The sequence below is a fragment of the Hemiscyllium ocellatum genome, chromosome 15 (genome assembly GCF_020745735.1).
Source record: "Hemiscyllium ocellatum isolate sHemOce1 chromosome 15, sHemOce1.pat.X.cur, whole genome shotgun sequence".
NCBI lineage: Eukaryota > Metazoa > Chordata > Chondrichthyes > Orectolobiformes > Hemiscylliidae > Hemiscyllium > Hemiscyllium ocellatum.
This window is the reverse complement of record NC_083415.1, coordinates 9,039,658-9,111,746: the sequence shown is the minus strand read 5'-3', so window position 1 is coordinate 9,111,746 and position 72,089 is coordinate 9,039,658. Positions and strand designations below refer to the sequence as shown.

General features: G+C 43.9%; 1 protein-coding gene across 1 annotated transcript; it reads right to left on the bottom strand.

Annotated features, from left to right (window-relative positions):
• Nucleotides 1–20,175: 20,175 nt before the first annotated feature.
• Nucleotides 20,176–47,545, bottom strand: ctsz (cathepsin Z). The gene is made up of 6 exons (XM_060836260.1): nt 47,273–47,545; nt 37,622–37,785; nt 36,196–36,375; nt 35,450–35,600; nt 21,708–21,870; nt 20,176–20,547 (listed from the first exon to the last, which is right to left on the bottom strand). Exons 1-6 carry the CDS (start codon nt 47,386–47,388, stop codon nt 20,437–20,439), a joined length of 885 nt encoding a protein of 294 aa, XP_060692243.1. The 5' UTR covers nt 47,389–47,545; the 3' UTR covers nt 20,176–20,436.
• Between the last annotated feature and the right edge of the window lie 24,544 nt (nt 47,546–72,089).

Below are 72,089 nucleotides of genomic sequence, written 5' to 3'. Positions count from 1 at the left end.
TGGGCATTACTTGGCATGGACTACAGTGATTCAAGAAGGCAGTTCACCATCACCTTCTCAAGTACAACTAAGGATGGGCAATAAAGGTTGGCCCAGCCAGTAACACCCACACAAGAGTGAATAAAAGGTGAACTGACTGACTGACTGAACTGGTCCTCACCCTGAATAACTTCTCTTTCCAATCCTCCCACTTCCTCCAAACTAAAGGAGTGCCGTGGGCACCTGCATGGGCCCCAGCTATGCCTGTCTCTTCGTAGGATATGTGGAACAGTCCATCTTCCGCAACTACACTGGCACCACCCCCCACCTTTTCCTCCGCTACATCGATGACTGTATCGGCGCTGCCTCGTGCTCCCACGAGGAGGTTGAACAGTTCATCAACTTTACCAACACCTTCCATCCCGACCTCAAATTCACCTGGACTGTCTCAGACTCCTCCCTCCCCTTCCTAGACTTTTCCATTTCTATCTCGGGCGACCGACTCAACACAGACATCTACTATAAAGCGACTGACTACCTGGACTACACCTCCTCCCACCCTGCCCCCTGTACAAACGCCATTCCATATTCCCAATTCCTTCGTCTCCGCCGCATCTGCTCCCAGGAGGACCAGTTCCTATACCGTACAGCCCAGAAGGCCTCCTTCTTCAAGGACCGCAGATTCCCCCCAGATGTGATCGACGATGCTCTCCACCGCATCTCTTCCACTTCCCGCTCCTCCGCCCTTGAGCCCCACCCCTCCAACCACCACCAAGACAGAACCCCACTGGTTCTCACCTACCACCCCACCAACCTCCGTATACAGCGTATCATCCGCTGTCATTTCCGCCACCTCCAAACGGACCCCACCACCAGGGATATATTTCCCTCCCCTCCCCTATCAGCGTTCCGCAAAGACCACTCCCTTTGTGACTCCCTCGTCAGGTCCACACCCCCCACCAACCCAACCTCCACTCCCGGCACCTTCCCCTGCAACCGCAGGAAATGCAAAACTTGCGCCCACACCTCCTCCCTTACTTCTCTCCAAGGCCCCAAGGGATCCTTCCATATCCGCCACAAATTCACCTGCACCTCCACACACATCATCTATTGCATCCGCTGCACCCCATGTGGCCTCCTCTATATTGGGGAGACTGGCCGCCTACTTGCGGAACGCTTCAGGGAACACCTCTGGGACGCCCGGACCAACCAACCCAACCACCCGTGGCTCAACACTTTAACTCTCCCTCCCACTCCACCAAGGACATGCAGGTCCTTGGACTCCTCCATCGCCAGAACATAACAACACGACGGTTGGAGGAAGAGTGCCTCATCTTCCGCCCGGGAACTCTCCTACCACAAGGGATGAACTCAGATTTCTCCAGTTTCCTCATTTCCCCTCCCCCCCACCTTGTCTCTGTTGATTCCATCGAACTCAGCACCACCCTCCTAATCTGCAATCTTCTTCCTGACCTCTCTGCCCGCACCCCACTCCGGCCTATCACCCTCACTTTGACCTCCTTCCATCTATCACATCTCCATCACCCCTCCCCCAGTCCCTCCTCTCTACCTTTTTATCTTAGCCTGCCTGGCACCCTCTCCTCATTCCTGATGAAGGGCTCTGGCCCGAAATGTCGAATTTCCTGTTCCTTGGATGCTGCCTAACCTGCTGTGCTTTAACCAGCAACACATTTTCAGCTCTGAATAAAAGGTGAAGTCAATCTAACCTTTAAAGTTTTGAGGGACAAATTAAATCTGAATCTGGAGAGAAAGATTAATCAACGATAGTCAGTATGGATTTAAGGAAAAGACCTGTTTCACAAATTTGATCAAATCCTTTAAGGAATGTTGATGCAAGAAATTCAATTAATGTAGTCTACATGGACCTTAGCAAGGCTTTTAATAAAGTTCTTTTATGACAGACTGGCCATGGAAGTAAAAGCCCATGGGATCTAAGGAAAAGTGGCATGTTGGATCCAAAATTGGCTGAGAGGCAGGAAGCAAAGGATGTGATAGAGGGATGTTTCGGTGACTGAAAGTCTATCAACGGTCAGTGGTTAGAATCATAGAGTCCCTACAGTGTGGAAAGAGGCCATTTGGGCCACCAAGGTTGCATCAACCCTCTGAAGAGCATCCTTCCCTATCTCATAACCCCATATTTAACATGGCTAATCCATCTAACCTAACATCCATGGACACTACGAAGCAATCTATCACCTAACCTGCCCATCTTTGGTCTGTGGGAGAAAACCGGAGCTGTTGGTGGAACCCCACAGACACGGGGAGAACATGCAAACCCCACACAGACAGTTACCGAATACTGGAATCGAACCTGGCACTATGAGGGAGTAAGAGCTAACCACTAAGCCGCTGTGCTGCCCATCACTCACTCATAGACAGTGCCTGTCTGCCACTTAATTCAGATATTAGCAAATCAGATGAGTTTATAGCAATCAGCAATAGTTTCATTTGCACCATTGGACCAGCTTTTAGATCCATGGATTATTTGAAAGTAAATACCCCTAGCTGCTATGTTGAGATTTGAACCCATGTTCCTACAGCATGGACAGTGGCATTATCATTTCACAATGAGCCAATTGACACCCCCTACACAGTGAAGTTCTATATATGTTAAATGTGAGGCTTATGGCATTAAAAAATGTTATAGCGTGAATTATTATGGGATTCCTTGCATACTTCGATAAGATCTCTTCCTGATCATCATCTATCTGGATAGTAGACTGTAAACTTCTTCATGATGTTCTTCATAAATTCCTGATCAAGGGCTTTTGTCCAAAGTGCCAATTTTCCTGTTCCTTGGATGCTGCCTGACTTGCTGTGCTTTTCTAGCACCACACTCTTGACTGTAAACTTTTTCAGTTTTCATCATGACATATCCCTCGAATACTTCGATTTAGTCTTTTAACCCCTTTTATTCCACATACAGTTCAAGCATGTGTAGGAACTAGAATTAGTTGTGATTATAAAACATCAGGCTCTGTGTAATCCTAAGTTTCACTTTGCCTCTTTGATTGCTGCTGCATGAACTCTTTGAAAATGATGAATGTCCTGGGACATTTTGAAGTCTTCCTGCAATACTTGTGTAAGATCTGCAGAATGGGACCAGGCCATTTAGCTCATAACGTAACTCCCAGATTTGTTACTCTGCACAGGTCTTCTCCCACTCTAGTTAGTACTTCCAACCTTCCTCACCTTTTCACCCAATGGTTTGCATTTAAAGTATTAATGTGTGCTATTTGTCTGGCAGTTGTATAACTGACCTTAATCCTTTCACAAAACTGATCCTTTCTGAGCTCACTATTTTAGACTTTGAAAATTGGACCTTACAATTGCATTCTATAGCCTTGTTACTAAACTCCTTGAATGTACTGTATTGTCACCTCCAAATTGTTTCTGGTATTCTAGACTAGAATTCCTCTAATGAAGTTTATGCTTCTGTCACAGGAGCAAACTGGCTGTTTGAAAGTCACAGATTGTGACCTCTGATGTGAATTGAGAGTGTGTTGCTGGAAAAGCACAGCAGGTCAGGCAGCATCCGAGGAGCAGGAGAATCGATATTTCGGGCATAAGCGCTTTATCAGGAATATGGCTTGTGGGCTGGGGGTGCTGAAAGATAAATGGTAGGGGGTGGGGTGGACAGGGGGAAGGTAGCTGAGAATGCAATAGCACCACACTCTCAACTCTGATCTCCAGCATCTATAGTTCACACTTTCTCCTGACCTCTTATGTGCCCAGGAATCTATTGTTTGTCTCTCTCTATTTCTCATCTCCACAACCCCCTTGGCAACGGGATCGAAAATATAGTGTCTGATATGATATATGTGTGCTTAAATATGTAGCTTTACCTCAGAACCACCTCTCTAAAACTGCTTGTACGACATCCAACGGTGCATGGTCAGAAATTTCTTGAGCTAAATATTTGGAAGCCTGAACGATTGTTTTCAGGATCCACCACAATGTCCATCCACTCGGCAGCAACACCATTCCTTTCTGGCCATTGTCTGCAAAGTCAGAAAGATAACTGACAAGAATGCAAAACTGTGCTTCCCTTGTCCCAACATTCACCACATCTCATTCACATTAGCTGTCCATCAGGCAACAGTTTAATTTTGATATTTCCAACCTTATTTTCAGATTACCTATTGACTCCAGCCCCAATTCCCTGACATTCACGATAATTTTGTCCAACATAAATCTCAGAGAGGTGTCTGTAATCCTCCAATTCTGGTCTCCTGAACTTGATTGATATTCAAACTTACTTAGAGTCATAGAGGTGTACAGCATGGAAACAGACCCTTCGGTTCAACTTGTCCATGCTGACCTGACAGCCCAACCCAATCTAGACCCACCTGTCAGCACCCGGCCCATATCCCTCCTTCCAATTCACTTACCCATTCAGATATCTTTTAAATGTTGCAATTGTACCAGCCTCCACCATTTCCTCAGGCAGCTCATTCCGTACATGTACCAACCTCTGCATGAAAAAGTTGCCCCTTAGGTCTCTTTTATATCTTTCCCCTCTCACCCTAAACCTGTGCCCTCAAGTTCTACACTCCACCATCTCAGGGAAAAGACTTTGTCCATTTACCTTATCCATTCCCATCATGATTTTATAAACCTCTATAAGGTCACCCCTCAGCCCCCGACGCTCCAGGGAAAACAGCTCCAGACTGTTCAGATAAACTCTCCTTATAGCTCAAATCCTCCAACCCTGGGAACATCCTTGTAAATCTTTTCTGAGCCCTTTCAAGTTTCACAACATCTTTTCAATAGGAAGGAGACCAGAATTGCAAGCAATATTCCAACAGTGGCCTAACCAATGTCCTGTACAATCACAATATGACCTCCCAACTCCTGTACTGAATACTCTGACCAATAAAGGAAAGCATACCAAATGCCTTCTTCACCTGCGACTCTACTTTCAAAGAGCTATGAACCTGCACTCCCAGATCTCTTTGTTAAACAACACTTCCTAGGACTTTACCATTAAGTGTGCAAGTCCTGCTAAGATTTGCTTTCCTAAAATGCAGCATCTTGCATTTATCTGAATTAAACTCCATCTGCCACTTCTCAGCCCATTGGCCCATCTGGTCAAGATGCTGTTGTAATCTGAGGTAACCTTCTTCGCTGTCCACTACACCTCCAATTCTGTTGTTGTCCGTAAACTTACTATACCTCATGCTGACATCGAAATCATTTATATAAATGACCCAGCACTGATTCTTTTGGCACTTGACTGGTCACAGGCCTCCAGTCTGAAAAACAAGCCTCTTCTACCACCCTCTGTTTTCCACCCTTGAGCAGGTTCTGTATCCAAATGGCTAGTTCTCCCTAAATTCCATGAGATCTAACCTTGCTAACCAGTCTCCCATGGGGAGACTTGTTGAACGCCTTACTGAAGTCCATATAGGTCACGTCCACCACTCTGCCCTCAACAATCCTCTTTGTTACTTCTTCAAAAAACTCAATCAGGTTTGTGAGACATAATTTCCCACGTACAAAGCCATGTTGACTATCCCTAATCAGTCCTTGCCTTTCCAAATACATGTACATTCCATCCCTCCAACAACTTGCCCACCACCAATGTCAGGCTCACTGATCTATAGTTCCCTGGCTTGTCCTTACCATCCGTCTTAAACAGTGGCACCATGTTAGCCAACCTCCAGTCTTCCGGCACCTCACCTGTGACTATCAATGATATGAGTATCTCAGCAAGGGCCCAGCAATCATTTCCCTCGCTTCCCAGGGTACACCTGATCAGATTCTGGGGAATTATCCACTTTTATGCATTTCAAGACTTCCAGCACTTCCTCCTCTGTAATATGGACATTTTGCAAGATGCCACCATCTATTTCCTGGCATTCTATATCTTCCATGTCCTTCTCCACAGTAAATACTAATGCAAAAATACTTGTTTAGTATCTCGCCCATCCTCTGTTGCTCCACACAAAGGCTGCCTTGCTGATCTTTGAGGGGCCCTTTTCTCTCCCTAGTTATCCTTTTGTCCTTAATGTATTTGTAAAAACCCTTTGGATTCTCCTTAATCCTATTTGCCAAAACCATCTCATGTCCCCTTTCTGCCCTCCTGATTTCTCTCTTAAGTATACTCCTACTGCCTTTATACTCTTCTAAGGATTCATTCGATCTATCCTATCTATATTTGACATATGCTTCCTTCTTTTTCTTCACCAAACTCTAAATTTCTTTATTCTTCCAGCATTTTTTATACCAGCCTTTCCTTTCACCCTGACAGGAATATACTGTCTGTGGACTCTTGTTATCTCATTTCTGAAGGCTTCCCATTTTCCAGCCGTCCCTTTACCTGCGAACATCTGCCCCCAATCAGCTTTTGGAAGTTTTTGCGTAGTACTGTTAAAAATGGCCTTTCTCCAATTTAGAACTTCAACTTTTAGATCTGATCTACCCTTTTCAATCACTGTTTTAAATCTAATAGAATTATGGTCGCTGACCCCAAAGTGCTCCCCCACTGACACCTCAGTCACCTGCTCTGCCTTATTTCCCAAGAGTAGGCAAAGTTTTGCAACTTCTCTGGTAAGAACATCCACCTATTGAATTAGAAAATTTTCTTGTACACCTTGAACAAATTCTCTCCATCTAAACCATTAACAGAATGGCAGTCCCAGTCTATATTTGGAAAGTTAAAATCCCCTCCCATAACCTTTTATTCTTAGAAATAACTGAGGAGTCCTTATAGATTTGTTTCTCAATTTCCCGCTGACTATTAGGGGGTCTATAATAGAATCCCAATAAGGTGATCATCCCTTTCGTATTTCTCAGTTCAACCCAAATAATTTCCCTGGATGCATATCCTCCCACAGTACAGCTGTAATGCTATCCCTTATCAAAAAGACACCCCCTTCCTCTCTTGCCTCCCTTTCTGTCCTTCCTGTAGCATTTGTATCCTTGAACATTAAGCTGCCAGTCCTGTCCATCCATGAGCCATGTTTCTGTAATTGCTATGATATCCCAGTCCCATGTTCCTAACTGTGCCCTGAGTTCATCTGCCTTCCCTGTTAGGCCCCTTGCATTGAAATAAATGCAGTTAAATTTACTAGTCCTACCTTGTCCCTGCCTGCCCTGACTGTTTGACTCACTTCTTTTCTCAACTATACCAGTCTCAGATTGATCTCTTTCCTCACTATCTCCCTGGGACCCACTCCCCACCCTTACTAGAGTCATAGAGATGTACAAAAACAGAAACAGACTCTTCGGTCCAACTTGTCCATGCCGACCAGATATCCCAACCCAATCTAGTCCCATCCGCCAGCACCTGGCCCATATCCCTCCAAAACCTTCCTATTCATATACCCATCCAAATGCCTCTTAAATGTTGCAATTGTACCAGCCTCCACCACTTCCTCTGGCAGCACATTCCATACATGCACCACCCTCTGCGTGAAAAAGTTGCCCCTTTTCTCATTTATACCTTTCCTCTCTCACCCTAAACCTAAGCCCTTTAGTTCTGGGCTCCTCCACCCGAGGGAAAAAGATTTTGTCTATTTATCCTATCCATGTCCCTCATGATTTTATAAACCTCTATAAGGTCACCCCTCAGCCTCTGACACTCCAGGGAAAACAGCCCTAGCCTATTAAACCTCTCCTTATAGTTCAAATCCTCCAACCCTGGCAACATCCTTGTAAGTCTTTTCTGAACCCTTTCAAGCTTCACAACATCTTTCTGATAGGAAGGAGACCAGAATTGCACGCAATATTCCAACAGTGGCCTAACCAATGTCCCATACAGCCACAACATGACCTCCCAAATCCTGTACTCAATACTCTGACCAATAAAGTAAAGCATAACAAATGCCTTCTTCACTATCCTATCTACCTGCGACTCCACTTTCAAAGAGGTATGAACCTGCAATCCAAGGTCTCTGTGTTCAGCAACACTCCCTAGGACTTTATCATTAAGTGTGCAAGTGCTGCTAAGATTTGCTTTCCCAAAATGCAGCATCTCGCATTTATCTAAATTAAACTCCATCTGCCACTTCTCAGCCCATCTGGTCAAGATGCTGTTGTAATCTGAGGTAACCTTCTTCGCTGTCCACTACACCTCCAACTTTGGTTTCATCTAGTTTAAATCTTCCTGAGCAGCTCTAGCAAATCTCCCTCCCAATATGTTAGTTCCATTCCAATTCGGGTGCAATCTGTCCTTTGTGTACAGGTCACTTCTGCCCCAGAAGAGATTCCAATGATTCAAAGATGTGAATCCTTCTCCTATACACCTGCTCCTCAGCCATGCATTCATCTGCGCTATCCTATTCCTACCCTCACTAACTTGCAGCACCTACTGCACCATTTGTGACCGTGTTATAAGGCTTTAAGATCTGTACCTGTACATTTCATTCCTCCTTTAAGGAAACCTTTAAAACCACCTCTTGCATCAAGTTTCTGCTCATCCTGTAAAATATCCTTCAGTGGTTCACTGTCATTTTGTTTGCAAATGGTCCTGTGAGATGCCCTGGAGCATGGTATTGTGTTAAAGGCATAAAATAAATACAAACTGCTGTGGTAAAGTTTGGCAATTGTCTTTACTCTTCCAGGAATTGAAGATTAATCATTTAGATATTGCTGCTGTGTGTAAGAAATATCAAAATTAAAGTAAATATAAATTTGGCATTTTTTGCATTTATGTTGAAAATTTTCATTGTGTATAAAGTTATTAAATGTTTTTTAACCCAGTGACATTGCGGGAGAGTGTGTAATGAAATCTCAGGTTGAAGGGGATCTGATCTTGTCTGGCACCTAATTCAGATGATCTTTAGAACAAAATTTTCTTGGGAAATTTCATAATCTTTCTTTTGATAAAGGAGCCTGCTGAAAGATAGTTTTGGTTCTCATTCTTTTAGTGGTCCTTGCAGAAAAAGAATGCAGATGTTCTTTGTAGGTTAGTAGATGTAGAAGGGTGTCTCTAAAATTAAAAAGTGGATTTCTGACACAAACCTTATGGATATGATGATTGAACAGCAGTACCAGGCCAATAGGAGAATATTATGTAACATATCTTTGTGATCAAATGAGGTAAGATTTGAGTTTGCTTTGTCATAAGATAAAAGAATATGAATTTATTTAGGAACAGTGGATGCAGGAGGATTAGCACATCAACATGGAGGTTCAGTATTCTGGCACCTCAGAAGCAAAGCAGGGTTAAGATTGTACAGGTCCTGGAATGGTAACCATATAGACTTTTAAAAGGCTCTGTTTGGTGCCCCTAATTACTCTAAATCATTTATCCTCACGTTCTTACGGTCTCTTGTATCACACCATCTGGATGTGAACCCACCCACGACTAAAAGTTCTTTGAATATTTGAGCTAGATGTCTGATATTTTGTCGGATAAAATATTAAACAAAACGTATGTAACATTAAGAGAAGATGGTGGCATTGTGATAGTGTCATGTTTTCCGGAGGTGTTATTCTGGGTAGATTAGATTCCCTACAGTGTGGAAACAGGCCCTTCAGCCCAACAAGTCCACACCGACCCCCCGAAGAGTAACCCACCCACACCCATTACCCTCTGACTAATGCACCTAACACTGTGGGCAATTTAGCATGGCCAATTCACCCTAACCTGCACATCTTTGGACTGTGGGAGGAAACCAGAGCACCCGGAGGAAACCCACACAGTCGACCGAGGCTGGAATCAATTTCAGGTCCCTGATGCTGTAAGGCATCAGTACTAACCACTGAGCTATGTGCCACCCACTGGTACAATGGTTCAAATCCCAAACCCACTGGTGGAATTTAAACTCACTTAGTAAAATCTGGAATTGCAATCAAGTCTAAGTAATGGTGACTGCAAAATTACCATCAGTCATAGAAGTCCATTTGGGTTACTAATGTGCTTTCAGGAAGGAAATCCACTCTCCTTACCTTGTCAGGCCTACTACTTGTGACTCCAGACCCACAGCAATGAGGTTGACTTTAAACTGCCTTCTGAGATGGGCTTGCAAGCTATTCAGTTCAAGAGCAGCTGGGGATAGATGACAAATGCCAGTGATGCCCACATTCTGGGAAAGAATGTTGCACTTATTTTGCTGTTTTCCTCTACAGTGTCCTTTTTACATTCAGAAAACCTTTTGAAAGCCTATTAAACTTTTCCTGTGTCCCTGTCCTGTACAGATTTTCCTGGTATCTCCATCTGAAATTTCTATGTTTATCCAACTTATTTAACTTGTGTCTCCTTGGTTGTGACATCCATATTTTACCTTTTTAAATGCCTTTCATAGCTTTATTTGAGTAAGACGTGACTTCATTGCTTTTGTATTCTTATTCCATAGATGTCCTGCTTTTTGAAGTCACATTTTGTCACTGTAGTTCTTGCAGGTTCAGGTCTGATAGTTGATCATATTGTGATCACTTGTTTCATGAAGGATAAGTCATTTTGAATGAAAGATTCCATGATTATAAAGAAGCAAGTTTAGATAACAGCTCCTCCTGCTGGAATGTCAAGTAGCGGTCTTGGAACAGCCGTTTTGAGTTCAGTTGCCATACTTCAGTTCAAACAGGGGTGAACTACACTAGAGTTGTTAAATTTCATTCATTACACCAACATTTACTAATCTCCTGAAATGTTGCTCTTGACAGAAGAATTGAGGGGCTCGAGTTTTCTTTTAGGCAGCAAGTTCTGGTCCAAATTCCACAGCTTGAAAGAGTGGGAATTGATCCAGTAATAAATTTCAGAATGGAGGAAGGGAAGACAGGGGACTCATTCAATAGTTCTTTCAAAGAGGCACTTCAAAGATTTTACTCATTCCCCATTGGTGACTGTGCTATGAGGCTCTATATCTAAACCTTTCAGCTTCTCAACACCTCAGTCTTCCTTTAAAGTGCACTTTAAAACCTAATGTTTCACCAAGTTTTTGTTCACCCTCTAACATCTCCTTCTCAAATTTTGTTTGAGAATGTTTCATAAAGGGTGTTCCACAAAGATCTGTTTTGGGACCATTGCTGTTTGTCATTTTTATAAATGACCTGGAGGAGGGGCTTGAAGGTTGGGTGAGCAAGTTTGCGGATGATACGAAAGTCGGTGGAGTTGTGGACAGCAAAGAAGGATGTGGCAGGTTACAGCGGGATATAGATAAGTTGCAGAGCTGGGCAGAAAGGTGGCAAATGGAGTTCAATGTAGCTAAGTGTGAAGTCATTCACTTTGGTAGGAGTAACAAGAAGATGGATTACTGGGCTAATGGTAGGCTACTTGGTAGTGTGGATGAGCAGAGGGATCTTGGTGACCATGTACACAGATCTCTGAAAGTTGCCACCCAAGTAAATAATGCTGTGAAGAAGGCATATGGTGTACTGGGCTTTATTGGTAGAGGAATTGAGTTCTGGAGTCCTGAGGTCATGTTGCAGTTGTACAAGACTCTGGTGCGGCCTCATCTGGAGTATTGTGTGCAGTTTTGGTCACCATACTATAGGAAGGATGTGGAGGCTCTGGAACGGATGCAGAGGAGGTTTACCAGGATGTTGCCTGGCATGGTAGGAAGATCGTATGAGGAAAGGCTGAGGCACTTGGGGCTGTTCTCATTGAGAAAAGAAGGTTTCGGGGAGATTTGATAGAGGTGTACAAGATGATTAGGGGTTTAGATAGGGTTGACAGTGAGAACCTTTTTCCGCTAATGGAGTCAGCTGTTACTAGGGGACACAGCTTTAAATTAAGGGGTGGTTGGTATAGGACAGATGTTAGGGGTAGATTCTTTACACAGAGGGTTGTGAGTTCATAGAATGCCCTGCCAGTAGCAGTGGTGGACTTTCCCTCTTTATGGTCATTTAAGCAGGCATTGGATAAGCATATGGAGGTTATTGGGCTAGTGTAGGTTAGGTAGGCTTCGGTCGGCGCAACATCGAGGGCCGAAGGGCCTGTACTGTGCTGTATTTTTCTATGTTCTATGTTCTATGTTCTAAAGTGTCTTGGGACATATTACTGTCTTAAAGGAATATCATACAAAGCATTTGGATGAGCACTTGAATGCCAGGAGAAAGTGAGGACTGCAGATGCTGAAGAAGGGCTCATGCCCGAAACGTCGATTCTCCTGCTCTTTGGATGCTGCCTGACCTGCTGCGCTTTTCCAGCAACAGTTGAATGCCAGGGCATTGTAAGCTATGGATCAAGTGCAGGAAAATGGAAACGGTATATTTTGGTGTTTGTTTGTCAGTTTGGACATGGTGGACTGAAGAGCCTGTTTCTGTGCTACTTGACTTTTTTTATCTATAAATGTAAATCGTCAATTGTCCTCAATGTTACAGGAATCAAAGATTAATGTTTTTGGACATCGCATCCTGTCAGAAATATCGTATTTAAATATACTTGGCATTTTTACATTTATTTTTAATGCCTTCAACGAAAGTGTATAAAATTATTACTTACCATTATACTGCATAACAACCTAATTTAATGTATCTGGTCTGACAAACAGACAGACCCTTCAGTCCACCATGTCCCAGTGTGGTCTTCTCTACTTCAGGGAGACCAAATGTAAACTCAGGGACCATTTCACCACCCATCTCCAGTCCTGAAGAAAGGCTGCACCCAAAACATTGACCTCTCCACCTTCTGATGCTCCTCCACTTCCTAGTGTTGGGTCAGAATGGTGATTTCTCTCTTGCAGTCCCTTTGATTGCACAATAGCTGTTTCACAGTGACAGGAGGATGGCAGCTTTCCCTCTGTGGAACACAAGGTTTGCTTGATGCTCTTATTTTGTACGGTTTATTGAATACTGAAATCTCTTTTCCAGCTCATTCAAACACTGAGGAAAAACCTCCGCAGTAGAGAGATTTACATTTCTGTCATTGCATGTAGCTGCATCCACTGAAGGCTGTACTCGAGGCGGTCCAGAGGTTTGGTGATTGACAGCTGGAATGAGCAGGTTGTCTCATGAATAGCTTGGAGAGATTGATAAGATCCTAATGGTTCTGTCAATGCGGACATGGAAAGGGTGTTTTCTGCTGTGGGCAAGTCCAGAAAATTGGAGTCACTGTTTAACAATTAAGTCATTGTTTCGGGACAGGAAGGAGACTTTGTTTCTCAGGTTAGTGTGTCTTTGGAACTCTACCTCAGAATGTGGTGCAAAGGGTTCAGAAAGGACTTACAAAGATGTTGCCAAGCTTGGAGGATTTACTTTACATGGAGAGGCTGAACAGGCTGGGGCTGTTTTCCCTGGAGCGTCAGAGGCTGACGGGAGATCTTATAGAGGTTTATAAAATCATGAGCACATGGATAGGATAAATAGAGAAGGTTTTTTCCCTGGGGTGGGGGAATCCGGAACTACAGGGCATAGTTTTAGGATGAGAGGGAAAAGATTTAAAAGGGACCTAAGGGGCAACTTTTTCACACAGAAAGTAGTGCGTGTGTGGAATGAGCTGCCAAGGGAAGTGGTGGAGGCGCAACATTTAAAGGGGTTTAGAGAGATATGGGCCAAGTGCTGGCAAATGGGACTAGTTTAGGTTAGGATATCTGGGCGACATGGACGAGTTGACCAAAGGGTCTGTTTCCATGCTGTATATCGCTAGATAAGGTCATTGAATAATTTGAAGACACAGGTGAATATATTCTTGTTGGCAGGAGAAACAAGAGTTATCGAGATGAATGGGAATTTGAAACGCAAATAGATCAGTCTTTGTTGAATGATACAGCAGGCTAGAGGGGCTGAATAGACTTCTGCTGTTCCTATATTCATATGACTTCTGATTTCCTTTAAAGTATTCATACACATAAATGTAATTTGTGCATATGATGTCTCTGCAGTGATAGTTCAACCTTAGATGATGCCTAATACCATTGATTGGCCCCCAGGCAGATACACAACACAGCTTTTTTTTAAATTTCAAAAATATACTTTATTCATAAAATATTTTGATGATCTGTACAATTGGTCATGCCATACATATGTAAACATTCCATTTCTTAGCATACAGAGATAGAGTAATCATTTGTATATACTGGTCTGTACATTTACTATCCAAATATTGAGCTGAGGCGTCAACGGAGCCCACTTACTGTGTGGGCCCCCTGTTCTTTGGCAGGCAGACGTTACACGGTGGTCTTTCCCCACCGCGCCTTGGTGGCAGCTGCCCCAAGCTTCAGCGCGTCCCTCAACACGTAGTCCTGGACCTTGGAATGTGCCAGTCTGCAACATTCAGTCGGGGCCAGCTCCTTCAGCTGGAAGATCAACAGGTTTCGGACAGACCAAAGAGCGCCTTTCACCGAGTTGATGATCCTCCAGGCACAGTTGATTTCGTCTCGGGGAACAGACCGTAGAGCATGGAGTCCCGCATCACAGAACTGCTCGGGACGAACCTCGACAAACACCACTGCATTCGTCTCCAGACTTCCTTTGCGTAGGCACATTCCAGAAGGAGGTGTGTGACAGTCTCGTCCCCCCCATAGCCGCTTCGAGGGCAGCGTGCGGTGCGGCTGAGAGTCCGGGCGTGCATAAAGGATCTCACAGGCAGAGCCCTTCTCACCACCAGCCAAGCCACGTCTTGGTGCTTGTTGGAAAGTTCTGGCGATGAGGCATTCTGCCAAATGGCTTTGACAGTCTGCTCAGGGAACCGCTCGATAGGATCCTCCCTCACCTTTTCCCGAAGGGTCTCAAGGACACCACGTGCTGACCACTTCCTGATGGACTTGTGGTCAAAAGTGTTTTTCTTCATAAATTTCTCCACGAAGGACAGGTGGTACGGAATGGCCCAACTACTCGGAGCGTTGCGCGGCAGCGAGACCAGGCCCATCCTTCGCAACACGGGGACAGGTAGAACCTCAGTACGTAGTGACACTTGGTGTTTATGTATCAGGGATCCACGCACAGCTTGATGCAGCGACGCACAAAGGTGGCCATCAGGGTGAGGGTGGGATTTGGTGTGTTTTTTCCCCCATTGCCCAGAGCTTTGTACATCGAGTCCCTTCAGACCCGGTCCATCTTTGATCTCCATATAAATTGGAAGATGGCCCGGGTGACTGCAACGGCACAGGTCCTGGGAATAGGCCAGACCTGTGCCACATATAACAACACTGACAGTGCCTCATACCTGATGACCAAGTTTTTACCCGCGATGGAGGGCGACAGATTTACAACACTGATCCCTATCAGTAAAACAAAAGCAAGAAACCTCTGTGTGCGTGTGTGAGATTTGAACACTTATTTTATTCACAGGAGCAGCACCTTTCACTTGAAGGAAAGTGTAGGTTTCAGATGCAGATTTTCACGCCAATTTTTCAATTTAGTGAAAAAAGTCAGATCATCAGTTCCTCAAGTGACGTGTCAGCCTTAAATAGCGAACAACGATCATCCAATGTTCTTTTCTCTTTTGTGCTGAGAGCATGTCTCCTTCTAGCTCGTCACCATTTGCATATTCATGTTCTGTAGCCCATATACCTGTACAGCAAGCTTGAGATCCAATTGCGTGACACAGTCCTACACCCGTTTCCTGCATCACAAATACTGTTGGTAAGTAATTAATGAAACAAAACAAGAAATTGGAAGCACCCTGCTTTGTTTTTTTAAATAATACTAGTGTTGTTTGCAATAGCATTTAAGAGTTTTAATCTTTAATTTCTGGAGATTCTTGGACAATTGAGGATGAGAAATCCAACTGCTTGAAACACCACCCATCTCTTGTGTGTTTCATCATCACGCGATGAGTCTGACCTGTGAATTTTCATGATGAGTTTAACTTCTGCTTTCTACTTTTGCAGTGATTACCTCAAAAGGGGAAGAGAATTTGACAATCATTTCTAAAATGGTCGTGGTTGTTTAAATATAAATTGTACGTTGGCAATTGTTCTTGTGAAAATCCCCAGCTGCTTGTTATAAATTTAAAGGATTTATAAAAGTCTTTGGGTGGCCAGTGTACTCTTAAATGAGTTGAAAAAAAATGTTCTTAATTAAATTGCCACTAATTATCTTAAATTGAAGAGTGAACTCCAAACAAACATGTTTTTAATTTTTTTTTCTTTTCCATTATTTTTAAACCCCCCCCCAACACTACCGCCTAACTGCGGTAGGGCTTATTTTTTCCCCAGCACCAATGGTGTGTGTGTGCAGGTGTGAGACACAGTGAGAGACACAAAGTGCATGAATCTTTATTCAATTTCCACCACCAGGAAGATAGGAAAACACCCGAGTGGCCTGTGACAAGCAGTGCCCTTCACGTCAAAGGGTAATGCTGTGTGATCAAACAGTGAAGGGGAGGGCAGGGACTAAATCAAAATAGAGTTGGACAAACATGTTTTTTAAAAAAAAGCAAACAGGCTGTCAAAGATGCAAACCCCGCCCCCCCCCCCCATTCAGTTGAATAGAATTAACTAGCTATGACCTTACAATGATGTTGTGACATTGTCAATGCAGTGTTGTGTGCTAATTATTTGTAATAGTGTCTGAATTCAATTTCTAAGTGTTTCATAATTAGGCATTATTAAAACCAGCCAGTTGTTTTAAATGTTCCGCCAGCAGAAATGAAGTGACTATACTTTCACAGATTCTTAGAATTTTTAATGACAGTGAAGGAGGCAGTTTGGCCCATTGTGCCTAGACTAGTCCTATTATCTAGTGCCTTCTCTGCTTATTGGATGGTTAATTTTGCTGCAGTGAAAGTAAGGCTGAGCTGAGGCAAGTACTTTTGACTGCACTCATTTTTTCAAAGATTTCCCGCTTTCAAGCAATTGGAAAATCCCAGCAAACAATACAGTGCAGTTGTTAACATTATTGTTAACAGGTGTGACTTGAACCTGAGGGTGTGGACTACACCATGTGGGGGGCCTCTAATTGTTAACCTTGGGCTATCAGTGAGTATTATTTTGATTCATTGTTGATAGCTAAATAATGTGAATGAATTGAAGTGTTGTCACTCTGCGTAGATCAAGGTCAAAACAGGGTAAAAACAATGACTGCAGATGCTGGAAACCAGATTTTGGATTGGTGGTGCTGGAAGAGCACAGCAGTTCAGGCAGCATCCGAGGACGTCAGTCTAGTTTGGTCACAAACAGAGCAGGAAGCCAAACCCATGCCACCACAGAGTAAGGCAAACAGCAGAGGAGTAAAAAATGAAAATGCTGGAAGCATTCAGCAAGTGTAGAGAGAGAGAGAGAGAAACTGTAAAGTTCCAGGTTGATGATCCTTCATAATCACTGAGGTGTTTGTGTCTCAGATTAAGTCAGCAAAAAATGTCTAACAGCAATTGACTGAATGATCCATTCATTGCTGAATTATTGCATGTTATTTCTTTGCTAATTCTAAAAGTATGGCCTTTTTCTTTCCTTCTAAACTTTCTTCGCAAATTTGAGAAACATCTTTAAATCCCAGAACTTCTTCAGTAATTTTAAGAGCCATTTCTCTCACTGTTAATCAACCACAAGTCACTGAAGTTAAACATGTTTTCTCACCTGTTTTCTAATTGAAGATCGAGGACACTAACCTGCTAGTGTTTAAATCTACTGGGATATTTTTCATAGCCCCAAATCTATTTAAATCTGTCTAAACCAGTTCAGATCCCAAATCCAAGACCTAAGTTGTTCAAATCACAGACAAAAGCCCCCCACAAACCATTCAAATCCTGACAATGAGCCCCCAAACTGTTATGACACGGGTAAATCCTCCTGCTTAATTTAAACCAGCAACACAGAAATGATTAATCCCGCGCAGTAATGTGTGAAAATCTGAGAGGCCAAGAACTATTTAAAGTAAAAATTAACTTTATTTTTTAAAGTATAACAGAGAATAATTAACTAACAATTATTTACAACTTCCTCTAACCGATCTTTAACTTTCCCTTCTATAATACCAATCCGATAAAACCCCTGATTAAGATTTACTGAAAAATTCAAATTTCAAAACCAGCCAGCAGTTGAATCTTCTCTTTATATCTTCCACGGTAGGCTTGCTGTAGGCTCTGTAGGCAAGTCGATGTTGATGTTTTTCTCTGTGCAAACCCTTTTAGACAGGTACCTCTCAGAGTTCGGACCAGCAGCCTAAATCTGTTGGTCTTTTGGCTGATGCTGGAATCCAAAGAAGACAACAAGGCAGGCAGCATCAGGGGGTGGAGAAGTCAACGTTACGGGTGTAACCCTTCTTCAGGACTGAGGGTGGTGTGGAGGGGTTCTGCAGATCATGGGGATGGCAGGAGCAGGGTGGTGAAGTGGTGATAGGTGAAGACAGGCAGAGGGTACAACCTGGTTGGTCAATGGGAGGAGTGAATCTGCTGGGTGGCTGGGAGGAGTGGAAGGGATGGGGAGTGGCTGAGAAGGGAGATTATTTGAAATTGGAGAACTCAATGTTGAGTCCTCTGGGCTAAAGCTGGAAGATGAGGTGTCATTCCTCCAATTTGCAGTTTGGTTTGTTGTGGCAATGGAGGAGGCCAAGGATGGGTCACCGCCCATTTTAATTTGACCAAGTGTGGCATCAAAGAGCCTTAGCAAAATTGGAATCAATAGAGGCTCCCTCTTGAATCAATGGGAAAACACTCCACTTTTTGGAGTCATACCTGGCACACAAGAAGATGTTTGTCGTTGTTAGGGGTCAGTGGTCTCAGCTCAAGGACATCTTCGCCAGAGTTTCTCAGTGTAGGTATTTTTAATCAACCCACTCTGATATGGAATAACTCATGTTTGTTACAGGTTTGGCTTGAACCTCGACCTTCCAGCCCACCAGTAGGAACATTACCACTGCATCCAAGAACCCTAGTTCCTCAGAGTAGATAAATAACCCTGTTATGGACCAGACCTAACCCCCCTCAAAATATATCCAGGAAATAGCTTCGACTCTAACGGTTACCTTATTTAAAAACAAATAAAAGATGCTGTGTTCCAGATGTGATTTGATTTGTAAAAACATTAGGTTTTCAGCAAACACATTTTATTCTTACACTACAGTTAAATTTTTTTTAAAAACTGGCATAACTCTTCACTCTATTGAAATCCTTAATATATTATTTAACAATTACTCATCCACTGTTTCACTATAGCAGTATCCCATAAGCAGACCTTTGGTGAAGGCAAATTCAAGAAATCAGATTCACTCACTTGCTATCTCCTCTGGTCCAGGAGAAAGGAAAAACTGAAAGAATGCACCGAGGAACAGAGCGAGGACGCAAGCTTTTTTCAGCAGCACAGAGAGAGAGAGAGAGAGAGTGAGCTATATTTAGCTCTTCAACTCCAAAACCCCAAACTTAACAACTGACAGCTAAAACTAAAACCCTGGGTCTGTGGTTAGCCTAACTCCACCCATTTATGCTTCTTTTGTCTAAAAAAAAACCCAAAGGTATTTATTCTGCTTTCCTTGGCACTGAGTTTATAACACCCCTCAGCAGCACCAGCAGTGTACTGTCCACAATCATGTCCTACATGATTTCACTGAAGCTCCTGAGACAGCACTTCCAAACACACTACCATCCTGAAGGCCAAGAGCAGCAGATACATAGGATACCACCCCTGAAAGCTTCCCCCCTCCAAGCCACTCACCATCCCGCTTTGGAAATGTATCGCAGTTCCTTCAGTGGCACTGGATTAAAATCCTGCACCACCTCCTCTAACAGCATTGTAGGTCTATATACAGCAAGTGGACTGCAGCAATTCAAGAAGGCAGCTCACCACCAGCCACTCAGTGCTGCAATAAATGCTGGTGCAACTTGTGACACCCTCATGTTGTGAATGAATGCAAAACAAAATTAGATTTTGTTGGTTGTGTAAGTGACACTTGAGCTTAATAGCACTGATACTTCTTTGCGATTCCAGTTGATAACTGGGTTGTGTCAGTAAGATATATTTGCAGACAATGTTGTCAGTGCTGTCTCTGGTCAGTGATATTTATGTTGAACTGCTCTCTGATCCTGCTGCTGATTGAGTCAACTATCATTATCTTTGGTCGAGTTTAGTATAGTTGCCATTTACCCAGAGGACTATAGGCCTGCTGTCCCATTCAAGAGATAACTGAGTGGAGAGTAAACCATCCAGTCTATGGGTAAACTCACAACCTGAAACACTCTCTTAATTAATATGTTTCAGGAAAAGGTAATATTGTTCTGATTGCCTTTTACTTACCAAGTGACACGTAGAGATTGTTCAAAATGATATTTTCTGTTGCCTTAGAACCTCTGTGTGCAAAAGGTGTTTGTTTTACAAGTCTGCTGGACATTACTGCAAAAATAAACATCACCAATGGTCCTCAAGGGTTTTGTTTTATTCAAGCTGTGGTCTTAGCCTCTTGGAACCAAAACCTTTCCTCTTCTGTTTCCTGCTATAGAGTTACATCTTTGTTTAAAAATAAAATCACTCAATTCAGTCAACTTTGAGGCACAGAATATAAAATAATTTGTATATCTCTGTGATTCGCATTTCTTCTTAAAGTGGTAATCTGAAATATATTTTCAAAAAGTTTCATTCCTATGAAGAGTAGGTGTGGGGTGAAACCTGTTCACTTTTACAGGATAGGATCCCCGTAGGCACAGTCCTCTTCGATTGCCAGATTGTAAGAGTTTCCTTTTCCTCCCATGTAGGCACTGGTGACAATTCGGAGCCAACCTCTTTCCCCCTGGAAACAGTAACACAGAGTTAATATAATCTCACACGGCAAAAACCTCTCCATTACAAAGCAGATAAAACATTAACTTGGGACACCCCCAAGCTATCCTGAAGTAGCTTTTTCCTCACACACCTGTAGGCTGAATCATGTTGAAATCTGTCCCTGGTCAGTGGTTTACATCAAGCTATTGAGAAATCCAGACCAGTATGTGGGACAAGGTCGCTTAAACTTGGCTTGTATTTCCTTGGGAAATCTGATTGAGGTGTTTGAAATGATCAAGGGATACAAAAATATTCCTTCTATTTTGACGGAATCTGGGATTTAAATGTAATAAAATTAGAGCTAGGTCAGTCAAGAGTAAATCAGAACACACTTTTGCTTAATAGACGGCAGTAGAACTCAGGAAGTCCCTCCATGGAAGGTCCAATAATGCTGAGGGACTGTTTAAACTTTGAAGAGCAATACTGATAGATTTTTCTTTTTAGTGAGGATACCAAGGATGGACCAGAAGCTGATCAAGTCCAGTTGAAGATTTGGATCAGATACTGGATGATCTGTTCTGACGAAGGGGCACCAGACCCTAAACATTAACCTTGCTTACTCTCCATAGCTGCTAGCAAATCTGCTGAGCTTCTCCATCAAGTTCTGGTTTTGTTTCAAATCTCTAGAAGTTCTTCGTTTTATAGAATTATCAAGCCTGTCCAACAAGCAGACTCAATTTTACTCAAGCATACAAGTCATCCTGGATCTGCATTGAAAGCCAGTTGGTTAAGTGTGTGGTTTTATTGGTTTAGTCTTTCAAGTAAGGCAGAGTTCCAACAAACTTTTTTTTTGGAAGAAATGTTAAAGGATGTGGGCATCATTGGCTAGGCCCAGAGGGTAGTTCAGAGTCAGCCACATAGCTGAGAGTTTGCAGTTACAGTCCAAATAATGCTGGCAGATTTCCTTCTCAAAAACATTCCTAAACCAGATGGATTCTTATAACAACCGTCAGTGATTACATGATCACTATTAGACCAGATTTTATTGATTCAATTTTCCAGCAGCTGACACAGCGGGATTCAAAGCCACCTTCCGGAAACATCGGCCTGACATTCTGGATTAAGAGTTCATGACATTTCCACTGCACCACCGCCTCCAATATAATGAAGAATCTGGGCACCACTTACCCATGGATCACCCCAAGAGTTGCGCACAATCCAGTATTCAATTCCATTCTCTACACCCCAGCCTGCCACTGACACGATATGATTTATCTCTGGTTCTGATTGGTACTCCATATACAATCCTCCCGTGTAGGCATCCAGTTTATCTGTAGCCATAATGCCACAACTGCAAGGGATCAAAAGCATTTAATCAAACACAAAACAGTTCTCCAAACAAGTACAAACTAAAGAACTGTACTACAGATTCTAAGCAGTAGGTTTCAAGATCTTCCTTGAGTGTTGGTCTTGTGCTATTACCCCTTTGTGAACTGGTCGAAGGTTAAGCCACATTGCTGAATGCATCAATGTAGACACTTCAGTGGCATATTATTTGAGACAATACCTTTTCGATGAGATGTTAAACCGAGATCCCATCTGTCTTTATGTGAATCTGAAAGATTCTGTGCCACTATTCACAGAGAGAGCAAGATTTTCCACAGTGTCCTGCCTATTGTGGATCTTTCAACTAAATTTCCAAAACAATTTGAGCTGGTTACTTAATGTGTATGGAACTTTACTCTGCTCAACTATACTGCTGCGTTTTCCCTTTGTTACAATTCACAGGGATACTGTTCTATTGATTTAATAGAAGAGAAGGATGATACCTAAAATTGTTTAGATGACATGATAGCATTGCTGAGTGGTACACTAGTTGCAAAAAAAAATCAATCATCCCTTGGGAAAAGCAAGCTCAGCATTTGGCAGGCTCAGTCACAGACTTTGGAAAGAAAATGACATTTCTCTTGGAAAAAACGTCAAAGTTTATAAGGCAGTGGTCTTTCATCTACTTTTTGGATGCTAGACTTGGGCATCATTCAAAGCAATGAGACGGGTTCCATCATTGAAGCCTGAGAGCTATTTGAAACAGCTGATGGCATCCTTTAACCTTCCCAGATTTCTGTGCCCTGGGAAACTTGCTGCTTGGGTCAGAAAGAAAATAACTTAAAATAAAGGTATGCAACCTCTTTTTTTAAGATTAGATTACTTACAGTGTGGAAATAGGCCCTTTGGCCCAACAAGTCCACACCGACCTGCCGAAGCGCAACCCACCCATTACCCCTAACCTAACACTACGGGCAATTTAGCATGGCCAATTCACCTGGCCCGCACATCTTTGGAGTGTGGGAGGAAACCGGAGCACCCGGAGGAAACCCACGCAGACACGGGGAGAATGTGCAAACTCCACACAGTCAGTCGCCTGAGGTGGGAATTGAACCCGGGTCTCTGGCGCTTTGAGGCAGCAGTGCTCACCACTGTGCCACCGTGCTGCCCATTAACCCAAGCAGACACAGGGAGAATGTGCAAACTCCACACAGACAGTCACCCAAGGCTGGAATTGAACCTGGGTCCTTGGTGCTGTGAGGTAGCAGTGCTAACCACTGAGCCACCGTGCCACCCAATTTTTGTTTTAAATAGGTGTTTTTATTAAAAAAAAAGGAAATTTTAAAAGACTTTTTTACCAAAATTACAAAAGTAATACAAACAAGTATAAACACCAATATAAAATTAAATAAGAAAAAGAAAATAAATAAATAATAACCAAAACAAAAGAAAAATCCAACTAACTACTGATCTATCCTACAAACAACCAAAACATAAAATAGGGTATCATACATTACTAGCGATAAACAACAGAATTATTAAATAACTAAGTACATGCTCAAAATAGATTTACATCAAGTCATAATGAAATCTGTATTTATACGGGATTCCCACTCCTGGAGGTCCCCAGACCAGCCAGAACCATTACCACAGCCAGACAAAAGTCCTGGACAATATGGCCGAAATATCTGTGTTGATATAGTTCAAAAAGGGCTGCCATATTCTATAAAATAATTCAGTTTTTTGGTGCACCATATTTGTGAGGAAGTCCAGGGGGATATATTCCATGATTAACCTATGCCAGTTCGAAAGTCCTAGAGGGCCTTCAGCTGTCCAATTCATTAAAATATTTTTCCTTGCACAAAAGGAGAGAATGGAAAATAGTTTCCTCCCGTGCACATCCAGGGAGGGAAAATCTGAAAAGCCCAAGAGTAGAGAGACTGGATCTCCGTACTCAAGATCTCTGTCAAGGCATTTGCTACTCTGTCCCAAAGCCTGTGGATATTATGGCATGTCCATAGGCAATGTGTGAGAGTGCCAACTTCGATTTTGCATTTAGGGCTACTCCTACCTTAAATTTTGCGAGTCGCTCAGGTGCTTTATGAGCCCTATGGAGCATTTGGGAAAGCAAATCTTGGCAGGACTTATGCACTTGATGGTAAGGTTCTATGGAGTGTTGCTGAACAACGAGACCTTGGAGTGCAGGTTCATAGCTCCTTGAAAGTGGAGTCGCAGGTAGATAGGATAGTGAAGAAGGCGTTTGGTATGCTTTCCTTTATTGGTCAGAGTATTGAGTACAGGAGGTCATGTTGCGGCTGTACAGGACATTGGTTAGGCCACTGTTGGAATATTGCGTGCAATTCTGGTATCCTTCCTATCAGAAAGATGTTGTGAAACTTGAAAGGGTTCAGAAAAGATTTACAAGGATGTTGCCAGGGTTGGAGGTTCTGAGCTACAGGGAGAGGCTGAACAGGCTGGGGCTGTTTTCCCTGGAGTGTCGGAGGCTGAGGGGTGACCTTGTAGAGGTTTACAAAATTATGAGGGGCATGGATAGGATAAATAGACAGTCTTTTCCCTGGGGTCGGGGAGTCCAGAACTAGAGGGCTCTCTAGGGTTTAGGGTGAGAGGGGAAAGATATAAAAGAGACCTAAGGGGCAACTTTTTCTCGCAGAGGGTAATATGTGTATGGAATGAGCTGCCAGAGGATGTGGTGGAGGCTGGTACAATTGCAACATTTAAGAGGCATTTGGATGGGTATATGAATAGGAAGGGTTTGGAGGGTTATGGGCCGGGTGCTGGCAGGTGGGACTAGATTGGGTTGGGATATCTGGTCGGCATGGACGGGTTGGACCGAAGTGTCTGTTTCTATGCTGTACATCTGTATGACTCTAATGAATAGCTTGAGCTCTATTACAAATAGAGATCTTTCTGGCATTTTCCTAGATGTCCTTCCACATTTCTCAAGACATTTCTAACCCCAATTCTTGGTTTCATGTTTTAAATAATCATTCCATGTCTTTCGATACCTCATTACATAATGAAAGATAAAGAGTACTGACGGAGTGCGGCCCCATCAGCCATAGCACTCTCCTTGCCCTATTCGATTTGTAAGGACTGTCTAATAATGTGGTCTTCTTCTGTATATAATCTTGTAATTAAAAATACCGTAAAAGATCCCTGTTAGGCAGTCCAAACTTCTGGTGCAACTGCTCAAAAGACATCATAACCTTCCCATTGAACAGATCCCCCATGCAAGAGATACCTCTCGACTTCCAAGTTTTAAATATAGCATCGGTCAGCCCTGGCTGAAATCCTGATGCTCCCACTTTAGGAGTATATGGGGGAGTTTTGTGCAGGTTACCCTCATCTTGTCGCATTATCCTCCAGGCTTTAATTGTATTTAATACAATAGGGTTTTTGCAATAGTCCATAATGGCTCTCATCTTATCCATAAATAAAAGGTTGATGAGGGGACACTTTGCTTGGGGAGGTCTCAATGTCTAACCAAATTGATTGTGGGTCGCAATGAAGGGCTTATGCCCGAAACGTCGAATTTCCTGTTCCTTGGATGCTGCCTGACCTGTTGCGCTTTTCCAGCAACACATTTTCAGCTCGCAAGAGACCCAGTCAGCTATACAGCATAATAAAGAGCTCAACTGATACCTCGTAAAGTCTGGAAAGTCCAGTCCTCCCCTTGCCTGTGGAAGCTGCAGCTTTTCTAATTTGATAAGGGGCCGTCTATGATTCCTGATAAAGGAGCCAAGTCAGCCGTGGAGCTAACGCAACGCCAGTCTCAACAACATCAGAGGGAGCATTCTCATAGGATATAGAGGACGAGGTAGAATAATCATTTTAACTAGGGCTACTCTGCCTAACCAGGATATTGGGAGATCTCCCCAGCGTTGAAGATCCTGCTTTATTTTCTCTAATAGGTGCACAAAATTGGCTTTATACAGCGGACCAAATACTGGGGTGATAAAAATACTTAAGTATAGAAAACCTTCCAGTGACCACTGAAAGGGAAGGTAAGATCCGTCCGGGAAGTTGGATATGCTCGTGAGACCCCCCAACGGCATGGCCTCTGATTTTGTAAAATTGATTTTATAGCCTGAGAACAAACTAAATAGATTGACCACTCAAATTAGGCGGGGTACGGATATCAAAGGATCACTTCAGAAAAGGAGGACATCATCTGCATAGAGAGTAATTTTATGTTTACCCGAACCAAGCCTCGGAGCCGCTATGTTAGGGTCAGTTCGTATAGCTTCCGCTGGTGTTTCGATTACTAGCGTGAATAATAATGGTGAAAGAGGACATCCCTGACTTCAGCCCCTACCAACACTGAAGCTATCCAAACCTAAACCATTGGTGATCACAGCTGCTTTGGGGTCATTGTATAATATTGAGACCCATTTAGAAAATACCTCTCCGACACCAAACCGTTCCAGTGTATAAAAAAGATATGACTATTCTAACCGACCAAATGCCTTCTCTGCATCCGAGGAGACAGCTAACCCCAGTATTCTACCCTGCTGACAGGCTTGTATCATGTTTAAGACCCTTCTAACATTATTAGTTGATCTGCAGCCCTTAATGAGGCCAGTCTGATCCTCTTTTATGGTGTATGGGAAGACCCTCTCCAATCTTAATACTAACATTTCAGAAAGAATTTTAAAATCCACATTTAGCAAGGATATTGGGCGAGATGATGGGCAATCTTCTGGGGCATTTCCTTTTTTAAGAATGAGAGATATTTGCTTCTCTCAACGAAGGCAGGAGGCAACCCTGACTCTGTGAGTAATTATACATAAGTGACCCAGCCAGTTCCCCTATAAATTCTTTATAAAACTCAACCTGGAATCTGTCTGGTCCAAGCGCTTTGCCACTCTGATGCAGTCTAATTGCGTCAAGTACTTCCTGGGTTGTCAGGGGGGCATTCAAAAATCAACATCTGCTTCGAGGCTAAGCCCAAAAAGGTCAAGTTTTTAAAGGATTCCATCTTCTCAGTTTTATCTTCACAGTCCTGCGATTTATACAGTTCAACATAGAACTTTCTAAAGGCTGTACTGATCTTTTTACGATCATAAGTCAGAGTACCAGCACTTTCTCTAATGGACGTGATAGCATGTGGAGCCTTTTTTTTCCTGGCAAGGTAAGCTAGATATCTACCAGGCTTGTCGCCATATTCATATAGTCTTTGCTTTGCGAATAATATTTCCCTCTTTGCTGTTAGGGTAAGTGCGGTATTCAAGGCTGCCCTAAGAGCTGTGATCCTTTGTAGCTTAGTAATAGAGGGCCTACCAACATACACTGTCTGAGCTGCCTTCAAGCAAGCCTCAAACAGGTGCTGTTGCTCTCCCTTTTGTCTTTTCTGGGTCGCAGAATTGGAGATGACCAAACCTCGCGCATAAGCCTTAATGGTCTCCCAAATCGTCGACGGGTTACTGGCCGTACCTGAATTAATTTCCAAACATGGATTGAATTCCTGAGAAAAATACTTTATAAATTTGCTTTATCCTTCAATAAGAAAGAATCCACATGCCAATTTCAGGGGCCTATCCCATCGTCCCTAATCTTGACTTCCATATATACTGCGGCATGAGAAGAAATGCTATATTACCTATTTTGCAAGACAATATGGAATTCATAAGGGTTGAGGGAGCAAAGAACATATCATTTCTGGTTTGGCACTTGTGTGGGTCACAGTAGAAAGTAAAGTCTCTGCCCTGGGGGTGAAGGCACTTCCACACATCTACTAGCCTTAGCTCCTTATTCAGATCTGCTAGTTTTCTAGATCGGAGAGGTAAACCCATACTGCTCTTAGGTATCCTATCTGTCTCTGGGTCCACAATACAGTTGAAATCTTCAATAATTGTATGGTGGACCCCAAAAGCCATCAACTTAGAGAACACTTCTGTTACAAATGTAAAGGGGTGCTCCGGGGGGGTGCAATAAAGATTCAAAATTCCATATTCCTCTCCATGAATTAGGGTTTTGATCAGTATATACCTTCCAGACTCATCTTTTATCCAGCTTAAGATTTGGAAAGGAAGGTTCTTCCGAACTGACTACTCCCCTACTTTTTGAACCAAAAAGGTGAGAGAAAAGCCTGATAAAGCTACAACAGGGTGAATTTTAAGTGCTCTTTGTCAAGTAGATGTGTCTCCTGTAAGAGAGCTATGTCAACCCTTTCTTTTTTGAGACTTGATAATATCTTTTTCCTTTTGATTGGTGAATTACTCCCCTTGACATTCCAGGTGTACCACCTAAGTGAATGGTTAGCCATATCATCCACGCAAGCCCGAGACCCCCCAGGAGGAAGAACCCCACCCAAAATACCTGGAATAAAGATCATTGAAAATTCACAAATACAAAAATTCTTTAAAACATTTACACCAACACAATTAAAAACTATTCCTAAGTAAAAAAAAAATGCAAAATACATTTGAAAGGAGACTTTTCCCCCTTGCTCCCAGGGGGCATAACTACCGGTCAATAATCCCTCCTCTCCTAACTAGTGCCCTGGCCTCAGCCCAGGCATTAAAATGGAGGAGACAAATTCAAGTATTCTATAAAACCAGAGTTAAAAGTGAGTGACACCCCCGCCCCGCCCCACACCTAGGTGCGTTTAACAAGCATAATGCAAAATATAAATATGTAAGACTACAAAGTTACAATCCCAGCAAGTATTAGGTGACTAAGTAAAATGACAAAAGAAGAAAACCCCATTCTAAAGAGAGGTAGAACAAAACAAACACCCCCTCTCACACAAATCAAATAGCCCGCACGACCTGTAAAAAAGAAACCAGAGAGAGTAAAGAATAAGCCCCCACCCCCAGGGAAAGATGATGAAAAAAAGATGAAGAAGGAAAAAGGGTACACAAGGGGTGGGGCACAAAATAAACCGTATAGATAACGATTTTAAGTCCCACAGTCTGTTTAAGAGAGTCCAAGAATTCTTCAGCTTTTTCCGGTAATCCAAAGTTATATACGGATCCTTCGTGGCTGAAGTGCAGCGTTGCTGGGTAACGCAGAGTATGGAATATTTAGGTCTCTTAGCCGCATCGAATGCCCTCCTCTTGTGGACCACGGCTGGAGAGAAATCGTGAAATAACATTATCCAGGAACCCTTGTGCATCATCAAGCAAATGCCTGGGAATCCTTCCCCAGGACTCTAGAGGCTTCCAGAGCATTTGCTTTTCTCTATAACATTAGAGTCGGAATAGAACTGGGCGGGGGCGCTGGTCCGACCCTGGCCAGTTTATACCAACCCGGTGGGCCCACTCCACCCGCACCTGGCCTGGTCCCGACTCCAACTTTAATATTTATGGGAGCCATCGCTCCAGAAAGTCGACAAGCTGGCCTTCCTCTTCCTGTTCGGGAAGGCCCAGCAACCGAATATTTTTTGACATCCCTGATTGTGGAGGTTGTCGATGTGCTCCTCCAGGATCCGGATTCGCTGCTCGAGAGCACAGACCCGACCCACAGATGATTCGGCAGCAATCTCCGAGGATGCGGCCCGTTGCTCCGCCCCTCCAACGTGCTGCTCAAGTTTTTTGATTTCTCAGTCATGCTCCAACCTGGACCTGGATTCTTCGATGAGGGCGTTGATCTTCTCCTGAAGTTATGTGATCCTGGAGATCAGGCTCGCCTCCGCAGGTAAGTCCCCTGAAGCGGCTGTGGGCGTCCCTGCTGCTGCAGGAGGGGGGTGGGGGTGGGATCCCTACCTGTTGCGAACTGCGGGAATTTTAGCCCTTAGGTCATTTTAAAAACAATACCAAACTGTCCAAGTTTGATGTAAAATGACTAACTATGCTGGGCAAAAGCTATCTTAAATGATTTAAAGGGTGAGGTGAAGGCATGTGCCCCACTTTGCCCGAGTCTTAGGCAGAGCACTACAGATTCAGACTTGCTGGGTCGCCGCCATCTTGAATCTGCAACCTCATTCTTAAAGTGAAATGATCAACCTCCATGCAGCAAGCAGTCTGCTGAAGGGTCACTGGACATCTTTGGGTAGATATCAGTGTTGTAACTGTACCAGGAGAGCTTGGCTAGGGAGCAACAAGTCCTAGAGCACAAGTCTTCAGTACTATTGCTAGAATGTTGTCACAGCCACAGCCTTTGCATTATACTGTGCCTCCCGTCAGTTCTTGATATCACATGGAGTGAACGGAATTAGCTGGCGACTGGAATCTATGATGTTAGGGATCACTGGAGGAGGCCAAGATGGATCATCCACTCTGCACTTCTGGCTGAAGATTGCTGCAAGTGGTATCAGCCATGTTGTTTGCACTAATGTATTGGGATCTTACATCAGTGAGAATGGGGATATTTGTGGAGCCTCCTCCCACATGGAGTTGTTTAATTGTCCACCACAATTCACAACTGGATGTGGCAAGACTGCAGAGCTTAGACCTGATCTTTTGGATGTGGGAATCGCTTAGCTCGGTCTATCACTTGCTGCTTATGTCATCCTGTTTAGTGGCTTCACCATTTTTAGATATACTTGGTATGCCCTCCTATACTCTCCATTGGACTGGGGTTGATCCCCTGGCTTGATGGCAATGCTGGAGTGGGGGACATGCCGGACCATGAGGTTACAGATTATGCTGTAGTACAATTTTGCTGATGTTGATGGCCCACAGTGCCTCATTGGTGCCCAGTCTAGAGTTCCTAGATTTGTTCAAAGTCTGTCCCATTTAGCATGATAGTAAATACCACACAACACAATGGAGGTTATTCTCAGCGTGGGACTTCGTCTTTACAAGAAATGTACAGTGGTCACTAATACCGATACATCTACAGCTGACAGATTGGTAAGGATGAGGTCAAGTATATTGGTTCCCTCACCATCTACTGCAGACCCGGTTTAGCAGCTATGTCCTTTAGGATCCTACCAGCTCGATCAGTAGTAGTGGACGTTGAAATCCCCCACCCACAGTACATTTTGCACCCTTGCCATCCTCCACGTGTTGGTCAACATGAAGAGTATTGATTCATCAGCTAAGGGTTGAACAGTGTGTGGTAAATCAGCAGGAAGCTTCCTTGCCCATGTTTAACCTGAAGACTTCACGGGGTCCAGGGTCAGTGTTAAAGACTCCCAGGGCAACTCTTTCCTGACTGTAAATCAATGTGCCATCCCCTCTGCTGGGTCTGTCTACATATCGAAGGATGGTGATGGTGGTGTTTGGGATATTGTTTGTTAGATATGATTCCTGCGAGTATGACTATTGCTTGACCATTGTGTGGGAAAGCTCTCCCAATTTTGGTACTAACCTCCAGATATTAGTAAGCACGGTTGACAGGGCTGTTTCTGCCTTTGTCTTTTCTGGTGCCTTGGTTGATGCCATGGGTTCCATCTGGCTTCAGTTCATTATTGAAACTTCGCAGTAATTGATACAGCGGAGTGGCTTACTAGGCAATTTCAGAAGCAGTTGAGAGTTGACCATATTCTGGTTGGTCTAGAGTTACATGTTGGCCAGACCAGGTGGGGATGGCAGATTTCCTTCCTTGAAGGAAGGCCATTAGGGAGTCAAAAGGGTTTCATGGTCATTAGTAGATTCTTAATTTGTTTTATTTTAAATTGAAGCTGCCACTGCTGGATTTGAACCGGAGCATGCAGAATGTGAATGGATTAACAGTTTAATCGATAATACCACAAGGCCATCTGCTCCCCTGATGCAGAACCTCCCATTTGTGATTGGGGAGGTGCTGGCTTAAATAGTAACATCGCTGAACCAATAATCCAGTGGCTCTGGCTATTGGGGGCAGGATTTCAAATGGCACCAAGACAGCTGGGGACAATTTAAAATCAGCAGGAAGCTTCCTTGCCCATGTTTAACCTGAGACCAGAAGACTTAATGGGATCCAGAGTCAATATTGAAGACTCCCAGGGGCAACTCTTCCCTAACTGTATACCACTGTGTCACCACCTCTGCTGGGTCTGTCTGCATAGCCAAGGATGGTGAATTAAATTGAATTATTTAAAAAAAACCTGGGACTGAAAGCCAGTTTCAATAATTTGTGACAGTTAGTAGGTGAAAATTTCCATTGTCTAAAAAAAACAATTCTAGATATAAAAAGGGGAAGAAAAAAAAATCCAGTTCATTCACTAAAACGTGTTAAAGAAACATTCCCTCCTTATTGAGTCTGGTCAGGAGACTCCTGACCCACAGGAATTTGGGATTGGCAGCAGGGTAGGTAATGGTCTGGCTCCTGAGCCCGTCAGCTCCCCAACACCAGGCCAGCCATATCCTCTTTCTCCTTCACTTTAACCTTTTTCTTCTTTTCAGCAATGACAGTGAAAGAAGGTGGCATCGTCTGGATCAGGCAGCCCAGGGAGGTAGCAGGGTTGAAAAGCATAGTGCTGGAAAAAACCCAGCAGCTCAGGCAGCATCAGAGGACACACTCCTGCTGAAAGGCTTACGCCCGAAACATCGACTGTCCTGCTCCTCAGATGCTGCCTGACCTGCTATGCTTTTCCAGCACTATTCTTTTCAACACTGACTCTCCAGCATCTGCGGTCCTCACTTTCTCCCAGGGTGATGGCAGGAACAAGCTGCAAGGCAACGAGAGCCCAAAACTGTGAGGGCAAGTCCTAGAGGAGTGTGAGCCCAGTGTGGCCAGGTGCCTGTGGACTGTGGTATTGAACTAGTAACTGCGTTTCATTGTTTCTCTACTTTTGAGAAGGACTGTAATGTTTAACTTTTTTAAAAACTTAGTTTTCCTTATTTTTCTACTTTGTAACTAAAATAGCATCATAAGTGGTGACTTGTAACTGTTCACGACTCGTGAGCATATGACAATAACCTAATTCAATTCAACAAGTGGTCACCTTGGAAGGAACATCCCATAAAATCAAATTAAATAAATCACAAGGAAATTCTGTCCAAAGTGGCTGCTGCCAGGCAGCCGATAACTAGAAGATCAACACGTCACCTGGACACACAAAATAGCTATTTTCTTTTAAAAGTGTAGCAAGTTTAAAAGCTAAGCGTGCAGTAAAAAATATTTAAAGAAATCTGGGTTGGATTGGACAACGGTAGATGGTCAGGTGAAGCAGGATCCATCACTGGTGCGGTGTTAAAGTTACAAACATACAGATTTAGAACAGGAGTTGATCTGAGTTAATGGAATAGCATTCTCATTGGTCTCACTGTTCTTAACTCCGAGAGACAAAGTCAAAAATGAATCAAAGCAGCTTTCTATCTCCTGATTGGTTAAAAACTGCAGTTGGGTGGAAATTGACCAAGGACAAAAAGTGAGGCTATGATTTAGTCTGGTTTGACTGAGCAACTCACCAAACATGAATGTTGTATGAAATTATGTCACCCTCCATCACCATGCTCAATAGGCATAAGCACTGAAAACCATAATGCATAGGCTAAAAAGGAGTAGAAATTAGGCCAATCGAGTCTGCTCCGCCATTCAATCACGACTGATAAGCTGCTCAACCCCATTTCCCACTTTGTCCCTGTAACCCTTGATCCCCTTGACAAGAACCTAACCATCTCAGTCTTAACTATACTCAATGGCCTGGCCTCCACAGCCTTCTGTGGCAGTGAATTCCATAGATTCACCACTCTCTGGCTGAAGAAGTTTCTCCTTGTCTCTGTTCTAAAGGGCCTTCCCTTTACTCTAAGGCTATGGCCTCGGATTCTAGTCTCTCCTGCCAATGGAAAGATCTTCTCAACATCCACTTTGTCCAGGCCATTCAGTATTCTGTAAGTTTCAATTAGATACCCTCTGAGCCTTCTAAACTCCATCGAGTATAGGCCCAGAGTACTCAAATGTTCCTCATATATGTTAAGCTGTTCATTCCTGGAACCATTCTTGTGAACCTCCTCTGAACATGCTCCAGGGCAAATACATCCTTCTTGAGATATGGGGTACAAACCTGCACACAATACTCCAAATGTGGCCTGAGCAGAGCCTCTGAAATACAACTCTGCTTTTAATTTCAAGTCCTCTCAAAATAAATTCCATTGTTGCATTTGCCTTTCTAACTACACACTCAACCTGCAAGTTTACCTTGAGAGAATCCTGGACTAGAACTCCTAAGTCTCTTTGCACTTCAGATTTATGAATGTTTCCCCCATTTAGAAAATAGTCCATGCTTCTCTTCTTCCTACCAAAGTCCATGAGCCCACACTTTTCCACTTCTTCGCCCACTCTCCTAACCTAACCAAATTCTTCTGCAGTCTCCCTGCCTCCTCAATACTACCAGTCCCTCCACCTATCTTTGCATCATCTGCAAACTTAGCCAGAATGTCCTCAGTTCTTTCATCTAGATCATTAATGTATAAACTGAAAAGTTGTCCCAACACTGAGCCTTGCAGAATATCACTTGTCACTGGCTGCCATCCTGAGAAGGGCCCTTTTATCCCCACTGTTTTTTGCCAGACAGCCAAGCTTCTATCTATGCTAGCACCTTGCCTCGAACACAATGAGCTCCTATCTTACTCAGCAGCCTCCTAAGGGACACCTTGTCAAAGGCCTTCTTGAAGTCCAGATAGATAACATCCATTGGCTCTCCTTCATCTAACAAGATATTACTTCCTCAAAAGAAAAAGAGTTCTAGCAGATTTGTTAGGCATGCTCTTGCCTTGATGAAATCATACTGACGTTGCCTTATTTTACCATACACTTCCAAGTATCCAGAAATCTCATCCATCATGATGGATTCCAGGGTCTTACCCATGACCAAGGTTAGGGTAATCAGTCTGTAATTTTCCATTTTTTGCCTTACTCCCTTTTTAAACAGGAGTGTTACATTAGCAAATTGCCAGTCCTCTGGGACCCTCCCTGACTCTAGCGATTCCTGAAAGATTACCATCAATGCTTCCACTATCTCTTCAGCTATCTCCCTTAGAACTCCAGGATGTAGTCCATCTGGTCCAGGGAATTTATCCACCTTTCGGCCAGTTTTTCTTGCACCTTCTTCTTGGTGATGGCCACCATACTCCACTCTGCCCCTTCACTCCTCTTGAATTTTTGGGATATTACTCGTGTCTTCCCCCAAGAAGACTGATGTGAAGTAATTATTCAGTTCCTCAGACATTTCCTTCTTCCCTGCTACTATCTTTCCAGTGGGATTTTCCAGCAGTCCAATATCCACCTTGCCTCTCTTTTGTCCTTTTAGATATCTAAAGAAGCTCTTACAGTCTTCCTTTATACTTCTAGCTACCTTGCCCTCCTATTTAATCTTTTCCCTCCTGTTTTTTTGATTGCCTTGTGTTGGTCTTTGTAAGCTCCCCAATCCTCTGGTTTTCCCCTGCCCTTTACCACATTATATGCTTTCTCTTTTGCTTCTATGCTGTCCCTGACTTCCCTAGTCAGCCATGGTTGCCTCATCCTCCCTGTACTATGCTTCTTTTTACTTGGGATGAAACTTTGTTGTGTCTCCTGAATTACTCCCAGAAACTCCTGCCATTACTGTTCCACTGTCTTTCCTGCTGGGCTCCTCCCCCAGTCAATTCTATCCAGCTCCTTCCACTTGGTTGAAATCTCCTTGCACGGAGCGCCACAAATAGACCACTGATTGAGCAGAAATGTAGGAATGCAACAAACATATAGAAAGTGAAGAACCTGATCAAACACTGTACCTGATTGGACCGTTGGCATAAATCTCTGCCATCATACTCTCTCGCCCGTTGACGCTGCCATAGTCACCAACCTTCCAGAGGGTATAATTCTTGACCACGTGGCAGACATTAAAGGTTGTGCAGGTGCCACATCGGTTAAAAGGCTTACAATCTAAAGAGAGGGCAAAAACCAAGCTGGGATTGAATGATTAGATGCTGCCTATTGCTGCTGTTCTACAAAATGGGCTTCTTTGATGTTACATCTTCATTATTTGTCCCCAGTCTAAGAAACGGCCAGTCAACAACAATAAAGCATCTCTGTGCAGGTTTAATCAATCCAGGTTAACCTCTTGCAGCCTGGTTAAAACACAAATTCAGTCCAGAATTCAAGAAAACCTTCATACAGATAATAGCTTAAATATAAGGGGGTACTTCAGGCAAAGAGTGTAAGTGCATTTGAAGGGAAAATAGATAAACGAAGGGGGGGGGGGAAAAAGAAAGATTCTAATAGGGAGAGCTAAAGTTTTTAAGGCATAGAACCACCAGCGTGCACTAGTTGTTCCAAAAGCCTGGTTTTTGGTTGAAGTTTTCTTTTCCCCCAATTGTACTGGATTTATAGCTCTACCCCCTTAAGCCATTTTATAATATTAGTGAGTTCTATCAATCACCCCCTTCATTTCTCTGTACATAACCCTGTACATGCTGGAAGTAGAACTAGCACTGTATCTAACTGGTAGTGAGAAGGATGTAGCAGAAGAGGATTTTACCTTGGTCCTTGGCCTGGTAATTGTTACACGTCTCATCTGGAATGCCGTTTGTATGTGCATATTCCCAGACTCCCATGTGATCCCCCCCTTCACAGGAGCCTGCATTGGCACAGTCAATGACTTCCTGTACAGACAGGTAAGCAGATGGCCAGGCACCTTTGCGTTTAATATTGATCCGATCTGGAAAAAAAAAAGCATTTGTAGTTACTTATAATTAGATCAACCTATTCAGACATTTTATGACTCAGGTCTAGGGCAGGTGGGACTTGAACCCAGAACTCCTGGTCCAGTGTGGCACAAGACCATCTAATAATTTGTACATTCACAATCTGGTGCAAATGCAAGTGGCCACTAATACAAAAATATAGCTCTAGCTTTAACAAATTAACCAGCGTGCAATAGGAATATCAAGAGTTTAAAGATTAACACAAGGAACTACAAAACAAGATTACAGCTACAACCACACATGATAACACAGTACTCCAGACAGATGGGTGACTGGATTAAAAAAAAAATAGCTTTACCAAACTTCCTACAGAGTTAATTAGTGCAATCATGACTAGAGATGAACAGGAGTACAAAAGAAGGGGTCTGATGGTATACAAGAGGAAGGAACTAGCACAGTCACACCAAGATCCGAGGAACAGCACTCCTAAAGTTTGATGACTGAGTGAGGGCTGAGAGCCGACAACGAGGTTCGCAGAACAACTCTGAGCTAGACAACAGTACTTTCCAGATCAGAGTCTAATCACCTTTTTAGTTTCGCTGCTCGCATTTAAGCAAGACGTATACCTCATACCTTGGCAATTCTAATAAACATTGTGTCATATAACTGATATTGCCTTCGAGTATTTATCAAATTGCTGCCACTTCACTTTGTGAAAGAAATATTAGTAAAGAGCACAACACCACACAATTCCACCATGGAGACTGGGGTTTGCTGTAGATCATCTTGCTGCACTTTTGCCTCTAGTCCTTTATTTCTTTGATGTAGTAAACCTTTGTTTAAGTGTTAAGGCCAAATTTGCAGCTTTGTGTGCTTACTTTTCAGTGAAAGATAGCCACAGAGAAAACAAAGCAAAAACATTATCGATTGAGCCAGATTTTGATCTGGATCTGACTTGACCAGTATGATCCATTGAAATCATAACACTGCCAAGGTCCAGCCTTTGTTTATAATGGCTGCAACTTGTTATTATGGATTGACACAAAAAAACAGTAGAAATTAATGAATATTTCTCACTGCATGCTATCATGTAGCCAGGTTAGATCCCTTATCTCCCTCTCACTATAAAGAAAATGGGGTTAGCAGCTTTCCTGCAGTATACCTCCAAAAACTAAAGTGTTTCCACTTTTGCCCTATTCGCACGAATTCTTGCTGGGTTACAGTTCTACAAGAGCCACACAATCTACTTAAAGGACATACCTGCCAGAGCACTGGTGCTTCCGTGAGCCCAGCATGATCCACAGTACTGGGGGATGTGCTGGTTCCTGGTGGTGCTGACAAAGTTAGTGCCATTCACGTTGCGCCAGTCCCATTCCTTTGGCAGATCGGCAATGGGGAGGTATCCATGGGGACGAGGGTAAGACCTGGGGAAACGTACAAATGAAGCAACAAGATGTTCCGAAGTCTGACTTTATCTGCAATATTAAACTAGAAAATACACAGTAATGGATCAAGGTCTTGTTTCTAGATCTGTTGTTTCATCGTGACCACAATATCAAGTGTTGAGATAAAACACATTTCTTACACTTCCTTTGAAAATAACATTTGGAATCAGAGATAGCAGAATCTGGACAAAGATTAACATTATCAATCCAACAGTTCAACTTCCTGCACTTTCACATGCTTAGGATTCTCCAAAAGATTCAATGAGCATGACCTGGTGTTGTATGGTGCCATTCACACCCTGGTCTCATCTGCACGGATAATGGTCCTAGACAGCTCTGAACTACGACAATGATAATGAGCCAAAACTCCCATTCTTCCCGCAATCCCTACTAGTAGCTGCTTACACACAGCCTATGCTATAAGGATGGGTAATGAAGGAGCAGCGCTAGTGTTTTCAATTAAACCTGTTGGACTATAACCTGGTGTTGTGTGATTTTTAACTTTGTACACTCCAGTCCAACACTGGCATCTCCATATTATGCCCATCATCACAAACCACTCACAAGTGAGACACAGGAATCACGTTCTCTCCAGGAGAGACAGGTTTCCCTAGCTAAAGAAAAATTTGTGAACCAACTGAATGTTTAACAACATGACATGGATCAGCTAGAGTGAATTTGATATACCTCTTCTTTCAAGATGCAATTGCATTGATTTTTCCAGGCCTTACTCATGAACACAACTCTTTGACGATTCATGGTTGTTCTCTGCATTCCCAACAGGGGTTTGAACGTTTCCCGTGCAGTTTAGCAACAGAAATGGAGCGACATGTTAGACTGTTTCCTTCAACATGATTACGGTGTGAAATTTCTTTGAAGCAATTTGATGCTTTCAGAGAGCAATAGAGAGACCAGACTGGATAAAGACAACAGGTTTTGTTTTAGACGTTTGCGAGCAAAATGAATTTTTGCAACAGACGAAAAGCTTTGTGATTAATTTTACTGACGTTGTTTCCATATTGTTTTCTTGAAAGACTGAATTCAAATTCTCTACTCTGGGATATCGACTCCTATTCACTGGATTATTAATTAGGAATTATCAATCCAGTCACAATTACTTATCACAACCTAGTTTTGATGTGTGTCTGTTCTCTCTTCGAGTTGAACAGAATGATTGTGAAATATGAAGGGTTAACTATCAATTTATCCACACGGAATGTCACTTTCTCAAAACTTCCCAAACAGCACAGATCGTTGTTATTTATATAGAATACAGAATGTCCTTTATTTTGCTCCTGATAATTGATACTGTGATTTTATTAAGTTGAAACCAAACACCCAGAAAAGCTCATCTCACCTCGTAATCTGTTAAACTATGAGTGACAGAGAATTCTCATGTTTCACTATTTAAAGAAAATAACATCAATTTTTTTAACTCTAAAAGTGAACATTAAACAACTATTCACAACTCTATGCTCCCTTTCTTTTAACTGCTTATTATCTGCCTCCAAATCTGTAACAACACGCTGTTCCAATAAGACACTCCTTAAAATTACAACAAAATTTCAAACCACACAGCCGCTGTCGTCTTCTGTATCTTTCTTCTTCTAGCTGAAGATTTTCCTGGGTCGTCTTCTTTCTTTTTACTGCGAGTATATTTCATATGAAAAGATACCTTTGATGCACAGTGTTTCCTAATTTCTTGGACGTTAGCTCGCCTGCTGTTTCTAGCTCGATGCTCTGGCAGTTGCTCTCCATCTCTATCCTGTTAACTAGACTTTCCTGACTAATTGAACTTCTGAAGCTAACAACCTTCTCTCCCTTTCTTTTTCCTTTCTCTCTTATTTTCCTCTAACATGGCTCTTTGTTCCCTCTTATTACAGTTTGCTTCAACTGCAATTCAAGTTTTTCTAACTCTATCGCACTTGTCTGTGTCTCCAATACACCCTAGTGCTCAACCAATTCCAGTACAATTTCAGCTCTCCTTTGGTCTCTGGTTAAACCCAATGCTAACCTGTTTGCTCATTCTAAAAGTATATCCTTCCTGTCTTTCTGAATTTCTTGAAAAATTTGGGAAGCATCTTCAAACCCCAGAACCTCTTTAGTGGGCAGCACGGTGGCACAGTGGTTAGCACTGCTGCCTCACAGCGCCAGAGACCCGGGTTCATTTCCCGCCTCAGGCGACTGTGTGGAGTTTGCACGTTCTCCCCGTGTCTGCGTGGGTTTCCTCCGGTTTCCTCCCACAGTCCAAAGATGTGCGGGTCAGGTGAATTGGCCATACTAAATTGCCTGTAGTGTTAGGTAAGGGGTAAATGTAGGGGTATGGGTGGGTTGCGCTTCGGCGGGTTGGTGTGGACTTGTTGGGCCGAAGGGCCTGTTTCCACACTGTAAGTAATCTAATCTAATCAATCTTAAGAGCCATTTCCCTAACTTTTAATTTTCCACAAGTAACCAAAACTAAACAAATGTTGTCACCTACATTTTGTGTTTAAAGATCTAGGACACTACTCAGCAAGGGTTTAAATCTACTGGAACCTTTTGTACCCCAAATCTGTTCAAATCTGTCCAACTCTCAGACTGGATCTTCTAAATCTGTCCCAATCTTATCCAAATCCCAGACCTAAAGGAGCTTGTGATTTTAAGTAAACTTGTTACCATGTGACTTCCAGCTTTGTCCAGTAACAAACCAACACTGGCATCTCCACATGGTTTTATCAGCTATTGAAGAACAATTGAATAACCTGTGGTTGTCTGGATGGGATCTGCCTCCATTTTCTAAACTGGCTGTTTACTTCAGCATTTTCTCAAATCTAATGAGACTTCCTGAATATATAAATAGATAAAATATTTTTTAAAAAAGTTTGTTGGCACTTTATAAATCCCACTATTTGACTCTCTGTTAGGTCACCATTTAAGGTAAAAACAAGAACTGCAATGCTGGAAACCAGAGTCTAGATTAGAGTGGTGCAGGAAAAACACAGCAGGTCAGGTGACATCTGAGGAGGAGGAAAATCGATGTTTCGGGCAAAAGCCCTTCGTCAGGAGTAGAGGCAGGATGCCTGCAGAGTGGAGAGAGAAATGAGAGATAAATCATTTATCTCTCCACACTGCCTCTATTCCTGATGAAGGGTTTTTGCCCGAAACATCGATTTCCCTGCTCCTAGGTCACTATTTAAGTCTATCTAGAAATTCCTGTTGATGCCTTTCTATAAAAACTTTGATTCCATTAATGTTGTAAGTTTTGCAATTTGATCGGGTAAAGACAGAAAAAATATTGGGAGCCCAAAACTGGGCTATAAATATAAAGTAGTGACGAATAAACGTAAGAAGGAAATCAGAAGAAACTTGACAAGAGAATGGATGGAAAGTGGACCTGTCTACCATATGGAGCAGTGGAGGTGAATAGCATCACTGTACAGTATTTAAGATGAAGCTTGGAGAAAGCAACAGAGAATTTGATGGAGTGAGAGGAAATAATGTGGGAAAATGTTTGCCTGGAGCATCAACAGTGGCTTAGATCAGTTAGGCCAAATGGCCTTTTTTCTGTAAACGCTGTAAATGTTTTGTATTAAATAAAAAAGTAACCATTTGATATAGTGTCATAATTATGCACTGTGTTACCTCAGTTTTCAGGCTGTGTATAGGTCAATAATGGGTAACCTTTGACTCATTCTCATTGACATTGCAGTGTGGTACTCAACTATTCAGTGAAGACTTTAAAATGGAGGTTATGTCTGATCGATGGTAGAGCTAAAGGAGAGCAGCTTCCTGATGCCCAGGTCAAACTATCTTCTCAAACAGGATATAACAATAAGTCATTTGATAATTTTTTAAATGTGTGTGTGTGGGATCTTGCCATGCACAAATTTGGCTACCAGGTTTCCTTCAACAATGACTGAAAAGGGAGTCCTTTAGCTGTAAAGTGATTTGGGACGGGAGGCTGAAATAGTTGACAATGTAGCTAGCAATATTGTAATGAGGAGAGAGGGAAACCACAAGAAGCGAGATTAGAGGAACAGAAACAGGGTTGTTTCTAGGGCTGAAAGTTGCAAGGATAATGGGAGGGGGCGGTGCAGCAAAGCGCTTTCAATGCAAAAATCAGAATTTTAAACATGTGGCTTTGTGAAATTGGGAACCAAATGTAGAACAGCAGCCGCAGGGCTGATGAATAAATGGGAATTAGGATACAGGCAGCAAACCTTTGGATAAAATCAACTGGAGAGACAAAGAGTCACATGGGATCTTAATGCTATGGGTTAATAGGTTAAGCAGCCCGTCGTGCAAGTGTGAGATCCTGTGTTTGAATCTCAGCAGGTTGTTTCTGTGGGTTCTCAATTAGCAAGGGCAGTGAGTTGGGCACGTTCAACTCAGCAGCAAGCACGGAGAGTATGATTAGATTACTTACAGTGTGGAAACAGGCCCTTCGGCCCAACAAGTCCACACCGACCCGCAACCCACCCATTCCCCTACATTTATCCCTTTAACCTAACACTACGGGCAATTTAGCATGACCAATTCACCTGACCTGCACATCTTTGGACTGCGGGAGGAAACCAGAGCACCCCGGAGGAAACCCACACAGACACGGGGAGAATGTGCAAACTCCACACAGTCGCCCGAGTCAGGATTTGAACCCAGGTCTCTGGCGCTGTGAGGCAGCAGTGCTAACCACTGTGCCGCCAAGTATCTTGTGATATGTTAAAGAATTATGACAGGATCAGAATGTCTTGGTTCAAATCATTGCTAGATAGATTCTGGACTAACAGAGGGAATAAATGGTTATCAGGGGTAGGCAGGAATGTGGAGTTAGGCCAGAGATGAACAATGACCTTATTAAAGTGGCAGGGTAGGCTCGAGGGTTGAATGGCCTCCTGCTCCCATTATGTGTTCTCATGTGGGAGTCTGGCTAGGAAATTCCTGTAAACATTGAGCTAGGCTGTGAAAAGACAGGGGTGGGGGTTTCAGCAGCAGATGGGTCAAGATATGCAGTCCTTATGGTGAGGGGGAATGAGGGGCTGAAGCCAAGTTTGGATCAAACGAGAGAGAGAGAGAGTCATAGAGATGTACAGCATGAAAATAGACCCTACGGTCCATCATGTCCATGCTGACCAGATATCCCAACCCAATCTTAGTCCCACCTGCCAGCACCTGGCCCATACCCCTCTAAACCCTTCCTATTCATATACCCATCCAAATGCCTTTTAAATGTTGCAATTGAACCAGTTTCCACCACTTTCTCTGGCAGCTCATTCCATACACATATCACCCTCTGCGTGAAAAAGTTGCCCCTTAGGTTGCTTTTATATCTTTCCCCTCTCAATCTAAACCTATGCCCTGTAGTTCTGGACTCCCCGACTCCAGGGAAGAGACTTTGTCTATTTACCCTATCCATGCCCCTCAATTTTGTAAACCTCTAGAAGGTCACCCCTCAGCCTCTGATGCTCCAGGGAAAACAGCCCCAGCCTGTTCAGCCTCTCCCTATAGCTCAAATCCTCCAACCCTGGCAACATCCTTGTAAATCTTTTCTCAACCCTTTCAAGTTTCACAACATCTTTCCGATAGGAAGGAGACCAGAATTGCACACAATATCTCAACTGTGGCCTAACCAACGTACTGTACAGCCACAACATGACCTCTTAACTCCTGTACTCAATACTCTGACCAATAAAAGGAAAGCATACCAAATGCCTTCACTATCCTATCTACCTGCAACTCCATTTTCAAAGAGCTATAAACCTGCACTCCAAGGTCTCTGTGTTCAGCAAAACTCCCTCGGTCCTTACCATTAAGTGTATAAAGTCCTGCTAAGATTTGCTTTCCCAAAATGCAGCACCTTGCATTTATCTGAATTAAACTCCATCTGTCACTTCTCAGCCCATTGACCCATCTGATCAAGATGCTGTTGTAATCGGAGGTAACTTTCTTCGCTGTCCACTACACCTCCAATTTTGGTGTTATCTGCAAACTTACTAACCTGTACCACATATGCTAGCATCCAATTCACTTATATAAATGACAAAAAGTAGAGGACCCACCACCGATCCTTGTGGCACTCCACTGGTTACAGGCCTCCAATCTGAAAAACAACCCTCCAACACCACCCTATCTTCTACCTTTGAGCCAGTTCTGTATCCAAATGGCTAGTTCTCCATGTATTCCGTGAGACCCAACCTTGCTAACCAGTCTCCCATGGGGAACTTTGTGGAACGCCTTGCTGAAGTCTATATAGATCACATCTACTGCTCTGCCCTCATCAATCCTCTTTGTTACTTCTTCAAAAAACTCAATCAAGTTTGAGAAACATGATATCCCAAGCACAAAGCCATGTTGACTCTCCCTAATCAGGATAATTAAACAGGATATTTCATCAGGATAAACAGTTTGCCTCCAATTGAGACAATGACTAATGCAAGAGACCAATTGTCTGTCCCCGCCAAAAAAATGTTTTCCAACTCTAGTCTAACCACTGCCCTGTATACGTTTACAATTACCTCTATCTCCCTATTCAGAATTCCATTGGCTTTATTTGTATATGCTGCCCTTGAGTCCCTAGGTCTGTGTTCACATTCGAGTTTACATTCATAATCCTGGTGTATTTTTGGGGAAATATGACTGTTTTCTCTTCACATTAAATTTATATTGGTCACCTGTCTGCCCGTGATCCTGCAACAACAACTTGCATTTGTTTGCCGCCTTTAATGTACAGTAACACACAGTACAGGAAAATAAGTCAGACAAAAGCTGTCACCAAACCACATACTAGGAGATTTGCCATAAGGTTTACTCAAAGAGGGAAATAGCTTCAATAAGTTTAAACAATGTGCTCCCTAGACCCTGATCAAAATTTTCTAAGGATACTCTGAGCAAATATTTTCAACACTGACACCCTGCAATATTCCACATTATGCTTTTGTGTTTTGAACCTCACTTAAATCTACTCTTTCAGTAAGGAATGAGGAAGTCACCCATAGTCTTCCAGTAAGCTCAGATGTTTCCCTCAATTCAAAAGTCCCTTGGTGGCTCCTTGCCAACTTCTTCGCTCTTATCCCCGACCAGCAGGATTGGCAAGGGCCAGGCTGGGTGTGGCAGCCCTGCTCTCCGAAACTCCCTACTTTGCCTTACTTTCTCACTCCATTCTTTAAAAGAAAAACTCTTCACAAAACCCATCCGTTTTCCTTAGTCACCTTACCTAACTCTCCCACTTGTGCCAGGAGTTCATTTATCTCATCTGTGAAACACCTTGGCTTGTCTTCTACGTGCTACGTAAGCACACATGTTGCCATAAGCAAACTAACCATTCATCTCTGGAGATTTGTTCAGCTTTCATTCAAGTCAGAATCTTTAATCCCACCACTCGTAATTCACTGAACATTGGTCACCCAACTCCCAGTGCTGAACTCCATCAATCTGGTTCTCCCACTCATGGGGGTGGGGGCAGCAAGACATCCCACGATTGGCAACAGTGACGAGAGTATCTTTAACATGTAAATCTGAAGGAGGGTCTTGTGGTGCAGGGGATAGTGTCCCTGCCTCTGAGCCAGACATTCCGAGTGTAAGTACTCCCCTGGCACTTGATAGACACAAGAAGATGCATTCAAAATGCAGCCAAAACAGAGTCATAGAGATGTACAGCATGGAAACAGATCCTTCAGTCCAACCTGTCCATGCCGACCAGATATCCCAACCCAATCTAGTCCCACCTGCCAGCATCCGGCCCATATCCCTCCAACCCCTTCCTATTCATATCCCCATCCAAATGCCTCTTAAAAAATGTTGCAATTGTACCAGCCTCTACCACATCCTCTGGCAGCTCATTCCATACAAGTACCACCCTCTGCATGAAAAAGTTGCCCCTTAGGTCTCTTTTATATCTTGTAACAGTTTGAGTATCAACGTGAAAACCTTTCATTGCATACCAATGGCAGGCAAGCAGAGCTGGAGTGATTCCTACTCAGCCATGCAACCGAGAGAAAATTGGACCCTGTGCCATCACGATGCACAGGACAAGAGACATGTTTTCAAGTTCCGGTTACCATAACAAAGAGTTCAGGAAGTTAGGAGGAGGGCACACCTCTATCTACATCAATGGAGCTGAGGTGAATGTGGTTGAGAGCATCAGGTTCCTCGGAGCAATGATCACCAACAAGCTGTCCTGAACCTTTCATATTAATGCAACCGTCAAGGCGGCACAACCATGCATCTTCTTCCTCAAGAAGCTAAGGAAATCCGGCATGTCCATAAGGACACTCATCAACCTTTCTAGATGCACCACGAAAAGCTTTCAGTCTGGAGGCATCACGGTTTGGTCTAGCAACTGCATTGCCCAGCCATTGTGTAGACAGCCCAGTCCATCACGCAAGCTGACCTTCCATCCACTGACTTTATTTAAACTTCTCACTGCTTCCGAAAGGCAGCCAAAATCAAAGATCCTTCCCGCCCCGGTGAGACTCTCTTCCAACCCCTTCTGCCAGGCAGCAGGTACAAAAGCTTGAACACATGCCAACAGATTGAAGAACAGCTCCTTCCCCACGGTTATTAGACGGCTGAATGGATCTTTCAAATCTGATTGCTTACTTTTAACAATTTTTTTTGTAACTCTCTATTTCTTGCTCTGCCGTATCACCCTATGATCTTTGTGTGGTATGATCTGCCTGTACTGCATGCAAAACAGAACTTTTCACTGTACCTAGGTACATGTGGCAATAATAAATCAAAACAACCTGAATTCCCAAATGATCTGTAACACGGTACTATGGGGAACCATAAACATTCTCTTTAAAAACATAGGCCCCAAGTCTTCCAAACAGATGGGTTTGCAGCAAGGAAGAATAGTTAGGGTAGGGTGATCCATTGACAAAGGAGAATAGTGGTATAAGTGAGTGAGGAAACAGTCCACACTATGAGACCTGAAGATCTCTGACTTGGTCGAGTTTAACAGAAACCCCTCCCTTCCCGGACTGACCACTGGCACAACAGCCAAAACGAGGTTGGGGTAATGCCAGCTCAGTGCGGATGGGAGCTTTGGACCCTGCACCAACCTGACAAAAAAAAATAAGCAGCAGCTCTCCCGGAAATATGGACTGTTCCTGTGAAGACTGGCGGGCTCCAAGCCGGGGTAACCTCTGCTCAAACTGCCTTTTGGGAGGACATTGCAAAATGATGTCTCAGCAACACGTTTATATAATTAAAATAATCCAGCATTAAAAAAAACAGGAAGTCACATGTGTAGGAAGCCATTGCTGGGAAGAAAAAGACAGGAGCTCTGATTTGAAACAACAAGCCTGCCCTAGGAATTGGTCAAGGGTTAGACAGCAGCAGCACCAATGTTAGTGTCTGGCAGGAATCAGAGACAGTTACTGAACTCTCCAGGATGGTGGAATCACGATCAGAAAGACTGGCTCCTTCCAGCGCTGTCCTGGTTAACGCGAGCAGCTTTCTCCTCTTTCCCCCCCCCAATCCCTTTTACCTGACTCCTTGAAACTTTCTACCGGGCAAGATCTTGTAGCAAGGCAGGCTGCCTCGGAAGTGCAGGGCTGAGGAAAGGCAGCTGAGCACCGACAGAGTGAGCAGCGAGTGAATCATGATGACAGTCTCCCAACTTAGGCAGCTCCTGGGGAAACCCGCTGCCCGGCTCGGAGCTCGCACTCGTGACAATATCGTGCCCCTGAACCGCAGCTCTTTATAACAGCAGCAAGAGGAAGAGGAACGTCTTCGACTTCTCTCTCTCCCCCACCCTTCAGAATGTCATGTGAGAATGATGCGTCTCAATTAAGCTCCCAGCGGCTGTTGCTGTCCCACAGAGACTGCCCTGAAGTCTGAGCGTGAAATAACCTCTCTGTCCTGTGCTCATTGATGTGGATACTGAAGGCTGAAACTGACCCAGGGCACTGCGAGGTCCCCCCCACCACTTCCCCTTCAGTTGGTGCCATCTGAGTTTTAATGTGCATCTCAGAGGGTTCAGTTTCAAATCCTCATCCCAATTCTCACCCCCCCCCCACCACCTAACTCACCAAATTCTATACTGCCCAGAAAGATTCCTGATGAAGGGCTTATGCCCGAAACGTCGAATTTCCTGCTCCTTGGATGCTGCCTGACCTGCTGTGCTTTTCCAGCAACACATTTTCTGACCAGAAAGATTAACTCAGATGACCCGTACCTCCAGTGTGGAGCTGGTAGCCGCTGTCTGGGAGCTCACACTGATACCCTGCCAACACTGAGTTCAGACCAGTCAAAACAAGAACAGCCTGACACCATCTTAAGACTCCATCTTAACTGGCAGGGCCCCAGACATCACTATCCCTGACTATGTCCACCCTCATTGAGAGGCGGTAGTACAGAGGAATACAGTTGGGAAGGTGTTGCCCAGGGTGTCCTTGACATTAACTCCAAATCCTATGAATTCTTTTGGCATTGGGTCAAACATGAGTAAGGGAACTCCCCACCATCTCCTCAGTTCCCAGCCACAGCTGATGTGTCAGTGTTTCTCCATGTTGAACACCAGCTGGAGGAAGTATTAATGATGGGTAGAACACAGAATGTGCGCTGGTTTCAATGTCCACCAACAACGGGAGTACTGACGGGGCTGAATCCGAAAGGACAAAGCTGCTGGACTCGGTCTGTGGCAGGTAATAAAGATGACAAGACAGAAAACCTCCCACTCACCAATCTACCTGTCCATCATAGGAGTGACCACCACACAGTCCTGGAGGATATAAATTTCCATCCTGACAATGGGGATACTCTCCACCATGTTGTGTAGCAATACCACAGCAGAAAGTGGAGTAGATTTTATTCAGATTGAACAACTCAAGACCAGGCATCCGTGTGGGCCATCAGCAACATCAGAAATATGTTCAAACGCAATCGGGCCTATCCTCATCATACCAGAGGACAATCCTGGGTGAAGGAAAAGTAGAAGAGGACATATCACTGACCCTTATTTTATCAGGAATCCTTGATGCCGCAGTCACTCTCATCTCACTTCTGGAGCTTTGTTCTTTTGCCCATATTTGGACTATAGAAATTTATACTCAATCTATTCTGACATCATATCACTCACCTTTGAAGCAGCTGGGATTTGAACCTGGCTCAGAGATATGGAGACTACGAACTGCACCACAAGAATCCGAATGAACCATGTCTGTAATGAGGAATGTAATGCTAAGTAGCCTTAACACAGCCCAAAATGAGTACCAGTGAGATTATTGCTAAGCGGATACTGATTGATAGTACTGTTGATGACACCAATATCACTTTCCTGATGATCGAGAGCAGACTGTTGGGCAGTACTTGGCTGAGTTGGATTTTTCCTGCTTTTTGTGTACAGGAACTACATGGGCAATTTTCCACATTGTTGTAGTTATACTGGAATAGCTTGGCTAGGGTGCAGTAAGTTTGGGAGCACAAGTCTTCAGTCTCCTATTGCTGAAATGTGTCTTTGCAGGATCAAGGGCTGATTCCTGATATTATGTGAAGTGAATCAAATTGGCTGAACTCTGGCCTCTGGAGGAGGTCTCAATCTGGTGTAGCTATGACACAAAATTATTTACATACCGAAATGTGGAAATCAGTAACTGATAGACGGAGCAATGTGATACCACCGCAGTGGATCAGATCTAAGCTCTGCTAACAATTAAATAACTCACTGAAGGAGGAGGCTCCTTGAATAACCTTAGCCTCAACAATGGTGGAGTGCAGAACATCAGTGCAAAAGATAAGACTGAACTATTTGCAACATTTTATAGCCAGGAGTGCTGAGTGGATGACCCATCTTGGCATCCTCTAGTGATCCTCAGCATCACAGATACCAGTCTTCAGCCAATTCAATTCACTCTTCGTGATATCAAGAAACAGCTGAAGGCACAATTCACTGCAAAGGCTCTGACATTTTAGCAATAGTACTGATGGCCTGTGTTTTGGAACTAGTGATGCCCTGGGTAAATTTATGGATAATACGAAAATTGGTGGAGTGGTAAATGATGAAGAGCACATTACAGCAGGGCGTAGACATGCAGATCAGATGGACTGATCAATGGCAAGTGGAATTCAATCCAGATAAGTTGAGGTGATATACTTGGTAAGGACAAACAAAGCAGGGGAATACATGACGAAAGGTAGGATCCTAAAATGCACTGAGTATCAGAGGGATTTTGGGTGTGCATGTCTGCAGTCCCTTAAGGTTAGCAAGACAGGCAGATAAAATGGTTAAGGCGGCATATGGGATACTTGCCTTTATTAGCTGAGGCACAGAGTTTAAGGGTAGGGAGGTGATGCTGGAACCTTATAAAATGTTGTTTAGGCCACAGCTGAAGTAAAGATTGTGGTTCTGGAATCCACATTATGGGAGGCATGTGACTGCACTGGAGAGGGTGCAGAGGAGACTTACCAGGATCTTGCCTGATTTAAGGTAAAGGGCAGAAAGTTTAGAGGCGATGCGAGGGAAAGTGTTTTCAGTCAGAATATGGTGGAAACCTGGAGCTCACTGCCTGTGAGAGTGATAGAAGCAGAAATCCTCATAGCATTCAAGAAGTCTTCAGTAAGCTAAGACATGCAAAGCTGTTGGCCAAATGCCTGATAACGGCTGTATGGCTAGTTTGCAATACAAATGGATGACAACAACGTAGGTTCAATCTCCTTGGCTGAGGATACAGTGAAGAACAGTCTTTGTTCGCCTCTTCCTTTGCCAGAGACATGGTGACTGTCAGGTTAAACGTGGGCGGCACGGTGGCACAGTGGTTAGCACTGCTGCCTCACAGCGCCTGTAGACCCGGGTTCAATTCCCAACTCAGGCGACTGTCTGTGTGGAGTTTGCACGTTCTCCCCGTGTCTGCGTGGGTTTCCTCCGGGTGCTCCGGTTTCCTCCCACAGTCACAAAGATGTGCGGGTCAGGTGAATTGGCCAAGCTAAATTGCCCGTAGTGTTAGGTAAGGGGTAAATGTAGGGGTATGGGTGGGTTGCGCTTCGGTGGGTCGGTGTGGACTTGTTGGGCCGAAGGGCCTGTTTCCACACTGTAAGTCTAATCTAAAAAAAAATCTAATCTAAACCACCACCAGTCATCTCTTTCTAATGAGAGAGCAGGCCCATGGGCTGGTAAGACAATGGTCACTTGACCTTCCCTTTACTTCAGACCAGCATACACTCTAAGGGCCAAAGAGCATTTTATTGTGCTGTAGATCTCTATGACTGTATGGCTGGTTGTTTCAGTGCAGCCACAGTATTGACATCTACCCAGCAACATGGAAAAATGGCCAGTTATATCTTGTCTGCAAAAAACCAAGATAATTTCAACCTGTTCAGATACCACCTTACTAGTCAACTTTTGATCATCGGCAAGGTGAGAAAGGCTTGTTGACAGTATTATCACATTTGCTCTGTAACTATGTGCTCACCGATACTTAGTTTGGGATCCCTCAGGTTCTTTCGGCTCATTGCAACCTTGTTCCAAATGTGGACCAACACCTGAACTCCACCTGAACTGAGGCCTGGTATGACGGTTTATGGAGTCAAGAAACACTAACAAAACTAGAATCATCAGGAGTCACTGACTGGAGTCAAACCTCACTCAAAGGAAGGTGGTTCTTTGTTGGAGGGCAATTATCTCAGTCCCAGGATATTACTGCAGGGCTTCCTCGGTTCGTGTTTTTTCTGTGTGTACCCTGCCTACAAGAGAATTCACCTTCAAGGACTTGAGGTGCTGTGTGTATTTAAAACTGCATTTGTACCTGGTAATTAATCTGCTGTGGATTTGTACATACGCAAATAAATTGATTTGCTATACTTTCTCATTCCTTGCTTATAAAACATTTTATATTTTAAATAAATGAACCCACAAAGTTAATCATTTGCTGATGATGATTCATCAGTCCACTATCATTGACATGACAGTGATGGAAAACATTATGCTGAAACCTACAATGTTTTAACAATCAGCAAGTTAGACTACAGTTGACATATAGGGTTAACAGCATTATTGCAAAGTGCATGAAACAACACCCAATGTTTTTGTTCAGAATAACTTTGGAAAGACCGTTGAAAACACAGTTTGATGGTAAGCAGACATATCCCGACCCAGAGGTAAGCTTAACTTATTTCAGAAAAACAAGTCATTGGGATGTGGGCCGGACCAATAACAAACAAGTCATAGACATATTTTCCAGTGTCCACAAAATTCCTGAGTGCAAATCGGGACACAGCAGACTTCCCAACAGAATTCAAAATGTTTAAACTGCATTCAGAACTTGGTTTCTTGATTTTAATGGGTTTAATGCAAAACAAAAACAAGCCTTTAAAATTTGGAATCAAGGTCTACATAAATTCAATGCAGATGAATTAACAGCTGAACTGCAAAAAGATCACCAAAAGATATGGACCACAGTAAAGATAATTACAGTCAGATTAAACTTACGCATTCATTAACTAGAATTTATGTTATTTAGACAGAAGCCTATAAAAACCAAACACGACTTTGTGAATAGAACCAGTGAAAAGAGCACATTCTATGATTTTTCAGATGGGAAGCTAGCAAGTAATTGTTGTGATGCTGATCTCATCCATCTCCATTGAAGCTTTCCAGAAAGATTTGCTAGTCAATTCCTTCACCTATGACTTTGAAGAGTTACTGATCCTTGAAAGTCAACGAATCTCACGGATCCCAAGTACAAACTCAAAGGCTAGCACATCCACTAGAACAGTGAAATACAGCAACTCATGTGGAAGTTTTAGCTTCTGCGTGCACCAAGGACATGTCTAGTTTTCAATCAATGTTTGCAAAAAATGCCTATTAGCAGAGGCAGTGTTGTAGAGCAAGAGCTGGTGCAGCTACAAGGAAGTGTGCACCAAATTAACAGAGTACACAGGATTATCTTCAAGATTTGATAATGACCACCCGGTATCCGCCAGAAGTGTGCAGATGACATGATCAAGAAACCAGAAGCTGATAATGTACATAACAGGACTAAACGAAATGGCCCAAAAGGAGGAGCTCATAGTGTAGCTGGTGACAGACCAGTATGGAGTGAAAATTGGCTGGCCTGCAGTCTACAGAGAATATATGTAAGTGGGATTTTTATAGATTTGTCAGGATGTGATGATGGGGTCCCACACTGATCTAAGGCCATCAGATGTAGGAGCATAAGTAGGCCATTCAGCCCATTGAACTTGTTTTGCTGATCTGATGATCCTCAACTCTACACTCCTGCCTTTCCCCCATAATTCTCGATTGTCTTACTGGTAAGACCAGAAAAAGTAGGAATAGAGGTGTGGTGAGGAACTGTGATGGTTCCTCAATCTTTTGCAATTTATGCAATTCTTTTTATTCTGTGCTTCAGTTCATAAAGGCAAATACTGCTTATGCCTTCATTACCACCTTATCTACATGTGATGGCAACTTCAGGAGTCTGTGGATTAACACATCAAAATCCCTCTGATCCTTTCCAGGGTCCCATTATTCACAGTGTAGTCCTTTACCTTGTTGCCCGCCCGAAGTGCATGATCTCACACTTTTCCGAATTGAATCCCAAATCCCATTGCCACTGCTGTACCCACCTGACCAATCTGTTGATATCCTCCTGCAACTTGGGGCTATTCCATCATTATTTAGGACCCCAGTAATTCTCTTGTCATCCACGAATTTTTTGATCATAGCCTTTACATTTAAGTCCAAGCCATTAATGTACACCACAAATAGCAAGGGCCCCAGCACAGAAGTCCTTGGTTCCAAATCATAATGGCTTGCTTTTTTGCATCAAACACACTAAAATCAAGAAACCAAAGCTCTGGATCCTGTTTAAACCTTTTGAATTCTGTTGGGAAGTCTGCTGTGTCCCAATTTAAACCCAGGAATTTTGTGGCCATTTGACAATATGCCTTTGACCTACACTTGTTTGTTATTGATCCAGCCCACACTCAAAACAGACGTTTAGTCACAGAAAACCTTCTGCTTTCTGTCTCTAATCCAGTTTCAGACAGAACATGCCACTTAGAGTCATAGACCTTGGATCCCATGGGCTTTTACTTCCTTAACCAGTCTGTCATGCGGAACCTTTATGCCTTGCTAAAGTCCATATTGACTACATTAACATAATTTCCTGCATCATCATCCTTAAAAAGTTTGATCAAATTTGTCAAACATGACTCCATACTGACTATCCTTGATTAATCTATGTTTCTCCATGTCCAGATACACTTTGTCCCTCAAAATTTAAAAGGTTAGATTGATTTTTTAAATTCAGTCATGGGAGGTTGGCATTGCTGGCTGGGCCAACATTTATGTCCGTCCCTTGTTGTACTTGAGAGGCAACGGTAAGCTGCCTTTTTAAATCACTGAAGTCTATGCCAGGCATTGGACATTTCCAACAAGAGAGAACTTTAACTAATGCTTCTTGACATTCAACGGTGTTGCCATCATAGAGTCGTAGAGATGTACAGCACAGAAACAGACCCTTCGGTCCAACTTGTCCATGCCGACCAGATATTCCAACCCAATCTAGTCCCACCTGCCAGTACCCAGCCCATATCCCTCCAAAACCTTCCTATTCATATACCCATCCAAATGCCTCTTAAATGTTGCAAGTGTACCAGCCTCCACCACTTCCTCTGGCAGCCCATTCCATACACGCTCTCCATGAAACAGTTGCCCCTTAGGTCTCTTTTAGATCTTCCCCCTCTCACCCTAAACCTATGTCCTCTAGTTCGGGACTCACCCACCCCAGGGAAATGACCTCGTCTATTTACCCTATCCATGCCCCTCATGATTTTATAAACCACTATAAGGTCACCCCCTCAGCCGCCGATGCTCCAGGGAAAACAGCCACAGTCTATTCAGCGTCTCCCTATAGCTCAAGTCCTCCAACCCAGGCAACATCCTTGTAAATCTTTTCTGAACTCTTTCAAGTTTCACAACACCTTTCCAATAGGAAGGAGACCAGAATTGCACACAATATTCCAACAGTGGCTTAACCAATGTCCTGTACAGTCGCAACATGACCTCCAAACTCCTCTACTCAATATTCTGACCAATAAAGGAAAGCATACCAAATGCCTTTTTCACTATCCTATCTACCTGCAACTCTACTTTCAAGGAGCTATGGACCTGCACTCCAAGGTCTCTTTGTTCAGCAAAACTCCCTAGGACCTTTCCATTAAATGTAGGGAGTTCTGCTAAGATTTACCTTTCCAAAATGCAGCAGCTCATATTTATCTAAAGTAAACTCCATCTGCCACTCCTCAGCCCAATGGCCTATCTGATCAAGATCCTGTTGTACTCTGAGGTAACTTTCTTCACTGTCCGCTACGCCTCCAATTTTGGTGTCATCTGCAAACTTACTAACTATACCCCTTAAGCTCACATCCAAATCATTTATATAAATGACGGAAAATAGTGGACCCAGCACCCATCCTTGTGGCACTCCACTGGTCACAGGCCTCCAGTATGAAAAACAACCCTCCACCACCAACCTCTATTTTCTACCTTTGAGCCGGTTCTGTATTCACATGGCTAGTTCTCCCTGTATTCCATGAGATCTAACCTTGCTAACCAGTCTCCTATGGGGAACCTTGTCAAATGCCTTACTGAAGTCCATATCACTGAATTATCTACTCTTAACATCCTGGGGGTTCCCATTGACCAGAACTGGTCTAGCCATATAAATACAGTCACGTCTAGAGCAGTTCAGAGGCTAGGAATCTTGCAGCAAGTAACTCATTTCCTGACTCCCCAAAGCCTGTTCACCATCTACAAGGCATTAATCAGGAGTGTAATATATTCCTGAGATGCTGCCTAACCTGCTGTGCTTTGACCAGCAACAGAATTCTCTATTCCTGAGATGCTGCCTAACCTGCTGTGCTTTGACCAGCAACAGAATTCTCTATTCCTGAGATGCTGCCTAACCTGCTGTGCTTTGACCAGCAACACATTTGCAGCTGTGATCTCCAGCATCTGCAGACCTCATTTTTTACTCACTGTAATATAATACTTCCCACTTGCCTGGATGGATGCTCCAACAACACTCAAGAAGCTTGACACCATCCAGGACAAAGCAGCCCGCTTAATCGGCACCACATCCACAAACATTCACTCTCTCCATCACCGATGCTCAACAGCAGCAGTGTGGACAATCTAATTCACCAAAGCTCCTTAGTCGGCATTTTCCAAATCCAAGACCTCTACCATCTAGAAAGACAAGGGCAGCAGATAAATGGGAACACAACTTGAGGGCAAGTTTCTCTCCAAGCCACTCATCATCCTGACTTGGAAATATATCTCCATTCCTCGCTGTCACTGAGTCAAAATCCTGGAATTCCCTCCATATCAACAATGAAGATCTCAGCACAGAACAGGAACTGCGCCAGTTCAAGAGGGCAGCTCACCACCACCTCCTCAAGGACAACTCAGGACTGACAATAAATTCTGACTCACATAGGTCACGAATTATTGAAAAAAAAATCACTGAAACAGCAAGTAGGAAAGATCAATACTTCAAGGAAAACAAAAATTTTTTAAAATGCTGAAAAGGTTTGATAACTATTACATCAGGTTCCGATGAAGAAAATATTCTGGATCAACAGGAGCATATAACCTGGATAGAATTATAAGACTCCAAAATAGTTGGAAGCTCTTAAGGAACAAAAAAAGCAAATGCCAAGACAATTTCAAGCACTCACCTTTGGTTTGTGAATGAGATCAGTCAGGAGCTGCAACAAAACTTGGCTGTAGTGCATCAGGGTAATGTTTGATATTCCAGACAGTTTCAACAACAAGATCAATTTTACTAGAGCTAAGAAACAAATAGGGCACAACCAAACACTGACTGAAGCTTACAGACTACCAACTGGTGACAAAGGTGTAGAGGAACTAATTTGCAGGGAAGTCAAGAGATGCATACATAATAGAGGAGTTAAAAAAGGAGGACTTTAATTATCTGAATATAGACTGGCACAGTAGAGGTAGTGTAGACAGGCAACTGTATGTAGGTTGTAATGGGAATATTTTTATAGCAATACTTCTTTAAAAAATTCATTCACACAATGAGGACATCAGTGACTTGGCCAGTATTATCGGACTACAGAGCAGTTAAGAATCAATCACATTGCTGTGTGTCTAGAGTCACATTGTAGGTCAGACCAGATAAGGATGGCAGTTTCTTCCCCAAACAACATCAGTGAACCAGGTGGGCATTTCCTGATCATTAGACTCTTAATTCCAGATTTTTAAATCCTTCTGCCACAGGAGGATTTGAACCCACATCTCCAGATTAACAGTCCAGTAATAATACCACTAGACCATCACCCAGAAGAAAGTGAGGACTGCAGATGCTGGAGATCAGAGCTGAAAAATGTATTGCTGGAAAGGCGCAGCAGATCAGGCAGCATCCAAGGAGCAGGAGAATTGATGTTTGGGGCATAAGCCCTTCTTCAGGAATGAGGAAAGTGTGCCAAGCAGGCTAAGATAAAAGGTAGGGAGGAGGGACTTGGGGGAGGGACATTGGGAATGCGATAGATAGAAGGAGGTTAAGGTGAGGGTGATAGGCCGGAGAGGGGGTGGGTCGGAGAGGTTGGGAAGAAGATTGCAGGTCAAGAAGGCGGTGCTGAGTCCGAGGGTTGGTTCTGGGATAAGATGGGGGGAGGGGCAAATGAGGAAGCTGGAGAAATCTGCATTCAGTCCTTGTGGTTGGAGGGTTCTTGACGGAAGATGAGGTGCTTTTCCTCCAGGCGTCGTGTTGCCATGGTCTGACGATGGAGGAGGCCAAGGACCTGCATGACCTTGGTGGAGTGGGAGGGGGAGTTAAAGTGTTCAGCCACGGAACGGTTGGGTTGGTTGGTGCGGGTGTCCCAGAGGTGTTCCTGAAACGTTCCGCAAGTAGGCGGCCTGTCTCCCCAATGTAGAGGAGGCCACATCGGGTGCAGTAAATGATGTGTGTGGAGGTGCAGGTGAATTTGTGGCGGATATGGAAGGATCCCTTGGGGCCCCGGAAGGAAGTGAGGGGGGAGATGTGGCCACAAGTTTTGCATTTCTTGCGGTTGCAGGGGAAGGTGCCGAGAGTGGATGTTGGGTTGGTGGGGTGTGTGGACCTGACGAGGGAGTCGAGGAAGGAGTGGTCTTTCTGAAACACTGATAGGGGAGGGGAGGGAAATATATCCTTGGTGGTGGGGTCTGTTTGTTGGTGGCGGAAATGACAAAAGATGATACGATGTATCTGGAGGTTGGTGAGGACCAGTGGGGTTCTGTCCTGGTGGCGATTGGAGGGGCGGGGGCGGGGTACAAAGACGGAGGAGCGGGAAGTGGAGGAGATGCGGTGGAGAGCATTGTAAACTATGTCTGAGGGGAAATTGCGGTCTTTGAAGAAGGAGGCCATCTGGGTGGTTCGGTATTGGAACTGGTCCTCCTGGGAGCAGGTGTGGCGAAGGCGAAGGAATTGGGAATATGGGATGGCGTTTTTACAGGGGGCAGGGTGGGACGAGGTGTAAACTCGGTAGCTGTGGGACTTGGTCGGTTTATAGTAAATGTCCGTGCTGAGTCGGTCGCCCGAGATAGAAATGGAGAGGTCTAGGAAGGGGAGGGAGGAGTTTGAGACAGTCCATGTAAATTTGAGGTCGGGGTGGAAGGTGTTAGTAAAGTGGATGAACTGTTCAACCTCCTCGTGGGAGCACGATGTAGCACCGATACAGTCATCGATGTAGCGGAGGAAAAGGTAGGGGGTGGTGCCAGTTCCACATATACGATGAAGAGGCATAGCTGGGGCTCATGAGGGTGCCCATGTCTACTCCTTTGGTTTGGAGGAAGTGGGAGGATTGGAAGGAGAAGTTGTTCAGAGTGAGGACCAGTTCAGTCAGTCAAAGGAGGGTGTCAGTGGAGGGGTACTGGTTGGGTCGGCAGGAAAGGAAGAAGCAGAGGACTTTGAGGCCTTCGTGATGGGGGATGGAGGTGTGTAGGGACTGGATGTCCATGGTGAAGGTAAGGTGTAGAAGGCCGAGGAAGCGAAAATCATGGAGGAGGTGGAGGGCGTGGGTGGTGTCCCGAACGTAGGTGGGGAGTTCTTGGACTAAGGGGGACAGGACCGTGTCGAGGTATGCAGAGGTGAGTTCGGTGGGGCAGGAGCAGGCTGAGACAATGGGTCGGCCGGGGCAGTCAAGTTTTTGGATTTTGGGCAGGAGGTAGAAACGGGCGGTGTGGGGTTGTGGGACTGTGAGGTTGGAGGTAGTGAATGGGAGATCCCTTGAGGAGATGAGGTTATGGACGGTCTAGGAGATGATGGTTTGGTGGTGGCAGGTGGGGTCATGATCAAGGTGGTAGTAGGAGGAGGTGTCCGCGAGCTGCCGTTTAGCCTCAGCGGTGTAAAGATCGGTGCGCTAAACTACCACTGCGCCTCCTTTGTCTGCTGGTTTGATAATGAGGTTGGGGTTGGAGCGGAGGGAGTGGAGGGCTGCACGTTGCAAGGGTGAGAGGTTGGAGTGAATAAGAGGGTAATTCAACCAGGATTCTCACCCACCCTCTGACGACCCCTTCTCTTGCCTCCAACATACCCCACCCACCTGGACACCCCGTAGGGGGGCCTCTTATCCGCCCTCGATCTCTTCATAGCCAACTACCGCAGCGACATTAACCGCCTCAACCTGTCCATCCCTCTTACCCTCTCCAAGCTCTCACCCTCGGAACCTGCAGCCCTCCACTCCCTCCGCTCCAACCCCAACCTCACTATCAAACCGGCAGACAAGGGAGGTGCGGTGGTAGTTTGGCGCACTGATCTTTACATTGCTGAGGCTAAACGCCAGCTCGCGGACTCCTCCTCCTACTGCCCCCTTGACCATGACCCCACCTGCCACCTCCCAGACCATCCATAACCTCATCACCTCAGGGGATCTCACTCTGAACAACTTCGCTTTCCTATCCTCCCACTTCCTCCAAACCAAAGGAGGAGCCATGGGCACCCGCATGGGCCCCAGCTATGCCTGCCTCTTCGTCGGATATGTGGAACAGTCCATCTTCCGCAGCTACACTGGCACCACCCCCCACCTTTTCCTCCGCTACCTCGTGCTCCCACGAGGAGGTTGAACAGTTCATCCACTTTACTAACACCTTCCACCCTGACCTCAAATTTACTTGGACTGTCTCAGATTCCTCCCTCCCCTTCCTAGACCTCTCCATTTCTATCTCGGGCGACCGACTCAACACGGACATTTACTATAAACCGACCGACTCCCACAGCTACCGAGTTTACACCTCCTCCCACCCTGCCCCCTGTAAAAACGCCATCCCATATTCCCAATTCCTTTGCCTCCGCAGCATCTGCTCCCAGGAGGACCAATTCCACTACCAAACAACCCAGATGGCCTCCTTCTTCAAAGACCGCAATTTCCCCTCAGATGTGGTTGACGATGCTCTCCACCGCATCTCCTCCACTTCCCGCTCCTCCGCCTTTGAACCCTGCCCCTCCAATCACTACCAGGACAGAACCCCACTGGTCCTCACCTACGACCCCACCAACCTCCAGATACATCGTGTCATCCTTCGTCATTTCCGCCACCTCCAAACGGACCCCACCACCAGGGATATATTTCCCTCCTTTCCCCTGTAAGCTTTCCAGAAAGACCACTCCCCTCCGCGATTCCCTCGTCAGGTCCACACTCCCCACCAACCCAACCTCCACTACCAGCACTTTCCCCTGCAACCGCAAGAAATGCAAAACTTGTGGCCACACCTCCCCCCTGACTTCCCTCCAAGGCCCCAATGGATCCTTCCATATCCGTCACAAATTCACCTGCACCTCCACACACATTTACTGCATCCGCTGCACCCGATGTGGCCTCCTCTACATTGGGGAGACAGGCCGCCTACTTGCGGAACGTTTTGGAGAACACCTCTGGGGCACCGGCACCAACCAACCCAATCACCCTGTGGCTGAACACTTTAACTCCCCCGCACTATGCCAAGGACATGCAGGTCCTTGGCCTCCTCCATCGCCAGACCATGGCAACACGATGCCTGGAGGAAGTGTGCCTCATCATCCGCCTAGGAACCGCCCAACCACAAGGGATGAATGCAGATTTCTCCAGTTTCCTCATTTCCCCTCCCCCACCTTATCCCAGACTCAACCCTCGGACTCAGCACTGCCTTCTTGACCTGCAAACTTCTTCCCGACCCTTCGCCCCCACCCCCTCTCCTGCCCATCACCGTCACTTTAACCTCCTTCCACCTATCACATTCCCAACGCCCCTCCCCCAAGTCCCTCTTCACAACGTTTTTCTTAGCCTGCTTGGCACACCTTCCTCATTCCTGAAGAAGGGCTTATGCCCGAAACGTCGATAGACCATCACCCACCCTACTGTGACCAATCCAACAAAGTATGCACCATTGGACATATTCTTGGTCATGAAGTGGGTCAATAGATCAAGTACTGGATTAGTGGTGCTGGAAGAGCACAGCAGTTCAGGCAGCATCCAAGGAGCAGCGAAATCGATGTCCTTGGATGCTGCCTGAACTGCTGTGCTCTTCCAGCACCACTAATCCAGAATCTGGTTTCCAGCGTCTGCAGTCATCGTTTTTACTTCGTTGATTTTAACCCTACTGCGAATCCTCTTGCAAGGATGCCTGCCTTGAAGAAGTTTTCCTCGTCTCTCTACAAGAATCTCAGGGAGTCCCGCTCCCACTGCAACTCCCAGGTAACAGTTGATCTTCCGTAATTACACCGGCACCACTCCCCACCTCTTCCTCCGCTACATTGATGACTGCATTGGCGCCACCCCGTGCTCCTGCGAGGAGGTTGAGCAATTCATCAACTTCACCAACACATTCTACCCTGACCTTAAATTTACCTGGACTATCTCTGACACTTCCCTCCCCTTCCTGGACCTCTCCATCTCCACCCTCTCCTCCCTGACCTATCACCTTCATCCCCTCCCCCACTCACCCATTGTACTCTATGCTACTTTCTCCCCATCCCCACCCTCCTCTAGCTTATCTCTCCATGCTTCAAGCTCACTGCCTTTATTCCTGATGAAGGGCTTTTGCCCGAAACGTTGATTTCGCTGCACTTTGGATGCTGCCTGAACTGCTGTGCTCTTCCAGCACCACTAATCCAAAATCTGGTTTCCAGCATCTGCAGTCATTATTTTTACCCCAATAGATCAAGTATCAGAGGGGGAATATTAAAGAGATTGTGATTACTGTACCATAACTTTTGGCAATCCAATGTAGGAACAATTAATTGTATTTTGGTAGAACAGAACTTGACCAATGTTGAAAAAAAGGTATGTTTTAAGGAAGCTTTTTATCTTCTATTCATGAGCACAATTTACAAGAATACTAACACAAGGGGAAACCCAACATTTATACTGAATGAGAGGAGAGTGCTGATCAGGTGGCAAATGAACTCTGATTGGTAGAGGCATTAGCATGAGGACTGCAGCAGTTAATGATGATTGACAATCAGGGGTGGCACAGTGGTTGGCACTGCTGCCTCATAGTGCCAGAGACCCAGGTTCAATTTCTGCCTCAGGGCAACTGTCTGGGTGAAGTTTGCACATTCTCCCCGTGTCAGTGTGGGGTTCCTCCCACAGTCCAAACATGTTGCAAGGTCAGGTGAATTGGCTATGCTAAATTGCCTGTAGTGTTAGGTGTAGGGGAATGGGTCTGGATGGGTTGCTCTTTGGAGGGTCAGTGTGGGCCTGTTTCCACACTGTAAGTAATCTAATCTAAACAATTAACAGCTGACTCTAATGGTCAAGGCATTTCCCTGAGAAACAAACTAGCAAATGGCTGTCACCTATTTTGTTGAGTCGCAACAAGCGTAGTGCATGTACAAGATCTTTCTGTCTACAAGAACTGGGCCCTGTGTATATATTAATATATTACAACTCACAACAATCTCTCAAGTTTGAAACAAAAAGGATGGTTTAATTAAGCATTCAAACCAGTAAGTAATTTGCTTCTTGAGAACAAGCATACAATGAAAACAGGAAGAGAAAAAGGAATAGTAAGTACAATTATGAATCACTTGAAGAAATTGTATTACATCACATGAATTAGTGTCCAGTGAGGCAATGTCCAGTGGGGGGGTCTTTCAGCTGCCTCTGTATAGAAGTCACTTTCACAGGAATTCGGACACAGTCATATTGCAGGTGAAGGTATGTTGCTTATGAACTAGGATCTGGTTCACTTGAAGGCAGAAACATATGAACCTAGGAACATCACCACAGGAGTAGGCCATTCAGCCCCGTCAGCCAGTTCCACTATTCAGTTAGGTTGTGACTGATCTGTAGCCTAACTCCACACACCTGCCTTTGGTCCATTTTCCTTTAGCTCCTTTGCTTAACAAGAATGTATCTATCTCAGATTTAAAATTAATAAATGATCTCGCACCAATTGCCATTTGTAGAAGACAGCTCCAAACATCTACTACACTTTCTGTGTAGAAGTGCTTCCACACATTTCTCCTGAACAGTCTAGCCCAAATTCTCAGACTGTGCCCCCCAGTTCTAGAACCCTAAATCAGTGGAAATTGTTTAAATTTACCTACCCTGTCTCTTCCTGTTAATCGCTTTATTACTTCAATCAGATCACCCCTTTTAAATCCTACAAAAAAACAGGCCTAATTTGTAGAATCTCTCCTCATAACTTAACCTATGAAGTCCAGGTATCATTCTTGTAAACCTGTCATGCTTCCTCCAAGGCTAATGTAGCCTTCTTAAGGTGTGGAGCCCAGATCTGCTTGTCAGACTCCAAAAGTAGGGTCTAACCGGGGTTTTGTTTAACTGCAGCATAACTTCTGTCTTCTGGTACACCATTCTTCTCGATATAAAGGTTAGCATTCCATTAGTGTTTTGATATTTTCTGACATTTTAAAGGTGTATGCACCTGAATTCACAAGTCTCTTTGGACCTCCACTGTATTTAACTTGATGCCACCTAGAAAGTTCCCTGATAAATCCACTTTGATTTTCTTAGTAAATATTTTAGAGAATTCAATCTAACCTTTAAGCTTGCAAATCATGAATGCTTACAAAACGCTAGATATTGGAGCATTTGGCGTTCTTGTTGCTGGGATGACTAGTTTTTGAGGAAAGAAATAAGGGACAATTTTCCATGGGGATAGCTGGAAAATCCTTGTATGTGGAATGGGTGCTACAGAATTGAGAGAGACAGAGAGAGCGAGAGCGAGCGAGCGAGAATGAGAGAGAGAAATCTATGCAAAAAAGGTGGGATTAGACTGGGTGTCTCATTTAATGATGCAGATTTAATGAGTCAGTGATTTCTTTATATGCTGCTTTATGTTTCTAAAACTACTGCCATGGATATGTTAATTCTGCTCTGAATCTGATGCCTCTAACTTCAACTTCACCCACAGTACAGTGTTAAACCCGAACTATCAATCTGCTGACTGCACGGGCACTGAATTAGTCTGGGACAAAACATACCATGGAAAGACCTAAACCAGGACATGAGACAGTAAGCAAAATTATGGGACAGTCCCAGAAAATCCAGGACTGTTAGTCTCCATGCTTGGAAAGTTTATTCCCTCATGTGTAGGGCCCTTTATTTGCTGTACCGGTTAGGTAACTTTTTTTTTCTTCCTTGGGGAAATGAGTATCACTGACAAGACGAAAGTTTGTTGCCTATCTCTTTTTACCTTTGAACATATTGACTTACTGGGCTATCTCAAAGGGCAGGAATGAACCAGCAGCAGCGATGTTGGTATCAGATGGACCTTTCGACTGGTGCTGTCGGCAATACAGAGTATTCACTAGTTCATTTCTTAGTGTTATTGAAGGTGGAATTCTGCATGATAATTTTCTCTTAATGTATCATTTCCTTTACTATGATTATGGGACCAAATCAAAATTTGTCTCTACCAGAAATCTGCCAACTTCTATCGGCAAATCAAGAATTTATCATACTTGAGGGAAAAGCTATGATTTTTTCCCCCCATTCTCCCGCACTCATTTATATTCCATACCATGCTGACATTTGCACGCACTCATTGTACATAGTACATACTTCCACTGATTTTGACAAAAACTGTTGACAAAAGTCATTGGTGAAACCTTTAACATCAAGTAATTTTTCCACTGAGAGGATTTTGAAAATTATTACTGTTTAGTTCAAAAAGAAACAACAAAATCTAATCTTATTTTAAGAGACATCTAAATTAAAGATAATTAATAATTTACATGAAACTTGACTTTTGCAGCAAATAAATTAAAACTGTTAGCTTTTCTACACTCAAAGAATCTTTTTCACACATTTTGTTACTCCCTATTGGACTGAAGAGAACAAATTAAAAGAGATTTTACAACAGACATTAAAGTAGTCAGGATTTTAAACATGGAGTTGGAAAAATCTTCAGACAGGTTTAAAGTCTGAAATGCTAGATCAGTAACTGGAAGACATTGAGTTCAGTTTAAACATTTTACTTTACACCATAATGTGAAGTCTACTTGTACTAATATAACTGGACACCTATATTTCAAGACCAAATAAATTGATGCTTTATTTTCAATTCCTGTGCAATTTAATGATTAGTATAAAGCTTTATCAGTAAAGGATTGGCAAGGTTTACCAGCAAGGGTGCACTTGGGGGGGTGGGATGCTCTTCAGTGGATCAGTGCAGACTCGATGGACCGAATGGCCTGTGTCTGCACTGTAGAGATTTTATGATTCAATAAATCCAGCTGTCATAATTTTGCCCATTCAATGAGTTTATCAATATATCTTCATTATTTTATCTTTCCTTTATTGGTCAGAGTATTGAGTACAGAAGTTGGGAGATCATGTTGCAGCTGTTATTATGCCATTATGAAGGATATTGTAAAACTTGAAAGGGTTCAGAAAAAATTTACAAAAATGTTTCCAGGGTTGGAGGATTTGAGCAAGAGGGAGAGGTTGAATTGGCTGGGGCTGTTTTCCCTGGAGCATCGGAAACTGAAGGGTGACCTTATAGAGATTTATAAAATCATGAGGGGCATGGATAGGGTAAATAGACAAGGTCTTTTCCCTGGGATGGGGGAGTCCCGAACTCGAGGGCATAGGTTTAGGGTGAGAGGGAAAAGATATAAAGGAAACCTAAGGGGCGACTTTCTCATGCAGAGGCTGGTATGTATATGGAATGAGCTGCCAGAGGAAGTGGTAGAGGCTAGTACAATTACAAAGGCATCTGGATGGGTACATGAATAGGAAGAGTTTGGAGGAATATGGGCTGGGTGCTGGCATGTGGGACTAGATTGGGTTGGGATATCTGGTCGGCATGGACGGGTTGGACCAAAGGGTCTGTTTCCATGCTGTACATTTCTATGACTCTATCTACACTGTCTATAATGCCACCTAGTGTGTGTTACCAGCAAACTCAGATATGTATATGACTTTCTATTTTTTGGATCAGTGGTGCTGGAAGAGCACAGCAGTTCAGGCAGCATCCAACGAGCAGCAAAATCGACGTTTTGGGCAAAAGCCCTTCTGCTGTGGTCTTCCAGCACCACTGATCCAGAATCTGGTTTCCAGCATCTGCAGTCATTGTTTTTAGCTCATATGACTTTCTATGTCATTATATGGAGTTCTTCCTGGAAATCAGAGTTTGAGAGAGATTGTGATCTGAGGCAGGTGATATTTAAGCCTACTTTGCTGTTTTCTCTTTTGATGTTAGACGCAGATTGAGGAGAGTTGAAAAGTGTGGAGCTGGAAAAGCACAGCAGGTCAGGCAGCATCTGAGGAGCAGGAGAGTCGATGTTTCGGGCATATGCCTGAAACGCTCACTCTTCTGTTCCCTGCTTGCTCCCTGAGCTGCTGTGCATTTTTTCCAGCGGCACACGTTTCAACTCTGATCTCCAGCATCTGCAGTCCTCACTTTAGAGAGAAATCTAAAACTGTATGATTAAAAGTGATTCAACCAATTCAGCATCTTCAGTTATGCGTTAAGGGTAATGGGATTGCTTCGATGAACCCTTGTCAACATCATTGTGTGCTGTAGAAGATAACTGAGGAATATTTGGCACCACATTAAGTATAAAGGGTTTCAACAGCTATTCTCAAACCAGTAGCAGTTGTGAAGACACATTGCTGGGTTTCCTTTGTGTTAGCTTGATAGGAATGTTCATACAAATGGGAAGTGTGATATCTAAAAAAGACAGAAGGAAGTGATGGCATAGAAACACAGATAATAGGTGCAGGATAATAGATGCCCTTCGAGCCTGCACCACCATTCAATACGATCATGGCTGATCATGTAATCTCGGTATCCTGCCCCATCCTCACACCTCTTGATCCCTTTAGCTGCAAGGACCACATCCAGTTCTCTCTTGAATATATTTAATGAACTGGCCACAACAGCTTTCTTTGAGAGAGAATTCCACAGGTTCCCAACTCGCTGAGTGAAGACGTTCTTCCTCATCTCAGTCCAGAATGGCTTACCCCTTATTCTTAGACTGTGACCCCTTGTTCTGGACTTCCCAACGTTGGGAATATCCTTCCCGCATCTGTCCAGTCCCATTAGGATTTCATATGTTTCTATATGAAATCCCACCACATTCTTCTAAATTCCAGTGAATACAAGCTCAGTTAATCCAGTCTTTCCTTACATGTCCGTCCTGCTATCCTGGGAATCAGTCTGGTGAACTTTGCTGGACTCCCTCAATAGTAAGAATGTCCTTCCTCAGGCTAGACCACCAAATCTGCACACAATACTCAAGATGTGGCCTCACCAAGGTTATGTATAACTGCAGAAAGATATCCTTATTCCGATACTCAAATCCTCTTGCTGTGAAGGTCAGTATGTCATTAGGTTTGCTCACCGCCTGCTGCACCTGCATGCCAACCTTCAGCAACTGTTTCACCATGATACCCAGGTCTTGTTGCACCTCACCTTTCCAAAACTGTCACCATTCAGATAATAACCTGCCTTCCTGTTTTTGTGACCAAAGTGGATAACCTCACATTTATCTGCATTATATTGTGTTTGCCAAGTATCTGCCCACTCAGCCAGTCTGTACAAGTCACCCTGCAGCCTTAGTATCCTCCTCACGGCACACACTGCCACCCAGCTTAGTGTCATCTACAAACCTGGAGATATTGCATTCAAATCCTTCATCTAAATCATTAAATCATTATATTGTGAACATCTGAGGTCCCAGCATTGAACTCTGCAGCCCGTCATCACTGCCAGCCACTCTGAAAAGAACCTGTTTATTCTAACTCTCTGCTTCCTGCCTGCTAACCGGTTCTCTATCCATGTCAATACATTACCTCTGATATCATGAACTTTAATTTTCCTTTCTAATCTCTTATGTGAAACTTTGTTAAAATCCTTTTGAAAGTCCAGATACACAACATCTACTGAATCACCATTGTGTCCTCTACTGGTCACACCCTCAAAACGTTGCAGAATATATTTGTCAAGCATGATTTCCCCGAGTGAATCCGTGCTAACTAGAACCAATTCTGTCACCAAATGCTCATTTATTACATCCTTACTAATTGACTCCAGCATTTTCCCCATCACCAACGTCAGGCTAACTGGCCCATAATTTCCCATTTTCTCTCTTCCTCCTTTTTTAAAGAGTGGAGTTACATCAGCTGCCCCCCAGTCCATTGGAGTCTACAGAACACTAGAAAATTATCACTAATGCATCCGCTATTTTTAGGGCCATTTCCTTAAGTACTCTGGGATGCATGTTGCTGGATTAGTAATCTGGAGACACATTAGTGATCTGGTATCTGGGGTCTGAATCCCACCATGGCAGTTGGTGGCAATTCAGTTAAAACAAAATCTGGAATGAAAAATCTAATGATAACCATGTTAATTGTTGTTTTGAAAAAAAATTTGTCTCACTAGTGCCTGTTGTGGAAGGAAATCTGTCCTTATCTGGTCTGACCTTCAGGACATCTGGTCCAAGATGGCGGCAGAGTTACTTTACTCTAGTTACCCTACTCCTGAGCTTGGACAGCATTAGCAGCGATGAGAGCACAGTGTACAGACCTCAAGTGGAGTCAGGGTGCAGACTTCGAACAGGCTAACCCAAGACCTCAAGTGGTGTCAAGCTGCACCCAGGGCATGGATCTTTTGTGGACCCAGCACAGAGAACAGTGAGCCCCTAATTATTTTTCTGGAGCAAGTAGAGGACCTAGAATCGGCAGCTGCTACTTTGGCAGAGATGACATCGGCGAGATAGACCCAGCAGCAAAGATGGCACCTGAGGATTGGCGACTTCAATGTTGGTTGGATCCAGCATAGACGGTAGGGAAGCAATGGATGAGGGGTAGCTGTTGGTGATGAGCTGGCTCAGGATTGATAAGCTCTTCAAGCTGTATCTTTCTTTTTCCTGATTCTTAAATTATTCAAAATGGCACCACTTCATGGCTACAAATGAAAGCTTTTCGCTGTATTTTATTGCATTTGTACTGTAAAATATAAGTGACAGTAAAATCAACATCCTACAAAAATGTATTTTAAAACAAGGGATGAAACTGTACTTGCCAACTGGCATCTACCCAAAACCACAAGAGCAAACATAGCCCTAAGCATTCCTGCAAAGTCATCCTCATCAGCATCTGGGACTGGTGCCAAAATTGGGAGAGCTTTCTCACAGATATGCAAAACAACAGCCTAACATTTCCAGTAAGGTATGATTCAGTGAGTATGACTCTGGCCTAGATAACAACTGTGGTTAACTGGAGGAAGAGGAGGAAGCTCCACAAAATTCCCCATTCTCAATGGTGCAAGAGCCCAGCATGTCAGATTTGCAAATGCTTCAGGCAGAAGTGCTGAGTGCATGATCCATCTGAGCCCCCTCTGGAGCAGCATCATAGATGCCAGTCTGCAGCCAATTTGATTCCACTCCATGTCATGCGAAGAAACAGATTAGAGCCACTGGGTTCTGCAAAGGCTGTGGGGCATGACAACATTGGCTGCAGGTTCCTCTCCAAACTGCTCATCATCCAGACATCGAACTCTGGCCTGGATTTTCTGATGGCCAAATCGACGTTTTGCGGGGTAGAGTGGAGTTATGTATCAGGAGCCTGTGGAATTCCTGACCTTGCAGATTCCAAGGGAATTGAAGATTCAGATGGACAATTCCTTTGTGCCTGAAATGTTGTGAAGGAATTGAGAGAATTCAGAGGCTTCTGCTGCAGGTAAGTAGTTACGCAGGAAAGGCTACACTCTTAAAAGTCAGGTCGAACTCCTGGGCAACTATTAAACTGACCTCCCTACTTACCACACATGCTCCCAACAACCACTTCCCCAGACTCTTTACACTCCCCCCGCCCCGATACTATGTTGGCAATATCACCCCCACCCGCACCTGAGACCTGACAACCTATGGTCTAAATATCCACCCATGACCTGAACCTTCTCTTCCCCATGGGACATAATGCTTCCTTACCTCCCCCCCCCCCCCCCCCCCCACCACCACCACCACCTCACAGCGCCAGAGACCTGGGTTCAATTCCCACCTCAGGCAACTGACTGTGTGGAGTTTGCACATTCTCCCCGTGTCTGCTTGGGTTTCCTCCGGGTGCTCCAGTTTCCTCCCACAGTCCAAAGATGTGCAGGTCAGGTGAATTGGCCATGCTAAATTGCCTGTAGTATTAGGTAAGGGGTAAATGTAAGGGTATGGGTGGGTTGCACTTCGGCGGGTCGGTGTGGACTTGTTGGGCAGAGGGCCTGTTTCCACACTGTAAGTAATCTAATCTGCTCTAAATGCAGAGAAAATATGGCAGCACTGTCAATGACCCTTTCCCTCACTTTGGTGAAAGAATGATAAGGTGGTATCTGACCAGGCTGAAGTTGTCATTTTTTTTTTAAACAGACAGAACATAACTGGGCATTTTTCCACATTGCTGGGTGTTGGGTAGATGCCAACGCTGTGGTTGTACTCGAACAGCTAGTCATAGAATCATAGATATCTACAGCACAAAAAATGCCTTTCAACCCATCTAGCCTATCCAGTCAAAACCAAGCACCTGACATATGCTTCCTTCTTTTTCTTAACCAAACCCTCAATTTCTTTAGTCATCCAGCATTCCCTATACCTACCAGCCTTTCCTTTCACCCTAACAGGAATATACTTTCTCTGGACTCTCGTTATCTCATTTCTGAAGGCTTCCCATTTTCCAGCCGTCCCTTTCCCTGTGAACATCTGCCTCCAATCAGCTTTCAAAAGTTCTTGCCTAATACCGTCAAAATTGGCCTTCCTCCAATTGAGAACTTCAACCTTTAGATCTGGTCTATCTTTTCCATCATTATTTTAAAGCCAATAGAATTAAGGTCACTGGCCCCAAAGTGCTCCCCCAATGACACCTGTTACCTGTCCTTCCTTATTTCCTAAGAGTAAGGGCAAGTTTTGCACCTTCTCTAGTAGGTACATCCACATACTGAATCAGAAAATTTTCTTGTACACACTTAAATTCCTCTCCATCTAAACCCTTAACACTATGGCAGTCCCAGTCTATATTTGGAAAGTTAAAATCCCCTACCATAACTACCCTATTATTTCTCCAGATAACTTGAGATCTCCTTACAAATTTGTTTCTCAATTTCACTCTGACTATTAGGGGGTCTATAGTACATTGCCAATAAGGTGATCATCCCTTTATTATTTCTCAGTTCCACCCAAATAACTTCCCTGGATGTACTTCCAGGAATATCCTCCCTCAGTACAGCCGTAGTGCTATCCCTTATCAAAAACACCACTCCCCCTCCTCTCTTGCCTCCCTTTCTGTCCATCCTATAGCATTTGTATCCTGGAACATTAAGCTGCCAGTCATGTCCATCCCTGAGCCATGTTTCTGTATTTGCTATGATATCCCAGTCCCATATTCCTAACCATGCCCTGAGTTCATCAGTCCTACCTTGTTCTCTGCTTTGTCCCTGCCTGCCCTGACTGTTTGACTCGCCTTTGTTCTCAACAGTACTAGTTTCAGATTGAAATCTTTCCTCACCATCTCTCTGGTTTAGTGCTGTTAACCCTAGTCTAACCCTAGACTTCAAGCAAATTAGTTTTCAGCACAATGTTTTCCACCACTGGTCACCATGTCATGTTAATGATAATGGACTGATAAATCACTCATCAGCAATTGATGAGTGATTTATCAGTCTGTGCTTTTTTTAAAATAGTAAAACACTAAGTAATGAAAGAGTAAGTATATCAAACCAATCTATTTGTATATGTACAGATCTGCTGCAGACGAACCAAAAGGTACAGATGCAACTTTAAATGCATACTGAGTTCTTGATGGTGAATTCTCTTGAAGGCAAGATACACAGAGGAAAATAACTAATCTGAGGAAGCCCTGCAGTAATG

Bases quoted from the DNA above. Each gene is read 5' to 3' on its own strand.
- ctsz (XM_060836260.1), bottom strand. From the start codon at position 47,388: ATGATTCACTCGCTGCTCACTCTGTCGGTGCTCAGCTGCCTTTCCTCA. The intron at 35,601-36,195 runs GTAAAATCCTCT...CCCTCTCTTTAG, and splicing joins TTACCAGGCCAAGGACCAAG to ATTGTAAGCCTTTTAACCGA. The intron at 20,548-21,707 runs GTAAGTGGTGCC...TACTGTTTCCAG, and splicing joins ACTCTTGGGGTGATCCATGG to GGGGAAAGAGGTTGGCTCCG.